Here is a 72,089-nt window from a genome sequence, read left to right on the forward strand (position 1 = left end):
AAATAAATCACCCGTTAAAGGCTCCAAGTATCTAATGATAGATGGTGAATCATATCCCACGTAAATTCCAAGTCTACGTTGTGAACCCATTTTTGTCCGTTGTGTAGGTGGGATATGGACTTGTACCGCACAACCAAATACTCGAAAATGAGAAACTTCAAGTTCTTGACCATATGCAAGTTGCAAAGGTGAGTATTGGTGGTAATTAGTTGGTCTCACACGAATTAATGATGCAGCGTGTATTATAGCATGACTCCAAGCTGCAGATGGTAGTTTTGTTTTCATGAGTAGCGGTCTAGCAATCAATTGCAATCGTTTAATAAATGATTCTGCAAGACCATTCTGTGTATGAACATGGACAACTGAATGCTCAACTGAAATCCCGATCGACAAACAAAATTCATCAAATGCTTGTGATTTGAATTCAGCAGCATTATCAAGACGAATTGTCTTGATTGAGTGATCAGGGAACTGAGCTCGTAATTTAATTATTTGCCCAAGTAATCTAGCAAAAGCTATATTTCGAGATGCTAACAAACTAACATGTGACCAATTAGTCGAGACATCAATCAATACCATGAAGTATCGAAATGGTCCACATGGTGGGTGTATAGGCCCACAAATATCCCCATGAATTCTTTTCAAGAAGGTTGGAATTTCAATATCAACCTTTGTTGGGGAAGGTCTTATAATTAATTTTTTTTGTGAACAAGCCACACATGAAAAATCATCATGTAAGAGAATCTTCTGGTTCTTTAAGGGATGTCCATGAGAATTATTTATTATTCTTCGCATCATTGAACTCCCAGGGTGACCAAGTCGGTCGTGCCATAATACAAAACCTTTCTTGTCAACAAACTTCTTGTTTGTGACTGTATTTGCTTCAATTGATTTTATTATTGTGTAATACATTCCAGAGGGAATTGCACGTAATCTTTCTTTTATCTGCTTCTGGCCAAATATAATGGATGTAATGTAAATATATTCAACATTTTTTGCATTCATTGTTTCAATATGATATCCATTTCGGCGGATATCTTTAAAGCTAAGCAAATTTCTACTTGATTTGCTTGCGTAGAGTGCATTTTCAATATATAGGCTTGTCTCATTTGGTAAAATGATTTTTGCCTTCCCACGACCTTCAATAATTTTTTATGCACTCAAGATTGTTATAACATTATTTTCAGCAATTGTTAATTCCAAAAAAACCTTTTGCTTTGAAGGATGGTGTGTGTTGTACCACTATCAGCTAGACATTCATCCTGATATTTTTTCATTAATCTAAAAATAAATTTATAATTTAGATAAGGTATAGCTCAAAGAAATTACATCTAAGACATATATAATTAACACAACAAAATAATATAATTTATATCATTATTTTCATGAAGGATATGAACATCTGAAAGATTAAATGATGAGCTACCAAAATAAATAAATTAGATTTATCTAAGGTATAGATCACGATTTGTGCAAAGAAAATATAAATAAACATGGTATCTTGTAGACTATGAAAATGTATATAAACTTGTAATGTTTCCATAGTTACTAATCAATCAAATATTTGTGTTTAACTAAAAAAAATATATTAGCAACTAGTTAAATAAACAAAACTAAGAATAATAAACAAACATGTCAAGATTATGCAGGAATATTGATATATATTAGATCTCGAATCAATATTATTTGTTAATATTGATATATATTAGATCTTATATCATTATCGTTGACAAATCTAATATCAAAATTCTTCTAGAATTTTGGAAAATCTCGGAATATTTGATTCTTCATAAATATTGACAAACTCTATATATTGGATTAATATTCCATCAAAAAATATTGATAGATCTACAAAAAATATGGATAGATCTTAAATCTTGAATCAATATTCTTCAAGAATATAAACAATTTTTGATTTAAACATTAAATCATAAGTTTGCCTAGTTTGTTAAAATCAAATCAATATTCTTTTGGAATATTGATGAATATTAATATATCATGTCATCAAGTCAATATTCTTCAGGAATATTGTCAGATCTTAAATCATATATCAATATTGACAATTTTTTTTTATTTTTTTCGAATCAATATTCTTCGGAAATATTGATAAATTAAATGATGATATTGTATCCGTAGATCTATCAAATGTCAATATAAAAACATGGTGTGTTATATCAAGAACATCAACATAAAATTAAATGTTGTGCTTCTTCAGGAGCATCAATGATTAACTAGAAGTATGAACATAAAAATATAATCTATGCGATTTCGAGAGCATCAATATAAGATCGAAATATTGTGCTTCTTCGAGAGCATTCATGCAAAGATGATAATAATTTTTTTTTCTATCTTGAAGAGCACTCGTGCTGATAACGTGTTATAAATTTAGTGTAGAAAGATGAGAGAATAAAAGACAAGAGAGAATATAATAGAAAAAGATGAGTATATAACATATGGACTAAACACCTCTATTTATAGGGTAGAAGAATTAGTGTAGAAAAGGAAAATTATAATCAAATCAATCAACTATATTACATCTATATATAACAAGAATCAAATTAAGATTATTCATGATAATAAAAATACTTAACCATAAGAACCAAATTAATAATAGTAATGACCAAAGTATGGATTTTGAATGGTTACACGGTTTGAAAGACTTAGTGTGTTTGGATTGATAAGAAATAGAAATGACCAAAGTATGGATTTTGAATGGTTACACGGTTTGAAAGACTTAGGCCCCGTTTGGTTTCAAAAGTTAGGCCAAAAAAGCACTTTTTTAAGTGCTTTTCATTTAATAAAGTGTTTGGTTGACCAAAAAAGTACTTAAATAAGCAATTTTTAAAGTCAAAATTAGAGCTTTTTCAAAAGAAAAAAATTATAGCTAAAAAAAGGGCTTTTTTTTAAAAAATGTCTACCAAATCCAAACGGGGCCTTAGTGTGTTTGGATTGATAAGAAATGATATTTGGAATTAGAATTGGATTTGGATTTGGATTTCAAATCCATGGAATTGAAATTTTATTTTAGTGTTTGATAATAATTTAAAATATAACAGTATGAATTAATAATATGTTGTAAAATAAAGGAGAAACTAACCAAAGAATAATGCAAACAAGTAAATTTATCAAAAGTATTACATGGCCATGGGTGACCTGTTGTGAAAATTACTCGCAAGCGTACGAGTGTCAAGTTTTAATATAGTGATAAAATCAAGAATCGATCCCACAGAGAGTAAATTGAAAATATTTAATACTTGTAATTAAAATACTCCAAACTTTATCTAGAAAATCAATATTTGAGAGATTTGCATAAAAATAAAAATAAGCAAATGATTTTATAGCACACACACAACTTTCAGATAAAAATCAATCAGAGAAAAATGGTCTAGAGGTATAGATGAAACATCCTAGAACTTCTAGTAAATTTTTTTTTTTTTTAAAACTCTCTGATAATAAAATAATGAATATAAATATAAATATATATATATATATATATATATATATATATATATATATATGCCCATACATATATATATCATACTTAAAAATAATTTTACTTAATTTAATATAAATTTACACATTAAACATAAATAATAACGAAAGTACATGCATGCAAATAAATATCTAACATTAATTACTAAATAATAATCCATAAGATTGTCATAATAAAATTCCTAAATAATATTTCCTTGACAAAAATCCATGCAAACTTATAAAATAAATACTAAAAATCTAATAATAAAACATATGCGGAAATAAATGTTCTAGTCTCAACATAAAATTCATCTTAGAGCAATGGTCACGGGTTCTAGCCGCCTGGATACTCATACGCCCTCGCCGCCAGTCGGGAACACATTAACTTCATTATTATTCTGCTCACCTGCACCATTTAAATCTAGAGAGCCTAGAGGCTCAGCACGTTCTATCCTTATATAACAAAATGAAACCACACACAAGCACACATCATATAAAATACGTGGATGATAATTATACGTGCATGATCTTAAAATTATATGCATATAGACATGAATAAATAATTATAATGCTAAATCATCATGCTATAACATAATTCATCATACTTTATAAATCTCATAAATAACTTATCATAATTTCTTAGTTCTCAACAGGTCGTATCCATGTCGGTGGCATCATAATGAGCGATTGATCAATCTTAAACCAACGTACGCGGCGGTGGGGTTTCCACCTATGTGCTGCCACTTCACCAGCCCTCTCAGCTGGATCCATAAGCTCATCATACTTATACATCATTAGAAAGGTCACCGGGCCCAGGTATCCCGGCCTCCAACCACATCACTTTCCACCTTCACTTCAACTTCCATAAAAATATTTTTTTCTTAACATGCAATTAAACTTATCATAAAAATTGTTACATGATGCATGAACATAAAAATTCTCATTTATTTCTTTATTTTCATGAAAATTTGTCCGTAAATATATATTTAATTTATTTTCTTAAAAATCACACTTATATATCTAATAAAAATGCATGCATGAATTAAATATATATTTACGGACATTTATTTTTCCAAGGACTTGTTCGAGCTGCTGACCACTAGACTTAAACTCAAAAATTCCTAGACTGGCTCAAAAACCCAAAAGCCTAACCTGACCTGGCCCATTAAGCTTCATGGGCCCCCAGGCCCATGAGAAACTAATGGGCTCACTAACAACATAATTTAGGCCCATTAACTAATTAACTTAAAATTAAATTAATAAAATTATTAACTAACCATTAACTTATAAATTAAACGATAAAATTATTAAACCCGACACAACCTGGCCCAATAATTCTCATGGATCACACGGCCCATGACAAATTAGTGGACTCACTTCATTAATTATTTAATCCCATTAACCTAGTCCAATTAATTAATTAATCAAGTCCAAACCCATTAATTGTTAATTAATCTCTTATTTAATTAAAATAAAAACACCCGAGCCTAAATAATAAAAATCTAGACCCGGACTAAAATTATTTGACCCATCATTTTAGACCCGAACCGGACTCGAAAAGCGGAGCCCGGCCTGCCAAAACACAAGACACAACCCTAGCTTACCTCTCCCTAAGCCCAACTCGAGGCAGCCCTGAGCGGCTTCAGAAAATCTGATCGTGCTGCCTGCTCAGGCCACCTTTGGCCGTGAAACCACCTCTCATACTTAGCCAACACCCAGACGGTTCTAACCCAACAAATTTTACCTCAAACCGTGGTCTGTGGAAGAAGAACGAACCAAAACACTCTAGACCTAGTTTCTGCTCGCGCGCAGAACGCGAGCAGCCACTTCCGGCCGTTCGGCCGCCAATCTCCGGCAAGAACCGGCCGGAGAACCACCTGAAAAATCTTCCCCAAGGTCTTGGGGTTCTAACCTAACTGGAATCACCCTAAAATACGCTCTGTGGACCGAGAATGAGCAAATCTCCCAACCTCGCTCAACCTGCGCGACCTGCTGCGTATCAAAAGATATGGCAGGTTCCAGCCCTTTACAGCCATGAACCAGCCCTCCAAACCGACCCTAAGGACCCTAGATCAGACCCCTAACAAAGGTGCAGCAGTCCCGATCAAGCCGTGGTCAGAAAACTCGTCAACATGAGCCTTATGCATAAAAAACGTGATTACATGCATGAATCATGAATAATATCCTTAAATTCTGAAAACACATGCATTAACAAATCATTCATAGTAAAAATCAGTGTATATGATTTAAATGGTGGCCAAGAATGGATTCGAGACGTGCCTTATTGAAGATTTGAACAAAACGTTGATATCGACGCGTATCGGGCTCGCCGGGACGAACAGACCTTCAAACTAATTTAAAAACCTTGAAGAAATCGGCTAAGAGCTAGCGTTTTCTGTCAAAAGTCGTGAGAATGGTGGTGAGGAAGAAAGGGTGTCGGCTGAGTGGGGAGAGACGTAGGGTAGGGAGAAATTTGGGGTTTAATATTGGGTAGATTAGGTAGAAAATAGGATAATAACTAATATAAATTGATTAGGTAGATAATATAACATAAATATAAGATTTTTAACTTTTAAAAATATCTACTAATCTGATATATAATAGTAAATCACGAAATATAGAATTAAAGGATTTTTAAAGATCAATAAAAGTCATTAAAATGACTTATTTTGGCTAAAAATAAATCCTTAAATAAATATATTATTAAATACTAAAATTTTCTTGACAAAATACCTTAAAATAATATTTTAAAACTCCTAAAAATTCATAAAAGAATTTGGGTGAAAATAACATCTCGTCCGTCCACGGCCCCGCCTACGCGATCATAAAGTAAACTTTCTCAAATAAATTCATAAATCACATCATACCGATTTAAATGCCGAACCAATATTTAAAACATGCCAATAAATCACATAATTCATATAATAACATATAAAATTAATTTAACACATTTTCACTTTATTTTAAAATTATTAAATCCCCTAGTTATGCATGCGGATTTACGTGCCGAATTTCTGGGCGTTACAATATATTTCACCTGGTTTCAACAACAATCAATCCTAATTAATTTAGTTTCATGAATTCCAGTCAATTAATAGCCAAGAATACTTAAGTGTATTATTCCCTCTCCCGAGTGCCGAATAAAATATATCAACAACAATTCAATTCCAATATCCCTATTAAGAATCTAATTGCAATGATCAATTCAAAATAATGTTCTTTTTAAAAGCTCTGTTAAAATTATACACTCTCCCGAGCGATATAAATAATTAACAGTGTATTTTCTAATGGTCCTATTCAAAATCTCCTCTCCCGAGTGCCAGATTTCAAATAAATATAACAAATAAATTATGGATCAGATAATTAAAAAGACAATCAATTCTAGAAAAAACAATTAATCTAGAAGAAACTCAATTCAATAAAATCAAAAATTCATGAAAGCGTCTACACCAGGTTCCATCCGACCTCTAGACTCTAAAAAATTAGTTCATAATAAACTTCTGAATAAAACAAAACATGTTCAAAAATCCAGACATGAATTCAGAATTAAATAAATAAAAGATAAGAATCAAATCCGTCGTCGACGCCGTGTTCGGTCGACCGATCTCCGTCTTCGTTCTTCAATTAAAAGCTCAGAAATTCTTCACGTTCCAATCTTTGATTCTCTGATATTGTATATGTGTGTGGCGGCTTCCGACTCCCTATTGTCTGATGAAAAATCCCTTTTATACCGTCATGGAAAAACCCAAGAATAAAGCCCACAGATTTATTAAAAGTTTCCTTTCCGATAAAAATCTCCAACTTCAGATTTCCGTCGCGCGGGCGCTCCAAAGCTCTAGGCGAGCGCGCATACACCTCTGGAATTTACTTTCTCGCCTTCACTTGACAAGCACGATAGCTCTTCCCTTCTATCTCTTTAGCGCTAAACAAGCAATTAAGGCCCAACAATGAAAGCCCAAATTCTTTCCTTCTTTTCTGCCCTGTACGTTTCTTTTCTTCTTTTCTCCTCCTTTTTATTTTCTTTAATTCTTTTCTTTTATTTTTTCTCCATCTTTTTCTTCTTCTTCCACAATAATTTTTTTTTTCCCCATTATTTCCATAATTCTCTGCAAGCACAAAAACAACAAAACCCACACATAAATCTGCTCGAAACCAACAATTAACAATTAAAATCATATATAAATTAAGTGTATAAAATACACTTATCATGACCTATTTATAGGTACAAGAAATTCTTGGATATGGTAACTATGATATTACAAGGAATTGATATTATCTTGATTCTTTACCATCTCCCGAAGATTGATTATGATTTTCTCCGATCACACACTCTACGGCTATTTTCCAGAAGTTCATCCAGACGACCATTTCACCTGGATGAAACTCAATATAGAGTGAGAACAGATCCAAAATCTGAAGCTCCTTCATGAGCATCAGAAGGCGGATACCCCTTGTACTGAAGACGTTATCACTGCTTGAAGTCTCCATTCGTTGCTTGTATTTCTTCTACCGTATCTTCTCCTCCAGTAAAAGAAGTGCAACATTAAGAGATTGTAATGCAGATATCTTAGCTCGGAGAGATTCCGTCTTCTGAGACACGAAAGCTTCATACTCTCTCTTCCTTGCTTCGATTTCGACAGACATTGTGTTTAATTCTTTCCAACTTCTAGCAAGTGCATTCATTTTATAGACACATTCATGGATATTAAGATTCACACATAAATGCTCAATTTTTTTTTTTCAAAAACATGACATTTAAAGACAGGAATATGAAGAGACTCTCGTACGTTGGAAATCTCTGAATACGTCTCCTCTGACAAGAAAGATCCATCGGAATCTATATAGTAGACTAGGGAAAGTCTAATCAGCAGTAGCAAAAAAACAAAGGATATTAGCAGAAGCCTATTCGCATAAAATCACAGAAGAGCACAGTTTGAGGGGGGTAACAGTGGGAAAGACAAAACAAGCAGAAGAATAGATCAGCAAATCCTTACAAGCAGAAGAACATATCAGTAGATCCTGACCAAGTGATATCAGTAGAAGCTCACCAGTAGCACAATCAACAGCAGACAAGAACTCCATCATATTGGAAAGATCAAACGAAACATCACGAGACATCAGAGCAGCATTGGACATCATAAGATTAATCAAGCTCTGAAGTTTTAAAATTCCTTCAGCAGAATATATACAAGAGTTGATGTGTTTCTCAAAATGGGAAAATGAAAAATTGGATCGATTTCTTAAGTTTGTCAAAACATTAAAAAGGAGAAAATTGTTAGGAATTTAATATATGAATTTTGGTGTTTAACAAACAACTTAGCACATTAAAATTTAAGAAGTAGTAAAGCAGCAGAAGCAGAAGTACAGTAGATGAAGAAAAGAATATAAAGCAGAACAAAAAAACTCAAGCAGAAGAAAATCAATAGCCGCTCACGAGAAACCAACAGAACCAGTTTTAACCTTTATATAAAGAAATCTACATACTACTACACTGTGGGGACCTCGGGTTGCTAATCAAATTTTGGGGCAATTAATCACTAAACATGATTAATTAATAAATGATCAAATCATTTAAGGATTAATTAACATTAATCAAACAATAAAAGAATATTTGAACCAAGAGCTTAAAAAAAATTTAAAAAAAATTTATGCACCTCGCTCGATCGGGTAAACTCACCCGATCGAGCGAGCTTAAATCATCAGCTCTCGCGTCTGGAAAATATTTGTTCGTGCTCGATCCCACGAACTCACCCGATCGAGCGGGCCTCAAAATAAAATTATCTATTTGATAAATCACATGTTGCACTCGATCCTAAAAGTTCATGTGATCGAGCGAGCGTGCCCTGTTCGAAAATCCGCAGATTTCTTTTGCTGTTAAACTTTGAACCTTCAATCCAAATCATTCAAAAACCAACTTACATAACCATAAACAAATCTGATTTTCTCCAACTTCCAACTTTACAAACATGCTGGAAAGAAGATAAAACTTACATAAAATCGAAGCTCTTCGTGCGAGAATCACAACGCAACTCTCGAAATTGAAAACGGATAATCGGATCACAAGATATCAAGTTTTGAAGGGTGGAAAATGTCTTAACCTCTTTATTTCTCCTCTCTCTCGTTTCTTTCTGATAAGGGCTGAGAATTCTGATCAATTCTCATACACAGCACACGTATAAAAGGCCACTTGCAAGAAAATTACACTTTGATCCCTGAACTTTGGCCTATTTGCAAACTAGTCCCCGGACAAGCGATTTAATTCAATTTCAATCCTAAATAATTTAAGAATATTAGAATTTAAATCTAAACTCCATATATTCTCAAATTAAGTAATCTCGGATCAAAATTAAATAATTTCGGACTTATCACATTTTAGTCCTTGAACTTCTCTATATTTGCAAATTGGTTCTTTCTCGGATTTCACCATCTCATTACATTCTATTTCATTCTCGGAACTCGGAATTTAATTCTTAAATTCCATAAATATTCAATTCAAATATTTCCATATTTTAATTTAAGAATCCCAGAATTTAAATCTCAAAATCCGTAAATTCTAAAATTAAATATTTCCAGCTCGAAAATTAAATCTGTAATATTCATAAATTATCCAATTGATATTTTCCCAAAATGCGGAATTTAAATATCAATGACGTAATTAAGAATTTAATCTTTCAGGGCCTTACAATTCCTCCCCTCTAAGGAATGATTTCGTTCTCGAAATCACATTCAATCGGAATAGAAAATCTGATAAACTGAATGATTATCTGAAGTGAGTCGCACTTCAATCATTTATTTCAAACTTTTTCTATCACTCCATATTCTCTTGATAGTTTATCTCTTCATTCTGTGTCTATTTTCTGTTGTACTTTTGCTCAGTCAAGGATTTATCACGTACTCGATGTAGCTCAAAATCATATCAGATTCTAGCTTGACTGATTAAAATACATAGGAAGAACATCACGGATACTTCCTTATCTTATATCTGATCGTTTTGAGTTGGAGTACAATCAATTATGTTAATGGAACCCCCAACTCTATCTAACATCGTAGATATTGTAATTCATCTTTAATGATGACATATTTCTTCTGCTATATTATTCTGCAAAGAACATATATCAAGTCTATATTGTCATCCCACTCACAGCTTCAAGATCAGTATCTATTCCTCTTTTCAATGCTATGAGTTGTAAATATCTTTTCTGATATCTTTTCTTCCTCATTTTTCTGATCACTTCTGTAATCATATTTATTTCATTCTTCAGTAGTCACTAAATGATTTCACATTTGACCTATTCCTTTTCTGAATCACAATAAGTATCAATTATTCAGATTAGCTCAAAGACTGATCGACCTCATCTGAATATAGTTCACAGATACAAATTTAGCTGATGTTCTTCAGCTTATACTCAAGGATCACGTCACATCTATCAAATAATGCATACTAGATAAAGTATACATCAATGAGTTAAATTATCATCTCCGGATTAATACTCACGAGAATCCATTATCAGATCATTTCTGGCATCTCTGTCAAAAGCAAACGATGCTTCAGAACAAACATGTTTCGCTGAACATTCTGTTTCAGCTTTAAAATCATTCAATTCTCAACTTTATCTAATCTATTTTGTTCGTAATCTATACAATTCAGTCTTCACATTCTGTATTTTTCTCAAATCATATCTGGTCTGATAGTTGACACTTCAAAAATTCTATCTCAATACAAAGAATTTTTGATTTTCTTCTCATCTCATAATTAAAATCATTATCTCAAATAGTTGTCACAGGAATTATCATCATTAAGTGGCAAAATCAATCAAATAGTATCGAATCAGATATTATAGTTCTGAGCATTCCTTGAAGCTCTGGATAGTCATCTCAGACAATCCATCGATCAAGGATGGTATAATGCAATCACATTCAACCAAACACTCAAAATTCAGAAAAATCAGTGCCATAATCTATCAAATAAACCTACATTCTCGATCTCGATCATAGATTACAATCAATGCCTGAAATCTCATAACATCAGTATCTCCTTCACAACTAGCTACTCATATCTGTATCATATCTAATACAACACATTCTTGAATTGGTTGAAATATACTCGACTTCAAATCTCAAACTCATGATGATTCGAGTAATTGGAAACGAAAAATCTTTCGAATAGTTGCTCATATTTCGACTCAACAGTTGCTAATCTGTTTTATAGATCATATAATATCTTATTTTCTATTTCATGTATTGGAAATTGAAGTATTGCAAAGTCAATTCTGTCATATCTGCTTTCAATTTCTTTCATCAGTACTGATTTCCCAATCATTCATACACTTTGGAGACACTTGAATGGATATTAATTCTGCGGTAATGTGTGTTTTTCAAAATCCGATATTCCATATCAAGAATATCGAGCATAATCAACAGATTATTCACTTCAATTCCATTCATTCTGATCCGTTGTCTTATCTCACATCGTGATTAGCATTCTCTATCAGTTACGAGCCAATAATATCACGATATATGGAATCAATATATCCAATTCGATGAAAGATAACACGACAATGGCCAATGAAAATCGATTCGAAATCAAGAATCAGATAGCATCAAAGGACATTGATCAAAGTCGGATCGTAAAATCAATTAAATTCTGGACAACAATCTTTGCTAAGTGAAAACAACTCACTTGCATTTCAAAACTCGGGGTGAACAATCAAATCAAGACTCGATAAATCAAAGAATACGAGCCAAGGAAAAATAATCACATCAAAGGACATTGATCAAAGTTGGATCGTAAAATCAATTAAATTCTGGACAACAATCTTTGCTAAGTGAAAACAACTCACTTGCATTTCAAAACTCGGGGTGAACAATCAAATCAAGACTCGATAAATCAAAGAATACGAGCCAAGAAAAAATAATCACATCGGTGTTCCAAGTCCATATTAGTACTTGTTCTTCACCTCAATCGTTACCACTTAAGCAAGGGACATCAAAATTCATTTTCTTCTTCTCAAGAAGTAGAGGAGAAACATATCAGATTCATTCTCCCATTTCATTCACTCTCTCTGTGAGTCATTTCAGTTCATACATGTCCATGTAAAATTCACTCTTAGCTTCCGTCATGTAAAAGCAATATCACATCATTCAGTTTCAACTGGATTTCACCTGGTTTGCATTCTAACATCACTTCTCAAAATTCAATCAACTTAGCATAATCAACTCATCTCAAAGCTAACTAGCTAAAAAATATTCATATCTCCATCATCATACTGCTAGAAGCATCTAGTCTAATCCCAAGTACATCGTAAATTCAATACCTTACCTGGTATATCTCAATGGTGAGCAAGAGGGATAAATCGATTCACATATTCAGGATAAAATGTTTCAAATCGCTAACTTTGGCCTCCGAGTGTCTTACACCTTATTCCAAAGCCTACAACTGATACCTGAATTAATCAATTCAGAATGAACCAATTTAGAAGAATAGAAATTCCCTTCAAAGCTGGCGGAGTCTTACCATATCTTGAAGTGCTGTAAATTTCTGACATTCTCCATATCGAGGAATTATCATTATTTTGCTAGAGATTCGAGGTTTTCTGACAAAATCAAGTCAAGTATTGCTAATCAGCAACATACTAAATCTTACCTCAATCCCAGCTTAATAAATTCTTGAAGATGATAGAGCAGCTCCCTCGATATAGGATGGTCTCCTTGTCATCTCAATCTCATGACATCAATAGCCAAAAAGCTCTTCCGCTTATACTTCACATTTATGGAGATGCGTCATCATTTTCATGAGCTGAACCTGCAGTCAATCTTAGAAAAATATTCACAATCTGTATGCCATAATCAAGGTATACATCACCTAATCAGGTTTTAAAATTCATAATAATTCATTGTATTGCCCGACATCGTCGCATATCTGTTCTCAAGAGTGTTCAGCTAACGGAGCAAATCAATAGGAGTTAAGTTCCATTTTTCAATTCCACTAGCTCCGACACTGCAAATCAATGCAGTGATCTCCGTAGTTCAAATTCACATTTGCTTTCTTCACATATAGAAAATTTATCAAATGTATCAACTCGATCTTGTGATCAACCTCATAGCCCTTTCTTCATCATCTTACCTCTGATCAAGACTCAGTTCTGATGTCTGAAGACAAATACACATGCTTCTACTCGATTCAGAGATTCAGGTAAGCATGTAAGGTCAAAGAATTCAAGTACACCTGCTACCAATCACTTCAGATATTCAGGTAGCATGTGATGGTTCAATATTACAACATGCTTTTCAACTAAAACATAGTATCATGTGATAAGTCCATAATAGGAAAGCATGTATCATACTAGCAAGTAAAGCATGTAATTCAACATGTAATTAAATCATCTCATGCTAGTATACAAATAAGCAAGGAAGAAAACTCAATCTACCCCATTCCCTAATCATCTATCTTGGTCCAGAATTTTCTCGCTCTGATACCACCTGTTGTGGGGACTTCGGGTTGCTAATCAAATCTTGGGGCAATTAATCACTTAACATGATTAATTAATAAAGGATCAAATCATTTAAGTATTAATTAACATTATTCAAACAATAAAAGAATGTTTGAACCAAGAGCTTAAAAAAAAAATTAAAAAAATTTCAGCACCTCGCTCGATTGGGTAAACTCACCCGATCGAGCGAGCTTAAATCATCAGCTCTCGGGTTTGGAAAATATTTGGCCGCGCTCGATCCCACGAACTCACCCGATCGAGCGGGCCTCAAAATCAAATTCTATGTTTGATAAAATCATATGCCGCGCTCGATCCTACGAGTTCATGCGATCGAGCGAGTGTGCCCTGTACGAAAATTCGCAGATTTCTTTTGATGTCAAACTTTGAACCTTCAATCCAAATCATTCAAAAACCAACTCAAATCATGGTTTATAAAATTTGAAACATGCATATGTACATATATGAAGTCTCAAGCATATAAACATGCATTTATTACATCAAACGAATCATTTAAAAAGCGTTACCATACACAACTACATCGAGTTGCATAAGTGCACTTCAAATCAATATAGTTCTAACATGTTTGATGTTTCTAGACTACACAACTAAAACCCAAGTCCTCACTTGCTAAACTCTCTCCCAAGCTGTCAATGTCATCTTTGACTAGCTCATGTCCCACCTGTTGTCATGCACACATACAAAATAAGACAACAGCCGGATAAACTCCGGTGAGAATATAATTCCCAGTATAAAAGACATATACATGCGTTAAAATATAAACATGTCAATTCTAGCCATTTCAATTCAAGGATAGAATACTATAACACATATATCAATTCGAAACATATCAATCAAGACTTCAAATCATACTTCAAATCAAAAGATTTATATAGCGCGCTATCAAGAATTGATTCACATCAAATCACTGCTATCAAGATTCGTATCCGATCTTGACATGAATATTCATCTATCGTCGTCATATCTGACTCGAAAATAAGGTTCATCAAACCTTGGCATTAGAATCAATTCATATATCATATCATATCAAAATCAAAATCAAAGATCCACTACCTGTGATGGATCGACAATAACATAAGTTTTAACTCAAGAACAAGTAATTAAACAAGCATGTGATTTGTTCGGGATAACTCAAGAATCATCATTCTCGAGTATCGAATCCCTGACTCCCGATGTCATCTTATACCTTTCGTTTTGTTGAATCGTAATTGCTTCAAATCTGAACATCTCACAAACTCTGCTCAAGTTCATCATCTCAACTTCAAGGTAGAAATTCACAACCTTTGTTCAAACTTCTATCAATTTGAACTAAACTTCTCGAGCTCAATGGCCTTCATTCCTAATCTGAAATGAAGTGTTTACAAGCCATTTATATCAGCAAGAACTCAATTCAAACTCAGCTCAATCACAGATAATTCAATACTAGCCAATTCTTGACTAGACGGCATGACGGTTAAACTTCGGCAATAGTAATTCATTGCTATCAACTCTATCATTCAAATATACTTCACCTACACCTCATATGAGCCATAATACATCATATATCAGCTACAACAGTAGGTATAGAATCGAAGATAACTTCTGCAAATCATAGCAATGGCAACCGACGACATAACGGAATAAAATCGGATAACCGAAACAATTATCGAACTCGAATATCAATTTCCTATCAGCATCTATCATATAAAACCAGCAAGAATACATCCAAAATCTCAGTCTATAAGATGTACAAGGGTTCGAACTAATGCTGGAAATCATAACAAATGAATATGTTGTCCGTTTCCGATTCGGTGCCGATAGAATGATCAATAGAAGCTCACGAATACATAACCATAATCAAATCTGATTTTCTCCAACTTCCAACTTTAAAAACATGCTGGAAATAAGATAAAACTTACATAGAATCGAAGCTCTTCGTGCGAGAATCACAACGTAACTCTCGGAATGGAAAACGGATAATCGGATCACAAGATATCAAGTTTTGAAGGGTGGAAAATGTCTTAACCTCTTTATTTCTCCTCTCTCTCGTTTCTTTCTGATAAGGGCTGAGAATTCTGATCAATTCTCATACACAGCACACGTATAAAAGGCCACTTGCAAGGAAATTACACTTTGGTCCCTGAACTTTGGCCTATTTGCAAACTAGTCCCCGGACAAGCGATTTAATTCAATTTCAATCCTAAATAATTTACCATATATTCTCAAATTAAGTAATCTCGGATCAAAATTAAATAATTTCGGACTTATTGCATTTTAGTCCTTGAACTTTTCTATATTTGCAAATTGGTCCTTTCTCGGATTTCACCATCTCATTACATTCTCTTTCATTCTCGGAACTCGGAATTTAATTCTTAAATTCCATAAATATTTAATTCAAATATTTTCATATTTTAATTTAAGAATCCCAGAATTTAAATCTCAAAATCCGTAAATTCTCAAATTAAATATTTCCAGCTCGAAAATTAAATCTGTAATTTTCATAAATTATCCAATTGATATTTTTCCAAAATTCGAAATTAAATATCAATGACATAATTAAGAATTTAATCTTTCAGGGCCTTACAATTCCTCCCCTCTAAGAAATAATTTCGTCCTCGAAATCACATTCAATCGAAATAGCAAATCTGATAAACTGAATGATTATCTGAAGTGAGTCGCACTTCAATCATTTATTTCAAACTTTTTCTATCACTTCATATTCTCTTGATAGTTTATCTCTTCATTCTGTGTTTATTTTCTGTTGTACTTTTGCTCAGTCAAGGATTTATCACGTACTCGATGTAGCTCAGAATCATATCAGATTCTGGCTTGACTGATTAAAATACATAGGAAGAACATCACGGATACTTCCTTATCTTATATCTGATCGTTTTGAGTTGGAGTACAATAAATTCTGTTAATGGAACCCCCAACTCTATCTAACATCGTAGATATTGTAATTCATCTTTAATGATGACATATTTCTTTTGCTATATTATTCTGCAAAGAACATATATCAAGTCTATATTGTCATCTCACTCACAGCTTCAAGATCAGTATATATTTCTCTTTTCAATGCTATGAGTTGTAAATATTTTTTCTGATATATTTTCTTCCTCATTTTTTTGATCATTTCTGTAATCATATTTATTTCAGCTTTAGCTACTGCCTCTATAGATTCAGCTTCAGGATAAGTAGCTCACTACTCGTTTTCCCAGTAGCAGTAGCAATCCGATCCTGACAGTGAAGCTTCAGAAAAATAATTTGGATATCCAACAAGGTATTTTGCTATATGTTATGACAATGTCACTATATGAAAAATATTTAGTCTGTTTGGTGAAGATAATGCTAATATTCAATGCACAATTGATGCACATCACGATTTTTCATTGATTATAGCAAGTTCTACAAATCAGTCTATCTCTCTTTAAATTTTATCCACTTACATAATTATTTTAATTAAATATATATATATATATATATATTTAGTCAAAATATATATTAATTATTCATTGAGATAAATTGCTTCCACTAGGATATTTGCATATGGGAATATGTATTTTATTATAAATGAATGAGATTTGGTCATTATTCATGACAGTAGTCTGTTCGAACAAACTATATTATACTCTCATTTTAATAAAATAAAATTTAATCAATTTATAATGAATCTTTAAATTTCAAATAAAATATAATACTTTTAAAAAACTATGGACAAAAAATATTTTATAATTAAAGTAATATAAAAATATTTTATAATTTTGATTTTTCAACGGTTGATTTTGTTCTCAATGCATGAAAAGATAAAAGAAAAAAAATTGTCTTTTTCTTATGAAAAGATAACAATAAAAGATAACAATGAATGAAATAGTTTGCTAATTAGGAAGATTTTGTTAGACAAGCATCATGATCTAATTAATGTAGCATATAATAATGCATGGAGTGGAGCAAAATATCCGAAGTTAGGTTGATTTGTCCCACGAATATAAATATGTGGGATTGTCTCATAGAAGACCTACACTATATGTTAGTGTATAATTTTCTTACCTCGATCGAATAAAATTTTTGAGAGTTTCATGTATGAACTTGGACAATATCCCCACTTAAGCTAGCTTTTGGGTTTGTGGTACACCCATTTTCATCATCTTTAACATGATATCAAAGTCAGGTTTCGTCGCTATATGTTGGACCGCCCATATTGGGCCACACATTAATATCTTCACGCTCCAAATGTTCATTCCCGTGTTAGTGCTCCAGATTTGTAGGACCGAGCACTTGTCTCTTTACCAAAACCTATAGCTGGTGGTAATCGGGCAACTCAAATCTTTTAAACTGAGCAGTAGCCCAAGTGACATAGTTCGATCTCTCTACCCAGTAAGAACAATTATAGCACTCAAACAATATTCTTCTCAATAATTTCACTCCTCGCAATCAATGTGAATCGTACTCATGACCTTGACTCTGATACCAATTTTAAGACCAAGCGCTTGCCGCTTTACCAAAAACTATAGCTAGTGGTAATGGTGAAACTCAAATATTTTAAACTGCAGAGCAGCCCAAACGTCATGGTTCGATTGCACTACCCAGCAGAACTATTACACTCCGACAAGATTTTCATGGGGGTGTGTGTTAGTGCTCTTTTCATGGGGGTGTGTGTTAGTGCTTCAGATGCTCATTCCTGGATGTGAGACGCGTGTGTTAGTGCTCTAGATGTTCATTCCTATGATCTCCAAATGTTCATAGGGGTGTGTGTTTGTAATGTCCCAAATTTTATTGGAGCGTTACTCAAACATACATACTTAAAAATTTTGGGGAAATTAAAAACTTTGCGAAAGCATCATCTTTTTTATTAAATATAATTATTAAAAAGTGCACGAAATAATGAAATAAACTTTCAACAAACTTTGCCAAACATGGCCATCAAATGAAAATTTAAAACTTGTTTCCCCTTCATATTAGAATAAAATATTTGTTTGATCAACTCTCATACGTAAAGCCTCGCACTCATGCATCGCCCGCTGGACCGACCCCCGGCTCCTCTTCATGTCCACCAACATAGTCATCGATGAAGGTATCGATATCCTCGTTACTTGCACCATTCAAGTATAGTGAGTCTAAAGACTCAACAAGAATAATGCATAACAAGGATTTTTACTAAAACTTTAAATGAGAGAAACATTAACATAAACTTTCATGCAAAACTTAACATTAACATATCTCGAAGAAATCATAACAATAAACATTTGGGGGTGATGAAGTATGTGTACTGTGGTAACAGTCATAATGAGTCATTCATAGTTTCCTTTTGTACAACAAGCATATCACATTACGCTCGTAAACTTTCATTCTTTGGATAGCCGCTCCGGAGCTCATCCCAAAGTGCATACCCCGTATAATCACCACAAAACTCATAAATAATCAAATTATTTTTTCATGTATCGTATCATTAATTGCATCATATCATATCATATTGTGTCATCATCATACCATCGTAATTTCATGAAATCATGCTCTTAAACTTTTCGTGATATCATCATGCATAAAATACCTCAAAACATTTCATGATAAAATAGCTTTCATGGGGAAAAATCACATAAACATGCAATACTTAGCATAATCGATCCACGTGAGTCGTTCCGTCCGTCTCGGACATTCGAATTTGGAACTTTTTCCTATGGAACATCTTAAAAGCACTTAAAGGAGCTTAAAAAGTCAAAAACTTGAATTTTGTACTGAACACATGAAAACTAAAATTTTGAGACAGAACCCTGCTCGCTCGAGCCAAGGAACTTGCCGCTTGAGCGAGCTATGCGTTAACGCTCTCACTTGAGCGGCAAAAAGATCCGCTCGAGCGAGAGGCTCGCTGCCGAGATTCCTAGGCAGCGGCGCACAGACGCCCTTACACCCTTCCTTTTGATTTTTCTGCTCTAAACGACTCTCTTTCACCATCAAATATTTTACACTTGAAAAGAAATCATTCCTGAACAAGAAAAGTTCAAAACTTGAAAGAGATTTGTCCAAAAAACTACCAAACATCAAAATTCTGCAACTATGCTTCAAAATCCATTAAAAAAAACCTCAATACATTTATACCAAAGACATCAGGAACACCTCATGCTTCACGTTTAAACATCATACTCATGAAATTTTACAAGAAACATGCATCGATCATCATAAAACCACCTAGGGTTAAACCTTTAAAATAGATATAGTCTTGAATGAGTTTCAAAACAGTAAAAACTTTCCTGATATGTTTGATTGGAATTAACCTGGGCAGAAGGATGATCTAGCCTGGAGAAACGAAGAACCCTAGCCTGAGTTTGCAGTGATCGAGCGAGAGAGATTTTGGGTGAACGAAAATTTAAGCGTTCTAAAATGAGAGAAAGAAAGGAAATTGAACGCTTAAATTATTTTTGTGACTAATGGGCTCCCAACACTGCTCATTAGTTACAATTAAAAATATTTAAAATTTTAACTCTCTCAAATTAAAAATACACTGCATCAACTTAAACATTATTTAAATAAAATATTTTTCTTAACTCGTTCAAAAGCTAGACTCATTCCTACGACCCAGAATTAAATACCAACCTGAAAATTTTAAAATCATAACACATCACATAAAATTTCAGGCATTAAAATAACTCACATAAATTCACATAACAATTAAACTTTCTGAAATAACATGCATTAAATCATATAATTAAATTAATTTATCATGATTAAACTAGTGGAATTTTTGGACCTTACAACTATACCCTCCTTAAAAGAATTTCATCCTCGAAATTTGACTTACCAAACAGTTCAGGATAGCGTGCTCGCATATCCTGCTCAGTTTTCCATGTAGCTTCCTCAACCAATTGGTTGCGCCATAGGACTTTCAACATTGGGATCTCTCTGTTCCTTAATCTACGAACTTGTCCGTCCAAGATTTGAACAGGCATCTCTTCGTAGGACAAGTCTGGTGTCCATTCCACTGACTCATGGTGAATAACATGCGAAGGATTCGCCACATACTTAGCATGGAGATATGGAAAACATTATGTACACCCTCCAAGTTTGGAGTTAGAGCTACTCGGTAAGCTCGAGCCCCAACTTTCTTTAGGATCTCAAAAGGTCCTATATATATTGGACTCAGTTTAACTATCTTTCCAAATCTCAAGACACCCTTCCATGGTGACACATTCAAGAACACATGTTCACCCATTTCAAACTCCAAATCCATACGCCGTTGATCGGCATAACTCTTCTGTCGACTTGGAGCTGTCAACATTCTGTCTCTGATCTTGGCTATCAAATCCACTGTTTGAGTCACAATCTCCGGCCCCAAAATAGCTCGCTCTCCAACTTCATCCCAATGCAAGGGAGTCCTACATCTCCTCCCATATAATTCCTCATACGGAGCCATGCCAATAATTGCTTGATAACTATTGGTATAAGTGAACTCCACTAAGGGCAATTTCGACTCCCAATTCCATCCAAAGTCGATCATAAAAGCTTTCAACATGTCTTCGAGTATCTGGATCACTCGATCTAAATGACCATCTGTCTGAGGGTGGAAAGCTGTGCTGAAAGCTAACTTTGTTCCCAAACCTCTTTGTAAACTTCTCCAAAAGTTCGAGGTGAACTTAGGATCTCTGTCAGACACTATTCTCGCTGGAACTCCATGCAATCTGACAATTTCCCGAATGTACAGCTCTGCATATTGATTCATCAAAAAATTATTCCTAACATAAAGAAAATGTGCTGACTTCCTTAACCTGTCAACTATTACCCAAATCGAGTTCATTCTTCGTGGTGTAACTGGAATCCTACCACAAAATCCATTGTGACATATTCCCACTTCCATGTGGGTATAGGCAACAGTTTCAGAAGTCATGCAGGTCTCTAATAACAATCTTCACCTGCTGACATGTCAAACATTCACTCGCAAATCTTACAATATCCTTCTTCATACCTGGCCACCAATATAAGGATTGCAGGTCCTTATATATCTTCGTACTCCCTGGATGAAAAGAATACGAAACAGTATGGGCTTCAGTCATCACCTCTACTCTCAGTGAGTCTACTGTTGGCACCCACATTCTACCTTTGTGATGAACAATTCCATCCTTGACGGTATACAATGTACCACCCTTAGCCTCATCTTTATTCCTCCACGCCATCAACTGTTTATCAGAAGCTTGGCCTGCTCAAATTCTATCAAGAAAACTTGGCACTACTGTTAAGGCTGATAGAGTTCATATCTTCATTGGTTCAAATACTTCAAATTTCATCTGCTCGAAATATGCAATTAACTCCTATTGAACTGTCAACTGGTTTAATGTCGCAGACTTGCAACTCAATGCATCTGCTACTACATTAATCTTACCTGGATGGTAGCTAACATCGCAGTCATAGTCCTTCACCAATTCCAGTCATCTCCTCTGCCTTATATCATCTCCTTCTGAGTGAAGAAGTACTTTAGGCTCTTGTGTTCGGTGAAAATCTGGCACTTCTCGCCATACAAATAATGTCTCCATAGCTTCAAAGCAAATACAACTGCAGCCAACTCAAGATCATGAGTCGGGTAGTTTTTCTCATGAATCTTCAGCTGTCAAGATGCATAAGATATTACCTTATCATCCTGCATCAGAACAACCCCTAATCCACTATTAGAAGTGTCGATAAAAACCACAAAATGACCTGTGCCTTCTGGAATAGCTAGCACTGGTGCTGACATCAATCTTTCCTTCAACTCTGCAAAACGTTTCTCACACTGCTCTGACCACACGAACTTCACGCCTTTTCGGGTTAGATAAGTCAATGGTAGAGCAATCTTGGAGAAATCTTGAATAAACCTCCTGTAGTAGCCCGCTAAACCCAAGAAACTACGTATCTCTGTAGCATTATTCAGAGTAACCCAATTCCGAACTGCTTCTAACTTAGATGGATCCACCTCAATTCCCTTAGCTGAAACTATATGACCCAAACATGCAATTTGCTCAAGCCAAAATTCACACTTACTGAACTTTGCATACAACTGATTCTCCTTTAGAATCTGCAACACTGTAGACAAGTGCTGACGATGCTCCTCTAGACTGCAAGAGTAGATCAGCATGTCATCTATGAAAACTATGACAAAAAATGATCCAAGAAAGGTTGAAACACCATGTTCATCAAATCCATGAACACTGCCGGTGCATTAGTCAATCCAAACGGCATTACCAAGAACTCATAGTGGTCATACCGAGTCTTGAACGCTGTCTTTTGCACGTCTTCATCCTTCACCTTCAACTGGTGGTAGCCTTATCGCAGATCAATCGTAGAGAACACCACCGCTCCCTGCAATTGGTCGAACAAATCATCTATCCTTGGCAAGAGAAAATTCAATGTAATTTTCGATATTTCAGACCCTTTAAACTGATTTCATTCAGATATAGGAGTCTATATATAGACATTCAAAGGTTGGAAGGTCCTTTCCACAAATTGGTGTATCTTGGATGAGATTCAATCTGATCCGTCAACTTTGATCTTTTCTGGTTGATCTCAACTACCGCATGACATCCTCTTGTAGAATTAAATCTCGTGCGTACAATTCCAGATCAACTATCCATATCGCACCCCTTATTGATGATCACATCCCTTAGATGCATCATTTTATCCACCAAATCTCAACCACCCAATCTATTGGTCCAGATTCATCCGAATTTCATCCAACGGTTTTGGTCTACGAATTATCACAACCCTTCATCTAGGTCTCATGAACCAACACATCTAATCACCTCTCAACCGCCTCCATCTCACGCGTCACACTACCTGACGAGCTCTTTCGGTGCATTTCACCTCCCTCATATTGTATTTGACTTGAATTTATTTCATTAATCAATATACACAACAATATATGCATAGGAATATAAAATATTAAACTTTCCTTGTGTGACAAGTCACATTTCACCTACAACACATTAATTGGGCCTTGAACATCAATATTAAATAATTAATTTATCATTCACCCAAAATTGGTTTTGAGCAAATTAATATTCCAAAATTATTTACTCGAAACGTAGATTTCAATTTTCAAGTCAATTTTTAATTTTATCGGATGAGTGATAATTGATTAATTTTTGAAACGTAATGGGCCTCAAAACTCATTTTCAACATGTGTTAGTTTTACAGATATTCATTCTTGGACGTGAGGGGTGTGTTAGACTGTTAGTGCGTAATTGTCCCACATTGATAGGATAAAATTCTCGGGAGTTTCATAAATATATTTGGATATCTTCTCTCCTTGATCTAACTTTTGGAGTTGAGTTAGGTTCAAGTTCATAATCTTTTAACACTATAAATATAACTATATCGAGAAATACACATAAACAATTCAAAATTTTTCATAAAAAGTTAAGGGCATCCCCAAATCCAATGGCACTAATGTGACCAAAATGAAAGAGCTCCTCTCTCTTCGTTATCAGAGCAAAGGCCCTTTGCCTTCTTTTTTTAATTTATTATTTTTTTATTTTATATATCTATTACTATTAATAAGCAAGAGCATGTTATAGTAACTAAATTTTGGTATTTCTAAGTAAATTTCCAAAAATAACCCTATCCAATAAATAAATATATTATTTAAAAATTTTAATTTATTTTCATACAATTTTCCCACCATTTTATACTTCACGTCTGACATATTTAATTTCAAAATTCAAAAACTAACTCTCACATATATTACCTACAAGACATAATTAATTTCTAAATTTTTTTTAAAAAATAAAAATTTTATCATAAATTATTTTTTAATATGATAATTTGATAAACACACGCATTGCGTGTGCAAAACGCTAGTATATATATATATATATATTTATAGATACCGTTATATAGAAAAATGATATGGTGAGCACCACCGTAAGCACCCATTTGAGCACATGCTGATGTGTCACTCACCTATTGGATGTGCATAATCACACGTCAGCAGGTGCTCACATGAGTGCTCATGATAGTTGCTCACCATATCATTTCTCCCGTTTATATATATACACCATTCTTTTTTTGTTTGTTTGACCATTTCCCTTTTTTTCATTTTTATTATAACCGTTACTTTCATTTGATTTTATTTTTTTAAAACCGCATGTATAGCCGTTGTAATTTTGTAAATTTGTTTTTTAAAATTTTTTAAATTAAACTAACCGTTTAGTTTTTTCTCCTATAAATATACATCAAATCTTTATTTCTCATTCATCGTACCATTCTTTTTTGTATCTTCATTTATTTAGAATGTTTCAAAATCTCAATTTCTATAGGAGATCCATTTTGCACAATTTTCTGTAAAAATGAATTGGAAGAAAATACGAAAGATGAACTAGATCAAATGACTTTGATGCTACTTGAGCATGAAAAAATAATGCTTCGGATACATGAAAGTTCTACCAATAAAACACAAAGGAGAAAGTATTTCAACCGAGAACGTGAACTCAGACACGATCATCTCTTTCATGATTACTTGATGAGCCAAAATATCCTGATGATGAATTTCGACGGCAATTCCGAATGCAAAGAGAATTATTCCTTCGCATAGTCAACGCTTTGCAAAATCATTTAGAATTTTTTTAATTGAGGAGAGATGCAACGAAAAGAAAAGGCTTGTCATCATTTCAAAAATGCTCGACGGATTATTCGTCGTCAAGAAAGGCTTGTAGTTGTTTGAAACATGTAATCTATTTTTATTAAGTAGAATTAATAAATATTAAAATAGATCCATGATAAAATACATCCAGTAACAAAAATTAAAAAATATATAATTTTTAATTAATAAAAAATATATTTTTTAATGAAAATTAAGTGATCATATAAAAAATACATCATTATATAAATTACATATATGTAAATATATAAAAATTATAAATTGATAGCTGAGATATTTGAACTGATTGTGGGATCTATAAAAAAATTGTTTGAATTTTTGTTATAGTGGAGAATTGATGAGATTTTTTGTTTTTGACGTGACAATGAACGAAAAAATTTATGTTTGAGTTTTATGTTCGGCCAATATTGTTTTTTAAAATATTCTTGTAGGATCCGAGGACCCATATAAATTTTAAATATAATTAAATTAAAAAAAATCCCCAAAACTAAATGCCGCGTGTGTAATACTTGTTCAGCCTACCTGTGAACGATGACATCGTATGTTAGGATCGTTAAGTACGACAAAATCAACTCAACTCTATGCCACGAAATTACGTACGTCAACGGAGGATTTTTTTTTTGTTTTTTTGTTTTGAAATTTCAACGGAGGATATTTCAGATCAAGCAATTACGTTGAATCTTCCTTGATTTTTACCATTGACTTTGGCATTGCCTGTTCAATTTCTTGATCGTGTACTGTTTCAGTTTCTACACAAGTGGCGCTATTTCATTTGGATCTTGTGTTTTTACCCGCATAGTTGCCAGCAGTTAACTTTTTCAGATTGCGGACATTTTTCTAATTTCTTTCCAGCTTTTAGATTGCGAATAATTTGTTAAACCCATCAGACTTGTATACCAATTTTTGCTGAGAACTGATTGTATAGTAGACGAAACATAAAGAATGGATGTGGAGCAGGAATTGGAGTGGAAAGCGGCGCAGAGCACTGCAATAAGCGTACAACTTGTCCCTGCGGCTAAAAGACACCTCAAATTTCTTGCCACCGTTGATAGGAACCGTTGGCTCTATCAAAGTCCAGGGCTGGAGAGGGCAATTTACAGGCAAGACCCCGGTTTGAAACTTGTTAATTTTTTATGTGGATTGATCCCTTCGATATGTTTGATGGAGTTTGTTATTGTTGGTATGTTAATTGTGTCCCACCCTCGAACTTTAATATATATGCTTGGCAATCCTCCCCTTAAGCTAGTTTTTGAGTTGGGTGAGATAGGTTCATGATAGTAACAAGCACAATTTCGAGTATGTGCAAACTCCAACCACAATCTTGTAGTATCTAATTTCTTCTTCCCTTGATTACTGATGGTTTACAATATTTATACTCCTCTTCTAACTTGATGCACACGATAGAAAAGAACAAACTCTTCAACTAACTCCAGCGTGTTGTGCGTGCTTCCTCCTTCAAGTGACATGATCTTTCATCCACGTGGGTTTGGAGCATCTTCTAGAATGAGGCGGACGGTTGCTTCTTCTGCTTTGTTGGCCCACTAACTTTGGATCCATGTTAATGCCAAGAGTCGTATCACTCCCCTCCCCTTCAAATATCACCTTGTCCTCAAGGTGTAGTTGTGAGTAAATAGAGCAGAACTCCAGGAAGTTCTCCCAAGTGGCCTCTTCTGGATATTTCCCTGACCTGTGAACCAGCACTTTTTTAATAGCCCTTCTCTTGATATTGATGGTGTGTATGGCTAGAATTCCCTTCGGGACAGAAAGAGGTCGATCATTAATGTTGAGATTGTGCAGTGTCTCCATCCCGGGGAATGGCTCGTCTTGAAACTTGAATGGTCCAAAAAACATTTTGCAGAGTTTTGGATGCAACTGTTTTGCTACTGTTGTCAGTCGATATGGTGTGAGTTTCACTAGTACTAAGTCACCTTCTAGGAAGTCCTTATCCTTATGGTGGCCATCAACTAGTAGCTGCATGTGGTGTTGGATTGGAATTTTTGGAGGAGGACCTGAAAATAGATGTATATGATGATCTACTGTACAATGAGGAGGCAGTAACTGAAGCTCGTCAAACACTGCTTGAAATTGGGTTAGTAACGCGAGTTCCTGAGTCGGTAGCGGCAGTTCACCTGTGATGGGAAGAGTACGAGACTGCTCCTCTTCAAAACTCACTTCCAACGATTTCTTAGTCAGTGAAAAAGAAACTAGGATAGAGTCTCGACTAATCAAAGAACACAGCTGACTATACGAACTTGAAGTTGTTGTGGTCATCGTGTTTCCTTTTAGGCAAATGCGCTGGTTTTTCCAAGAGAATTCCATGGTCAATGCTTCTTGATCATGCAAACAAGGACCCAAAGTTCTTAGCCATTGCATTCCCAATACAACATCGAACCCGCAGATCGGCAGTACATATAGAGCAATGAAAAACTCATGGCCTTGAAGAACCACTGAAACCCGAGGACATAATTTGTCACACCACAAATACTGTCCATTACCCATATAGACTCGAAAACGTTTTGCTGGTACGCTTTGAATTTTCAATTTTTCAAGCAAACCTTCTTGAATGAAGTTGTTGTGGCTGCCGGAATCAATTAATATCTCCATCGGCGAAGTAAAGTGAGTGGCAGTAATTCGAAAGATACTAGGATTGGAAGCAGTAGTGAGAGAATTCAGACTCACCTCAAACTCGCCTTCTGGACTATCATTAAAGCAATCTTCTGGCATGGGCTCTCCTTCCCACGCCATTAAGACCATGACCCGATTTTTGCACTTATGGTTAGCAGTAAATTTTTCATCACAACTGAAGCATAAACCCTTGTCCCTTTTCTCTTGAATTTCCGCTGGAGTCAAACGTTTGACGGGCACCTTGGAATTGGAGGTAGTGGATTTCTGGTATCCTCCAGAATCGGGAGTAACCCCTCCAGTATGTAAGAATGGCCCACCTCCTGGCTTGAATGGCGCTGGACTGGAACGATCGGTGTCATTGAGGGTGATCCCACGGAGGTCCATGTTGCGATCATCAAATAACTGAGCCTTCAACATAGCTTCTGTTAATCCAGTTGGAGGAGTAATGAGTAGCTCACGCCGGATCTCCGATTTTAGACCCCAAATGAAGAAATTGGTGAACATAGACTTAGAAACTCCAGTAATACGAGTCATGAGTTCTTCAAATTCAGAGCGAAAACGGGCTACCGTTCCGGTTTGGGTCAGCTTAGAAATCCGACCCAAAGGATCATCATAAAGAGAAGGACCAAATCGCTCTTGTATAGCAGACAAGAATTGCGTCCAGTTGGTGAGAGCACCATTGCGATCCATCCACTGAAACCACACAGCCGCCTCCCCCTCAAGTTGGAAAGCAATCAATTGCAAACGGGTATCCGACGGAATAGAGTGAATATCGAAATATTTTTCCACCTTATAAACCCAAAGGTGAACATCAGTACCATTGAATTTGGGTAGATCTAACTTGAGATTCTTCATGTAAAACCCCAGCTCCTTACCACCATCACGCTGTGGTTTATGAAACTCGCCGCTAGGCGGAGACTCGCTCTTTTTCCCTGAGGACTCCTGAAACTTCTGACTCATTTGGTGGAACCTAACGTCCATGGATGTCATGTAATTTTCCAGAATTTTTGTGTAATTGGCCAGTTGGGCGTCCGAATGGAGTTTGAAATTGGACTCCAGTTGGCGCATGGCTTCAGCAACATCTTCATTCCGCATGACAAACGAGAGCACCAATGATAGTAACAAGCACAATTTCGAGTATGTGCAAACTCCAACCACAATCTTGTAGTATCTAATTTCTTCTTCCCTTGATTACTGATGATTTACAATATTTATACTCCTCTTCTAACTTGATGCACACGATAGAAAAGAACAAACTCTTCAACTAACTCCAGCGTGTTGTGCGTGCTTCCTCCTTCAAGTGACATGATCTTTCATCCACGTGGGTTTGGAGCATCTTCTAGAATGAGGCGGACGGTTGCTTCTTCTGCTTCTTCTATTTGGGTCTTTGTTCTTTGTATGGGCTTTTTCTGTTCATCGCCATGGTTGTCAATTATTATCCCTTTCTTGGCCCATTCATTAAGTTGTTGGTCCACTAACTTTGGATCCATGTTAATGCCAAGAGTCGTATCAGTTCAAGTCACTTTCTTAACATGATATCAGAGTTCAGGGCCGTCGTATGGGTTGGACTAATCATAATTGGGCCACCCATCCCATAAGTGGGCCATGCCTTCCTGGACGTGATATGGGTGTCTTGGCATGTTAATTGTGTCTCACATCGGTTGGTTAAATAATATCTTGGACAACCCTCCCCCTTGATGTTGGAAATGTTGGAAATAAAATTCCAACATTTTTTTAATGTATTCGTGATGCTTAACTGAGGATCTCATATATGTAGTCTAGGCAGTGGCTGGAAATGATCTGTTTTGATATGGATGTATGATCTTGTTAGCAGGGTTGTTTTTCTTGTTATTTTTGAATTACAAAAGACTAAACATATAATCTTGATTCTTGTGCTCGTGGATGATCATTCATCATAGAGATGTTAGTTCTGCAATTTTTTATTTTTCCAAATTTGTAATATGTAATAAAAGTTCTTAAGACAGTTCGATATCATAAATTTTTCCTCGGCATAATTGCCATAGCAATACCATGCCTTTTGGCGCAGGTTTTAGTATCACATCTTGGCTCAGGATGAGTTTATTTGGGCACTTGTATGAATTCATTGAGTTTTGAACTCCAATTTTCAGGTACAATGCTTGTTGGCTTCCCTTACTCGCAAAACATTTGGAATCCCCATTTTTCGAAGGGCCGTTGGTGGTCCCTTTTGATTGTGAATGGATTTGGCATTGTCACAGACTCAATCCAGTATGATCCTCACTGTGTGCTTGCATAAAGTTCATTAGTCTCTGATAGTTGTGCAGCATTGAAATGTTGATTACAATTGTATCTTTCCAGGTTAGGTATAAATCTGACTGTGAGGAGTTCTATGGGAGAATTCTCGACAATGAAAACATTGTTTCTTCTTTAGAAGTAACATCAGGCAGCGAAACTGAGAAGGTTTGGAAAATGCTGTACTCAGCTGAGCCCTTTCAAATGGATTCAAGCAGTGCTCTTCAAGATAATGCCTATGCTAAAAAAGGAGATGAAAAATGCACAAAGTACGACTTGATCTGTGCTGTTCAGAGACAAAGTCCATTCTGTTACCAGGTAAGTATATTGATATTTATTGCTATCCACTTTTTCTAATCTGATTACTTTATAGTATGTTCAAAACTTTTATTGTTGTTTGACAAGACGCAGATCCCATATTTCCATTTGCATTGCAGTGGCAGCCCTTTTTATTTTCTGACTGGGGGATCATACATGTCTCTCCTTATATGCATTGTAGGTTTCCAGGGCCCATATGAATGACAATAGATATCTTGAGGGAGCTGTGGCCAGATACAAAGGATTTCTGCATCTAATTAAGAGAAACGCAGAGAAATCTGTGAAGAGCTTCTCTGTTCCAACTTATGACATTGACCTCATCTGGCACACGCACCAGCTACATCCAGCATCTTATTGCAAAGATCTTTTAGAAATAATGGGCAAGGTTTTAAACCATGATGACACTGATTCAGACAGAACCAAGGGTGAGAAACTGGATGTCGGGTTTTCCGCGACCACCAAAACGTTTGAGGAGATGTATGGTTCTAGGTATTCGAGAGCAGGAGCAATGTACCGGGGTAGCACCCCTTCACCTGTGAGAACTATGCCTTACCCCATCAGCACGACCAAGAAGGTGGCTGCTGCCAGCGAGAATCAGAAAATAGACATTCCAAAGATCAAAGACCTGGAGGTAGTAGCTTATTCTGACCTAAGTCCCAAGCTTTTCATAAATTTCTCTGTGTTTTGTGTGTTTATTCAGGGGTGTCAATTTATATTGAGGTAAGTTGAATCTCAGTTATTATTTGATATGTTCGGCAGACATTGATAAGATGACTCTAGAATGATGAACAATATAGTTAATATTGAGTTCCACCTTTGCGTTTCACAGATGATTTTTGCAATTGCGTCTTTATCCTGGGTCTATGTAACAATGATTTGTGGATCGATACCCACTAACTTCCTCAGTGAGCATCTTCCCTGTTTACAAACCCAATATAGAATTTATCCAACATGAGTCTCATCGCATTTCGGAACTTTGACCTTTTGAAACGTAGTGCACTTTAAGGAAATTAGATAAATTCATAGTTTTTTTTGAAGAATATGTATCTTTCTAAGAAGCAAAACATCGCAGTCATTTAGAAGAAAATGGCGTATGTTCGAGGTATCTACGTCTCAGAAATAAGAGCTGTCGTTAGTGATGTTTGATTCCTCGTCTATCCTGCTTGACATCCTAGTACCGAAGTTCAAAATTGATTTGCTGTGTAAATAATGTAATATTTCAGGTCATGTTGGAGTTTGTGAATGTGAGAAATCTGCCAGAAGAGCAAAAGGGAAGTCTCTTGGTGTCCTTCAGTAAAACACAACCTGATGCAATCTTTAATGCAAAGAGAAGCCTTACAATTTTTTCTGAATCTGGGGTAAAACAGGTGGCTACCTTCCATTGTGAACCTACTGGACACCTGATATTTGAACTTATGTCCTGTTTTCCTCCCAGTTTACCGTTACCTAAATCATCCAAATCTCTGGGTGTTGCTTCAGTATCTCTGGAAGATTTTTTGTCCCCAGATTCCAGTCTCATATTTGAGAAATGGCTGGAGTTAGTGCCAAATACAAACACCATGGAATCCAAACCAATCGGCTTACGAGTGGCAATCTCGGTTACAGTACCTAACCCACTGCCATATGTACTTCATATTGTTAATTCTCAGCCCTTCTCAAAAGCTTCCTGTTCGTTCCCTGTACTTACTATTATATTCGCTAAAAGTAGGACACATGTATTCGATGCTGCTGGAGATTTGGTCATGAGCCTACAAATGAGGTATTTCATAACTGTGGAAGTAAAAATGTGTAAGAGATTTTGATCATGTTAGACTTTGGTTTGCAATTTTTGCGTATCATGATTCCTTTATTCAGTATGATCAATTATGATTCGATGGCATACTCAATTACACTTGCCATCTTTTGTCGATCCTAAAAAATTGTACGCTAGTTGCTTAGATATTTTCTTGATTGAACTTAGAGGTTGTTCTGTGTTCAATAATCCATGCTTTGTGTGCTATGGATTCATTGAGGTATGAGGTTGTCCATGTGTAAGGGTTCTTCAAAATCTTTACAAAAACGTCTGCCAGGTCAAGTGATAGAGGTGTAAACTAACTTTTACTTTTTGGCTTCACTAATATCTGTCTAAAATTGAACAATAATAGGAGTTACATCTGTTCATTTGCATAATCGTTCCACAACTATGATCGAGTAAAAATGGCAGAATAATTTTTTCTGTTCAGTGAGTATGCTGGATTTTCCACAAGCTTATGTTATTTGATCTTATTGTAGAAGTTCGAAAAAGTTGATGGGAAACAAAAAATTCAAGAGAAAACAGGTGATTGGAACCACGGCTGCAGGAGAAACACGTACACTGGCTAAGTTTGTGGATTCAGAGTGGTCTATGGTGAATTCTCCGTGGTTCCTTCAGCTTCCAAGTTCTAATGATGATGATGGTCACATCTTGCAGCTGTCTGGCCCTCATATAGTAAGTCTTTGTCCATTTTTATATTTTAAATCACATGACAACAAACCCAAACACTGAAAACGAAAATAAATCATTTGGGTTTTGAGCTTTTAAGTTTTTTTTTTATTGGAAAAAGTATGCAATCAGCAATATTCATATTTGTGGCATCTTTTTTTTTCTTTGATAATCTTTCTTTTATTGGTAGAATCTCTCTATACAGGGTGGACACATACTCATATTTGAGGAAGATGACTTTTAATGTATTGTTGGGGTAAAACCATGTTAGAAAAAAATATGCATGAAAATAATTGTGGTGGGCTCGGTTGACAATACAGTTTGAAACATAACAGTAGCGTTTTCTTTGCTTCGCTTATATCGATATGGTGAATGACCAATGACTTCATTTAGGTACGGCTTTTCCCCGGCAGTAGGCTGGATTACGAATCAAAATGTTGCGAGAAACATAAATGTGGGCGTGAAATCGAACGTCACCTAGTTACGGCAGTTGAATTCTCTGCAGACGACCCCTATGGCAGGGCAGTGGCATTACTGGACTTGAAATCTGGCATTGTCAAGGTGACTTTTTCTTGAAAAATGTACTTGTTCAGCCAAAGCATTTCACTCCTTGTTCATATAATACTCGTTTCATGTATTTCAGGTCAAAGAAGAATGGTTCCTTTTGCCGTGCCTTATTCTCGCCTTGATACTTGGGAAGGAAGGTTATCACAGTCCGGCATCGGGTGGGAAAACCGCGAAGGAGAAAGGACTCCCAAACGAAGAAGTTGCTAGGAAATGAGGTTCTTGTTGATATTCCACCAGTTTTCTGCATATAGTAGATTGTTCAACCCCCCTCAACATGGATACAATCAATTAGGGGATAATTATATTAGTATTGTTTTATAAAAATAAAAATGAAAGTTTTTCGATGCGTTGCAGAATATTTTCTGATGTCTTAAATTCACAACCGACATGTTCACTTACCTGTGAATCGATATCACAAAATGTATGCAACAAAACTTGGAAATGGCCAACACAACATGTCAACATGTGAACAAACTATAATTTATGAGCTAGCAGGCCAGAATCATGTTTCAAGCTTGGATGAATATGATAATTGTAATTGATAGACTCGGCACTGCTTTTATATGAATTACAAATGTTTTGAAAAGAAAAGAAAAAGTCCAAAAGATATCATTAATTGATTTAGGTACTGAAATCCACGATTTTTCTTTCTAATTTCACATCATCCATGAGTTATATATGTATATAGAAAATTAACTACCCTTTCATAAAACTAAGAAAAGACACTAGCGACACACGTGAGAACACACTTCTATTGTCGATATATTATATATGCGTGCAAAAGATCATTGTTAAAAATTTATGTGTTCAAAATCTAAATAAATTTATAATTGTTGAAAAACATAATAATGATCAATCTTATAATTTTGTACAAGTTTCACACATTCTTCATGACATTAACCTTGATAAAACACAATTTAATTATTTGACTTTGTTATTTTAATTTGTCATTTTAAAATAATTAATCCTAAATTATGTCAAATAAATATATTATCATCAAGTCCTTAAACAAATTAAGTTTTTTGGGGAAAAAATCCTTTCACTTTATTAACAAAAACAAGTAAAGCAAAAGAATTTCGGTATTTAAATCTTCTGTAAATTAAGTTTTTCGTAGAAATTTCATTTCATTTTTATTTTTGTGGAAAATTTTTGTTCAATTCATCTACAAGTAAATAAAAATCAAAGAATTTAAAATTTTTAATTTTCTCAGAAATTGGACTCATACTTAGTATGCACGTAGTTTTGAGTCTTTTGAACTCACTATAATAAGTAATTTTACAAAAACATCCTCACCAAGTATCTCAAATATGTATAAACAAAAGATAAAGTTGACAATGCACAATGTAAAACTTTGACCTCGATTTATACTTTTATAATATGTATAGAAGATAAATTAACAGATAGAAATAGATAGATAACTGTGACTTATAGATTTATAAGAACTCTTATATTGAGTTTTATTGAAACATTTCTTTCAAAAGTACTTGACCCTATTAGAATCCTTTACACATATCTATACTATTAATAAAGAGAAAAAATCTAATAATAACTACTTTTGTTGAGACTTTTTTTAATATTCCAAATATACCCTTAATTTGTTGTGGCTTTTGTTTTTTTATTCAAATTTGATAAATTTTTTTAATTTATTTATTTAAAATTTATTTTCTTTTTCTTTAGTGAAAGAATATTTGAATTTGTTCCAATATACCAAAATTATAAGTAATTCAACATTATATAATCATCTTTCTTTATTTAAAAAAATCGTTCATCTTTTATATTGTGTGTATACGCATCGTGTATGCCACAATTGTTAGTCTATATGAAGTCGACATATGCCCTACACACATGTCAATACAAATCTAATTAATTTTTTAATAGATTTCATTTGAGACGGTCTAACGGATATTTTGGATGAATTAAACCAATTCATATCTAGAATAATTTTGGTATTTTAATCTTTTAGACAACTGAAAAATATGATTTATAATATATTACATTTAATTAAGATTTTTATGAAAAAATATGTTCACTTCATACAAACAAATAAATAAAAACCAAAGTATTTTGATATTTCAATCTTCTAGAAAACTAGATAAATATTTAATTAATATTTTTGTGAAAACATCTGTTCATTTTATATACAAACAAACAAGAACGAATTATTTTGATGTTTCAATTTTCTAAGAAACTAGATCCTTATCTAGTATATACATAGTTTGTTAATTTTGACATTATCATAATAATTTATTCTACAAAAACGTCCTCACTAACTTTCTCAAGTGTGTACAAACGAAAAAAAAATTGACAATATACAATAGAAAACTTTGAACTTGGTTCATATTTTTATAATTGATATAGATTGATTATTCTATATATAAACATTAAATCAAATTGATCACATTCTATTATTTTGTTTTGCAATCCAATTTAGTCTCTATAATTTAAATATTTAGTAATATATATATATATATATATATATATATATATATATATATATATGAGTAACACTCCTGTGAGACGGTCTCATCCGTGAGACGGGTTAACCTTACCCATATTTATAATAATAAGTAATACTTTTGGCATAAATTGTAATACTTTTTAATGGATAACCCATACAAGAGATCCGTCTCATAAAAATAACCCTTGAGACCGTCTCATAGGAGTTTTTGCCTATATATATATATATATATATATATATATATATATATATATATATATATAGTTTTGATATCATGGATGACCACCATAGGCATCTACTTGGACAACAACAGACGTGACACCTTGTACGTTCAATCAGTGATTCTCAAGTCAGCTGTTGCCTAAGGTGGACGTTGTTCATGATATATATATATCAGACACACTGTAGAGTTATTTGCACCAAACACCCCTGTGAAATATTAAAAATGCATACTTCTCTCTTGTAAAATTTTAATAAGCATCTTCAACCCTAACCTTTTAAAAAATTAGCGCACTCGCCCCTTCAAATGAGTGATTGTTGCGCACGCGCCCCTCATGTGACTGAACAATATTTTGATATTTTTTTTGCACCAAATACCCCTGTGAAATATTAAAAATGCATATTTGACCTCTGTGAAAATACTTTTAAATCTATTCAAACCATAATACACAATTTTTAATAAAATCCAATTATAAATATTTAGCAAATATTTTTTGTTTTATTATTTTTTATTTTTTATTTTAAATTTATTATCATTAATTAATTATTTTCTAAAAAATATTATTTTTTTTACATGTTATCATTATTTTATTAAACTCACTTCGTATTTCCAACTTTTTCAGTAAACATGCATTCATAAACAAGTATTTAAATAATTTAAAGTACCAAAATATTGAACTAAACTGATAAATTCAAACATATTGATTTTTTTTTTTTATTTAGGACTATATATTATTGAACCAAAATTTAAATTTTTTGAGAATATACATTGCACAATTTGTAATAAATAATAAAAAAATAACATGCTTATATAATTCTAAATCGAAAAAGTAACATTCATAAACTTATCATTTGGTTCAATATTTTGGTATTTTTAGATATTTAAATTCTTATTTATGAATAAGGTTTAATGGAGAAGTTGAAAACACGAAGTGATTTGATAAAATAATGATAACGAGATAAAATAATAATTTTTTTAGAAATAAATTAATTATAATTTATTTTAGAAAAATATTTTATAATTAGATCTTAATAAATATTGTTTATTATTATTTAATGTAAATTCTGCAATGCATTTTAAAAAATTTAGATTTTAGTTCAAAAATCTATAATCCTAAATTGAAAAAGTAATATGCATGAACTTATCATTTTGATTTAATATTTTGGTACTTTTAGGTATTTAAATCTCGTTTATAAATGCATTTCTAATGAAGAAGTTAAAAACAAAAAGAAAGTTTGATAAAATAATGATAACAAAATAAAATAATAATATTTTTTAGAAAACAATTATATAATCATAATAAATTAAAAATTAAAAATAAAATTAATAAAACAAAAAATGTTTGCTAAATATTTATAATTGGATTTTATTAAAAATTATGTATTATGAGTTGAATATATATAAAAATTATTTTCACAGGGGTTAAATATGCATTTTTAATATTTCACAGGGGTATTTGGTGCAAAAAAAATATTAAAATCTTTGCCCAGTCGCATGAGGGGCGCGTGCACAATAATCACTCATTTGAAGGGACGAGTGTGCTAATTTTTTAAAAGGTTAAGGTTGAAGATACCTATTAAAATTTCACAAGAAAAAAGTATGCATTTTTAATATTTCACAAGGGTGTTAGGTGCAAATAACTCCACACTGCACAAGGTAATAACAAAATTGTCGGGTATCTGACGTCCAACTTGTTTTTTTTAAAAAAAAAAAAATTAGATATTCAAATGTATATTTGAAATTTATTTTTTTTAAAAAAATGCAAGGCTAGCTGGCGCACACGGCACATGTTACTGTGGAGGGTGACCAAATTATCTATATAAACAGTGAAATTAGGTCAGGGGAGCAAGTGGTGAACAAAGTCTGCATCATCCCATGCATTTTCTCATTATATATATATGTATAAGGTGTTGAATATTCGAAACCAATGTTTTCAGGATGTGGCTTTTTATGTATTGATTTGAAATCAAATTCACACAGCTCCACGTATTCCTTTCTTAATGTTATTTTATGATATTCATGATCACTTTAATTATTTATTATGAAGTCAATAATTTAGTGAACTTATTAAATTGAATATCAGTATCGCCGATGATTACAACCTTGGAAAAATTTCTTAAAAGTTCATGTTGGATTAGGTGTCATACAAGTTGATTCATTTGGGCCAAAGGATTTTATTTGAGTATAGGCCAAAGTTGAAGTTGTCTCGGTGGCCAAGGGAATATCCAATTCTAAAGCCCAACATGTTCAAGTAATTCAAGAAAGCCCATCTGGATGAGAGAGGTGTTGGAGCTGTGACCCGTTTCATTTAAAAAGGCTTCTGAGAAGTTAGAATTGGATAACAGAAACTATGAGATCGATCAAGAGAAAGAGGTGGAATCCAAGATCAGAGAAGGGTGGCTACTGAGAATCAAAAGGATCAAGAGGAACCAAAACTCTGTAATCTTCGTTATTGCTTTGTAGTTGTTTGATCTTGGAATTATTGCTGTAACTTGTGATCGGAGATTTCCATTAATAAAGAATTTGATCCCTTCCTGTGGATGTAGGCAATTCAATGCCGAACCAAGTAAATCGCTTGTTGATTAATTACTTCCATTTCATTACTCTTCTTGTTCAATTGCATGAGGTTTATTTGCTGCTTAGTTGCTTCTTGTGCAATCGAGTGTGAATCTGGACTCTTATGTTGGAAAATGAAGTTGTGGTTCTTTGTGATTAGATTAGGCTTCTTGGTTGAATTAGATTGAATTCATAACAGTGGCGCCATCTGTGGGAAAAATAGACACGATGAGTTCAATGAAATTTGACATAGAAAAGTTTACCGGCAAGAACGACTTTGTTTTATGGAGAATTAAGATGAGGGCCATCCTGGTACAATAGAAATGGGCTGATGCATTCAAGACAAAGGAAAAAATGCCGAGTTCCTTGGTTGATAACCAGAAGGATGAGATCTTGGACAAAGTTCAGTGTGCTATAATCCTATGTCTAGGAGACAAGCCCTTGTGGGAAGTGTGTCGAGAGAAGTCAGCTTCTGCAATATGGATAAAACTGGAGAGTATCTACATGACTAAGTCATTGGCCAATCGTTTGCACTTAAAGCAAAAACTGTATTCCTTCAAAATACAAGATGAAAAGAACATTCAGGATCAGATTGACGACTTCATTACGATTCTGGATGATTTGAAAAATGTGGAGGTTAAACTTGAGGAGTACAAAACTCTCATATTACTTAATGTCTTACCAAAGTCATATGAGAACTTTAAAGATGCTATGCTCTATGGAAGAGACCAAACCATATCTTTGGACGAAGTTCAGTATGCAATTCAATCTAAAGAATTGCAGAGGAAACTTCAATCAAATGTGGAGATCCTTGGTGAAGGGTTTACTGCTAGTGATGCGATCATGGATGGCTCGCGTGCTGATCAAGTGGCTAAGGATCAGTTGGAGATACCACGAGGACCAGTTATGAGAGGCCGAACTCATAAGTTCAAGGAAGCACTTCAATCCTTGATGTTGACGTCACAAGAGGGCGTTAGATTTCTTGATATTTAGTTTGGGAGATGTTATAATATTATTGAGGTCAAGGACGTCAACAACGTGAAGAATTTGAAGATAAGATTTGTAGCTTTAGTGCGCCCGCGCCGATGAATGATAAATTGACGGAGAATATGCGTGACTTTAACGCACCCGCGCCTTCATACTGAGCACCCGCGCTACCAATGCGTAGTTTTAGCGTGCCCGCGCTACGTACTTTTACATGCATCGAAGGTGTTTGTGTGTGTGTTCGAGAATCTTAGTATTTTGGTATTATTTTGCCTATTTTGAGTTTTTTATTCCTATTAGGAAACTTTTAGGAGATATTATTATATCTTTAGATATATTTTGCGATATCTTTTATTATTTTGTAGTTGTATTATAAATACAACAAACATTCATTATTGAATAACAATTAAGATTTCAGATTTTTATACATAAAATTCTCTCTAGAATTTTTATTGAAGTTTTGTGCTTTGTTCAAAAATCAAACTTATCAAAGTTCATACTTTGTGGCGTTTTTCGATTGATTATCCTCGTGGGTTGTCAGAAACAGATTTTCTGAAGGTCCCGCTGTGATCAATTGTTTTCTTCGTGATTATCTGTTGCTAGTTTCGTTGTAAGCTAGAGGTGGATAATCCAAAATTTTTACTTGTTTTCAAGATTGGGCAAATTTCTTGATTTTTTTTGTTATTGGATTGAGGGTACGATTTTAATATAGTCGTGTTTGCCTTCCATACATTAAGAATTCATATCATTTGGTATCAAAGCCATGGTTTTGAATCAAGTAAGTATCTATCTTCATCTATATATGTTCTTCGTGTTCTTGTTCTTCATCTTTCGTTCTTCATCTGAGTCTATTTTTTTCCAAATTTCTAATTCGTTTCTGTGTCAATATTGTCGCCCAAGTTTTCGTGTCTTGTACTACAAGTTATCTCGAAAAAAAAAATTCAGTCAAAAAAAAAAATAGAAAGACCGAAAGCTTCAAAAAAAGTAAATAGAAGAAGCAAGATAACTTGTGGTCAATTAATTATTTTACTCTTGTTCATCCTTGGGTGCAAGCCAGAAATTCCAGTCCATAAATTTCTTCGTCTTGTTTTTGTCAATCTTCGAGAGTCAATCTTCAAGTGTCTACAAGTTGTGAACTTGAGAGTTTGATTCACTTCTACATAAAGCAAAAGCCTGCATAAATTGAGTGAAAAAAAGAGTGGTTGAGTGAATTCTTTGGAGTGATTTTGTGAGAATTTGTGTGAGGTAATTTTTATTACTAACCGTTTCTTGCAGGTACAATGAGTTTAAATAAAGAAGGAGAGGATAGTTCTAGCCAAGGGTTTTCCAAGACCCAAATAGATGATTTGTCTAAGATGATGAGGGAAGCAATGAGGGCTGAATTGGAGACGGTGCATGAGAGGATAAGTAAACTTGAAGTTGGTGGTAGTGAGGATGATGAGAGTTTTGGTGAGAATTTTGGTAAAAATAGGCGAGATCAAGAGGGTGGAAGAAATATAAGGGAAGCAAGGCGTGAAAGATACATTGATGGGGGAAGAGAAGATGGGAATATTAGTGGGATTAAGATGAAAATTCCTTCACTTCATGGGAAGTCTGATCCAGAGGCTTATTTGGAGTGGGAGATGAGAGTGGAGTACATATTTGACTGCCACAACTACAGTGATGCGAAAAAAATAAAATTGGCGGTTGTTGAGGTTGTGGATTATGCTCTTATTTGGTAGGATCAATTTGTTATTTCTAGGAGGAGGAATCGAGAGAGTCCTATTGAGACATGAGAGGAGATGAAGCAAATTTTACGGAAGAGATTTTTGCCGAATTACTACTATCGTGACATGTTTAGGCGGCTACAAAATTTGAAGCAAGGTCCAAAGAGTGTTGAAGATTATTTCAAAGAGTTGGAAGTTACTATGATCCGGGCTAATATTGAAGAGGATCGTGAAGCAAATATGGCTCGTTTCTTATGTGGTTTGAATAGGAAGGTTCAAGACCAAGTGGAGCTTAGACATTGCATGGATCTTGAGGAGATGGTGCAAATTGCCATGAAAGTGGAACAACAACTCAAAAGAAGGGGCATGGATCGAAATTCTACTGTTGGAGGTTCTTCTACTCCTTGGCGTCCAAACGTTTGCAAACGAGAGGATGTCAAGCCGGTGTCCAAGCCAAAAATTGACACCAAGCAAGAAACACCAAAGCAAGGAGTGCAAGGTAAATCTGAAACTCCTATTAATCGTTCTAGAGATATCAAATGCTTTAGATGTCAAGGTGTTGGACATATTTCTAGTCAGTGTCCAAATAAAAAAATTATAATTATGAATTCTTGTGGTGAGTTTGAGTCGGAGAGTGAGGAGGAGAATTATGATGGTATGCCTGCGTTGGAGGATCCCGATGATGAGGGATATGATGCGGTGGTTGGAGAGTTGTTAGTGACTAAGAGAGTTTTGAATGTGCAACAAAAAGAGGAGGAAGAAAATCAAAGAGAAAATTTATTTCATACTAGGTGTTTTGTGAAAAATAAAGTGTGCAGTGTCATTATTGATGGGTGGGAGTTGTACTAATGTGGCGAGTAGTGAGCTAGTTGAAAAATTGGGTTTGCCTACTTTAAAGCATTCTCAACCATATAGATTGCAGTGGTTTAATGATAGTTCGGAGGTGAGAGTGACTAGGCAAGTTGTGGTACCTTTTTCCATTGGTAAGTATGAGGATGAAGTGTTGTGTGATGTTGTTCCTATGCAAGCTTGTCATATCTTGTTGGGAAGGCCGTGACAATTTGATAGGAAGGTGACACATGATGGTTTTAAAAATCGTTATTCTTTTACTATGAAAAAAGAGTCTGTTGTATTGTTGTTTATGACTCCAAAGCAAGTATTGGAGGATCATTTGAAAAAGAAAAGAGAGAAGAGGCCGAAAAAAAGAGTGAACAAAAAAGTGAGGTGACCTTAGAAAAAAAGAATGAAAACAAAAAAAATGAAAACAAATTGAGAGAAAAGAGGCCGATAAAAAAATATATATGGCCCAAAAGAGTGAGTTGCGAGAGATTTTACATGTGCATACTCCACTTGTTTTGATTTTCTATAAGGAGGTTCTCCTTAACACAAGTAATATAGCCGGAAATCTTCCGAGCAGTGTTGTTTCTCTCTTGCAGGAATTTGAAGAATTATTTTCGAAGGATCTACCTCAAGGATTAGCACCTTTGAGAGAAATTGAGCATCAAATTGATCTTGTGCCCGGAAGTGCATTGCCGAATCGTCCAGCTTATAGGAGTAACCTGGAGGAAACAAAAGAGCTACAAAGGCAGTTAAGTGAACTTCTCGATAAGGGATTTGTGCGTGAGTCTATGTCTCCTTGTGCTGTACCTGTTTTGTTGGTTCCTAATAAAGACGGTTCATGGAGAATGTGTGTTGATTGTAGAGCCATTAACAATATTACCATCAAGTATAGACATCCTATTCCTAGACTAGATGATATGCTGGATGAATTGTATGGTTCTAGCATCTTTAGTAAAATTGATCTTGAAAGTGGTTACCATCAAATTCAGATGAGAGAAGGTGATGAATGGAAAACTGCTTTTAAAACTAAGTATGAGTTGCATGAGTGATTGGTTATGCCATTTGGGTTAACTAATGCACCTACTACTTTTATGAGGTTGATGAATCATGTTTTGCATGCTTATATTGGAAAATTTGTTGTGGTATATTTTGATGATATCTTGGTGTACAGCAAAAATTTGAATGATCATGTTGAACACTTGAGAGTTGTGCTAATCACACTAAAAGCTGAACACTTGTATGCTAACTTGAAAAAGTGTGTGTTTTGTACAAACGAGCTTGTGTTTCTTGGTTTGGTTGTGAGTGCTCAAAGTGTCAAAGTTGATGAGGACAAGGTAAGTGCAATTTGAGATTGGCCAATGCCTACTTCTATTGGTCAAGTTCGAAGTTTTCATGGTCTTGCAAGTTTCTATAGGATATTTGTGAAGGATTTTAGCACTTTGGCGGCTCCTATGACTGCGGTGATCAAAAAGAACGTTCCATTTCATTGGGGCGAGGAGAAAGAGAAGTCTTTTGATATTATTAAGCAAAAATTAATTAATGCTACTTTACTTGTATTACCTGATTTTTCTAATACATTTGAAATTGAATGTGATGCGTCAGGTGTAGGGATTGGAGGTGTTTTGATGCAAGGAGGACGACTAATTGCATATTTCAGTGAGAAGCTAAGTGGAGCAGCGTTAAATTATCCTACCTACAACAAGGAATTCTATGTCTTGGTTCGTGTGCTTGAAACGTGGCAGCATTATTTGAGGCCAAAAGAATTTGTGATTCATACGGATCATGAGTCTTTGAAGCATCTCAAAGGACAACAAAAGCTGAACAAGAGACATGCCAAGTGGGTGGCGTTTGTAGAGACTTTTCTCTACATTATCAAGTACAACAAGGGAAGGAAAACGTGGTAGCGGATTCTCTATAACAAAGGTATGTGCTTCTATCTACTCTAGATTCTAAGTTTTTGGGATTTGAGTATGTGAAGGAGTTGTATGCTAGTGATCTTGATTTTGGTGAGATTTATGCATCATGTTTGCATGGTCCAAAAGATAAATTTTTCATGCATGATGGATATTTATTTAAGGAAGATAAATTATGTGTGCCTAAATCGTCCATTCGTGAGTTACTTGTTAAAGAATCACATGGGGGTGGTTTAATGAGACATTTTGGTGTGGCTAAAACGTATGATACTTTGCATGAACATTTTATTGGCCACATATGAAGCATGATGTTGAGAATATTTGTGAGAGGTGTGTGACTTGTAGGAAAGCTAAGTCTAAGACACAACCATATGGATTGTATACTCCACTTCCCGTTCCTAGTGAACCATGGGTAGACATTTCTATGTATTTTGTTTTAGGATTACCAAGGTCTAAGAAGGGGAGGGATTCTGTGTTTGTGGTGGTTGATATATTTTAAAAAATGGCTTATTTTATTGCTTGTCATAAATCTGATGATGCATCTCATGTTGCGGACTTGTTCTTTAATGAAATTTTTAGATTGCATGTCATGCCTAGGAGTATTGTGTCTGATAGAGATACTCGTTTCTTGAGCTACTTTTGGAAAACATTATGGTGTAAACTTGGTCCTAAACTACTGTTTTCGACTACATGTCATCCTCAAACGGATGATCAAACTGAGGTTGGTAATATGACGTTAGGAACTTTGTTGCGTGCTATAATTAAAAATAATTTGAAGAGTTGGGAAGAATGTTTGTCATTTGTTGAGTTTGCATATAATCGTAGTGTGCATTCTACTACAAATTTTTCACCATTTAAAATTGTGTATGGTTTTAATCCTTTAACCCCGTTGGATTTAATGTCTTTGCCTATGAGTGAAAGGGTTAATATGGATGGAAAGAAAAAGGCTGAATTTGTGCGAAATTTGCATGAGAAAGTGAAAGCGAACATTGAGAAAAAGAACTTTCAGTACACAAAGCAAGCAAACAAATGTAAAAAGAAGGTCGTGTTTGAACCCGGTGATTGGGTTTGGTTGTACTTGAGGAAGGAGCGTTTTCCGGAGAAGCGGCGTTCCAAATTGTTACCAAGAGGAGATGGACCATTTCAAGTCTTGGAGAGGATCAATGATAATGCTTACAAATTAGATTTGCCAGGTGAGTATAATGTTAGTGCTACTTTCAATGTTTCTGATTTGTCTCCGTTTGATGTAGGTGATGATAAAGATTTGAGGAAAAATCCTTTTCAAGAAGGGGAGGATGATGCGATCATGGATGGCTCACATGCTGATCAAGTGGCTAAGGATCCGTTGGAGATACCACGAGGACCAGTTACGAGAGGCTGAGCTCAAAATTTCAAGGAAGCACTTCAATCCTTGATGTTGAAGTCACAAGAGGGCGATAGATTTCTTGATATTCAGTTTGGGGGATGTTATAATCTTATTGAGGTCAAAGAAGGTCAACAACGTGAAGAATTTGAAGATCAGATTCATAGCTTTAGTGCGCCCGCGCCTCAACCCTCGCGCGCCCGCGCGTCAAGCCGCGCGCCTGCGCCGATGAATGATAAATTGGCGGAGAATATGCGTGACTTTAGCGCGCCCGCGCCTTCATCCTGAGCGCTCGCGCTAACAATGCGTAGCTTTAGCGTGCTCGCGCTACGTACTTTTACATGCACCGAAGGTGTTTGTGTGTGTGTTCGGGAATCTTAGTATTTTGGTATTATTTTGCCTATTTTGAGTCTTTTATTCCTACTAGGAAACTTTTAGGAGATATTATTATATCTTTAGATATATTTTGCGATATCTTTTATTATTTTGTAGTTGTATTATAAATACAACAAACATTCATTATTGAATAACAATTAAAATTTCAGATTTTTATACATAAAATTCTCTCTAGAATTTTTATTGAAGCTTTGTGCTTTGTTCAAAAATCAAAATTATCAAAGTTCATACTTTGTGGCGTTTGTCGATTGATTATCCTCGTGGGTTGTCAGAAACAGGTTTTCTGAAGATCCCGTTGTGATCAATTGTTTTCTTCGTGATTATCTGTTGCTAGTTTCGTTGTAAGCTAGATTTGGATAATCCAAAATTCTTGTTTTCAAGATTGGGCAAATTTCTTGATTTTTTTTGTTATTGGATTGAGGGTACGATTTTAATATAGTCGTGTTTGTCTTCCATACATTAAGAATTCATATCAGCTAGGGGCAGAACTGAAAGGAGGAGCCAAAATACTAGCAAAAATAGGTCAAGATCCAAGAGAAAAACAAAGTTTAAATGTTTTATATGCCATAAAGAAGGGCATTTTAAAACAGAGTGTCCGGAATTTAAGGAAAAAAAACCACATGAGAGGAACAAAGAACAACCAGGAGAGGTTGCAATAGTATCTGAAGGGTATGAGTTTGCTGAGGCATTGGTGATGGCAGAGAATAACATGAAAAGTTAATGGATCTTGGACTCGGGCTGCACCTTTCAAATGTGCCCAATAAAATCCTGGTTTCAAGAACTAAGTGAATCTGATCAGGGTGTGGTGCTACTGGGAAATGAAATTCATGCAAGGTGAAATGAATCGGAAACATAAGACTACAGATGCATGATGGAGTAGAAAGGGTTCTTAAAGATGTTAGGTTTGTTCCTGAATTAAAAAGAAACCTAATATCTTTAGGTACTCTTGAATCAAGTGGATGTACCTTTAAATGTGAGAATGCAATGATGAAAGTGTCCAGGGTTCATTGGTGGTGATGAAGGGGAATAGAATGAATTCAATCTATGTACTTCAAGCCAAAACAGTGATAGGTGGTTCTGCTATGGCTCAAGATAAACAAGAAAAATCAAAACTGTGGCGTATGAGGTTGGGACATGTTGGTCAAAATAGAATGATTGAATTATCTAACCGAGGCTTGTTGTGTGGAGAAAAGATTCAAGGGTTAGAGTTATGTGACTACTGTATCTTAGGAAAGGCTAAGAGAGTGGGATTTAGTCCAGGAACTCATACATCAACAAAACCCCTTGAATACATACATCCAGATCTTTGGGGTCCTTCTAAAACTCAAACACATGGTAGCAGCAGATATTTCATGTCGTTAAAAAATGATCATACAAGAAAACTATGGACATATCTCTTGAAAACAAAGGATGAGACCACTGGAAAATTCAAGGAATGGCTGAATCTAACTGATAATGAATTAGGTTTGAAGGTGAAGTGTTTGAGAACTGATAATGGACTAAAATTCCTCTCAAAAGAATTTAAGTAAATTTGCAATCAGAAGGGAATAACAAGACACTTCACTATACCAAGGACTCCACAACAAGATGGGGTGGCAGAGAGGATGAATCGAACCCTGTTGGAAATAGTGAGATGCTTGATATTAAATGCAGGTCTTTAAAAATCTTTCTGGGGTGAAGCTTTAGCTACTGCTACTTATTTGATAAATAGGTGTCCCTCCAGTGCAGCAAACTCAAAGACTCCTATGGAATTGTGGTCTAGGAAACATGCAGATTATTTGAAGCTCAGAGTGTTTGGATGCTTGGCTTATGCCCATGTAAAACAAGACAGGCTTGAACCAGGAGCGTAATGTATTTTAATAGGGTATCCAGAGGGGATGAGAGGATACAAAGTCTGGAATCTATAATTTACAGGACCAAGATGCTTCAACACTAGGTATATTACATTTGATGAATCGAGAATGCTCTATAATCCAAAGAAGGCCGATACACCAAGTGATAATGGAGATAATCTGGATATGCAAGTTGAGGTGGAGCCATCTTAAATAAGTACAACTCATAAATCATATCTAAGAAGTGAGGAAACTAAGGAACAATCTCATGACAGACCGATTACTCAAACTGATGACAATCTCAGCACTTGTAAGTTGGCAAGGGATAGACAAGAAGGGAGATAAAACATCCTCAGAGATTTGCTGAGGCTGACTTGATCTCATATTGTAGTGACCCGTATCCATGATTAACGATTAAGTGGTAATTAATTAAGTAAAACATGATTACGGTACTTTCAAATGGGTCTAAGGAGTTCTAAATCGGATCCAGAACGTTCGAAAATGACCCAACAAGTTTAAGCACTCGGACCGGATCGGACGCTCTGATGCACAGAACGGACGCTCCGATCGTGATAGGGCTGACGTCATCAATTGGTCAGCAAAGTGACGTCATTGATTACATCATTGAGTGGACATCGGACGGTCCGATGTTGAGATCGGATGCTCCGAACAGGAGCCCAGACAGGTGTGTGATCTGCATGCGATTGAATTGACATGTGGCGGGATAGGTGGCGATCAGACGCTCCAAACCGGGATCGAACGGTCCGATCTGTGTCTATAAATATGGGTTCGAGGATCTCATTTCCTTGATCATTTCCAATTCCTTTTTCTCCCATTTTAGCTCATTTTAAGGGCTTGGGGGCTCTTATGTAAGAGTAGGAATTGGCGGATAGTTTTCGGAGCAGTAGTGGAGCTATTGCGGAGTTGTGCTCAAGTTTTGGAGCTATCGCCATAAGCGGGATGACGACGGACGCAGGTATGGTCCGAGTTCCCTAAAAATATTAGGGAGTATCTATTAGCTTAATTAAGGCTTTTAGAGCATGTTTAGTGATGCATGGTTATTTTTCATTGTAGACTTATAGTTGAGGATGGTAGGCTTGGAACCTTGGAGGATGCTTCTAGGATTGCTTTAGTAAGGTACGTAAGTACTGACTGAGATTACCAGCGGGTATGCATGATTATATGTTGCATTTATGTGCCATGATTGCATTTTATTGCATGGATTTATTATGCGGCATTTGCATATCATATTGTTCCTGTACATCTTTTGAGATGAGTCAGTAGGGTTGCTCAGCCCTATTTTGGACGGTTGATGTTGAGGGCCCCACAGACCGACGGGTCTAGCCGACACTGACATCGAGGGATCCCAGGTCCATGTTCGGTTTGGAATGAGTGGTCGCGCACAGTGTTTTGATTTCCCGATGTGACGAGCTCATGTCCTAGGCGCCAGTCTGAGCAGTTTGGATACAGTTTATTTCAGATTCGGATACCCAAACATTTCATCATGAATGCATCATGTTTGTATGTTTACCCATACTAGAGTATTGAGCTTTAACACTCACGTCCAGTATTTTTTGTGTTGTTTGGACACCCCATTCGACGAGGCAGTTTCAGGTGCAGGTAGTGCACCCAGAAACTCGGAGTAGTCGGTAACCAGGGATAGACAGCAGGATTAGCTGTAGGCCCTAATGTTATTAGAATTAATTTTGATTCGGTTGTATATTGGATTTTTTTAACCGGTTGCTTTCTGCCAGTAATTATTTATTTAAGTTTTCGCAGCATTTCTCTGATTAGTGTTAATTTCATGCTTAATTAAGCTTTAACCTCTGATTAGTAGTGGATCCAAATTGGGTCCCTACACATATGCCCTGAATATAGCAGAAAAGGTGGAGTTTTCTGAACCTACATCATATGAGGATTTGTCCAGAAAGGATAAAATTCAATGGAAAAAGGCTATGAAGGAGGAATTGGATTCACTCTTAAAGAACAATACTTGGAAACTTATAGAAAGGAAGAAATATTACATAATATTGGGATGTAAATGGTTATATAAGCTCAAGGAATACTCCACAACAGAAGAGAAGGTTAAGTATAAAGCTTGACTTGTAGCTAAGGGCTACTCACAAATTGAAGGGATATACTTTAATGAAATCTTCTCTCCATTGGTCAAACACTCTTCAATAAGGCTGATCTTGGCTATAGTAAATCAATTGGACCTGAAATTAGAGCAGCTAGATGTCAAAATAGCTTTCTCGCATGGTGACCTTGAGGAAACTATACTTATGGAACTTCCAAAGGTTCATCACTATAAAGATGCTGGAAATAAAGTGTTCTTGCTGAAAAGATCTCTATATGGACTCAAAACAAAGCCTCGTAAGTGGTGCAAGAATTTGGATGAGTTCATGGAAAGAATAAACTTCAAGAGAAGTTGCTATGACAGCTCTGTTTACTATGAGACAGAAAATAATCACCCTAAGACATACCTCTTATTATATGTGGATGACATGCTTATAGCAAGCAAAGACAAAGAGGCAGTGAAGGGGTTGAAGAATAAACTAAGCTCAGAGTTTGAAATGAAGGAATTAGGAGAGGCTAAGAAGATATTGGGAATGGAGATTGACAGGAACAGAGTAAAAATGACACTCTTTATGAATCAAGAGAAATATCTTATCAAAGTATTGAAAAGGTTCAACATGGATGAATCAAAGGCCACTTCTACTCCTTTGGGGCAACACCTAAGGTTGTCTTCACATCAGTATCCAAGCAGTGAACATGAAAAACAAGACATTATGAGTGTTCCATATTCTAATGGAGTAGGAAGCATCATGTATGGGATGGTCTGTAGTAGGTCGGATCTAGCTCATGCTATCAGTGTGGTATCTCGATTCATGGTAATTGGTAAATCCTGGAAAAGATCATTGGGAAGCACTGAAGTGGATTTTAAGATGCTTAAAAGGCTCAGCAATTCTCGGACTCATGTTCCGGAAGCAAGAAACTTCAGTAAGGCCAGTAAAGGGATTTGTGGACTCGGATTATGCAGTAAATGTAGACACAAGAAAGTCTCTTACTGGTTTCATCTTTACTATTTTTGGAACATCAGTGAGTTGGAAGTCTATGTTACAATCTGTGGTAGCACTCTCTACCATAGAGGCCGAATACATAGTGGTGACTGAGGCAATCAAGAAAGCACTTTGGCTCAAGGGACTTGTGTCTGAACTTGGTCTAAAGCAAGAGAGAGTAACTATCCATTATGATAGCCAAAGTGCAATACATCTATCTAAACATCAAGCCTTCCACGAAAGTAGGGATGACAATGGGTCGGGTCCCACATTGAACCCGACCCGGCAAAGCGGGTCCAGGGTTTGGCCGGACCCGCCCCGCCAAAAAATATATATATTAAATATAAATATAAATTATATATGTATATATATTAACAATATATAATTATATTATTTATATTACATAATCAATACTTTATCCCTAATTTGAGTTTATAATATTTTAGGATTTAAATAATTTTAATATATTATGATATTTTTAATATGAAAATATAGTATTATGATTTTTCCTTAGTTATTAATTATTATTTAAATTAAAATGATATATTTTAACTTGTAAAAACATTTTTTTATCTTAAATATTATTAATATAAATTTGAAAAATTAATTTAATAATAATTTGTTAATTTTTTAACTTATTTAAAATTTTATTTAATATAATTTAAATTATATTTTATTTGGCGGGTCCAACGGATCTAACCCGGATTGGACTCGCCGGGTCCGCGGGGCGGGGCGGGTCCATGGGGAGGCGGGGTAGGTCTCGGGTTTGCCCAAACCCACCTCGAACCCGCCCCGTTTCCATCCCTACATGAGATCTAAACACATAGATGTCAAGATCTATTTTGTAAGGGATATAATTGCAAAAGAGGAGGTGGAGCTACAAAAGATCAAGACTGAAGATAATCCAGCTGATGCCTTAACCAAAGCACTACCTCAATCCAAGTTCAAATACTTCCTTGACTTGGTTGGGGTGGTGGGAAGGACTTAGACATAGCTTGATGAATAGGAGGGAATCAACTTATTGACAAGGTGGAGATTTTTAATCGGATACAAGTTGATTCATTTGGGACAAAGGATTTTATTTGAGTATGAGCCAAAGTTGAAGGTTGTCTCGGTGGCCAAGGGACTATCCAATTCTAAAACCCAACATGTTCAAGTAATTCAAGAAAGCCCATCTAGATGAAAGAGCCGTTGGAGCTGTGACCGGCTAAATCGGTGTGATATAAATCTAGTGGCAAGCGTACCAGGTCAAGTAATAGTAAAGTGGACAGAGAGTCTAAGTATCGATCCCACAAGAACTGCAGCCAAATCTCAAAAATTAATTATTTAGCTTAATCTAGACAAAATCATAAAAAACAATTTGATTTAAATAAAATAAGAATATAAAATAAAAACTGCTTAAGAAATAAGAATAAAAATAACTGAAGATAAAAATAATTAAAACAAAGACAACCAAGACACGCGTAGGTACCGAACAAGTCATGTAACATGTAGTCGATTCAGGACTCAGATTTAATCTTAGATCACGGGAATTCTCCTACTTGTTCAAATGTCTATTTCTAGAACAATCAAACCTATTCAAATATTGATGAACTAATCTTTCGTAATTCTAATAAAATTTGAATTCATTAAATATTTGTAAAAATTCAGTTTACATCCAAACCGCACACTGAAACCGAATTCTATTTCTAGTCGGTTTTACAATATGTTAATTATCAGAGTGATCAAAATCAATACCTCATTTGTCGACTTGAAATCAATTAACATGCAAGCAAACAGTTGATCAGACTATTCACAAGACAAATATAAATCTGACAATCAATAAAATAAAATCAACTCTGAAAAATCTCAAACAAACATCCAAGTTTTCTACATGAATTTGTTCGGCCGAATCACGCCGTCTTGGTTGAAAATAAACTACTCAATAATTGAAAACAATATTCAAAAATAAAATAAGAAGAATAAAAGAAAAGAGAAATCTTCTCTCCCAAGCCTTGTAGCCACCTCCCTTGCGTTGTCTGTGTTCTGGAACCTCCGGACCCTCAAACATATGTTATATCTTCTATATATATGGTCCGGAACGCCTACCAATTAATTTCCTTTCAAAACAAGGAATTTTCGGAAAAAATCTGACGCCAGAACATGCGCGCGCACGGAATAGGTCTCATTCGCGTGCGCGCGAGCTTGATTCTCGCGCGCGCGCAGTACATTAATTCTGCTGCGAGCAATGATTTTGAAAAATTCATATCTCAAGTTCTAGCCGTCGGATCGAGCTGAAATTTGAACAAAAGCTTCAAAATATCTTGAAAATTATTCTGAACAGTGGAGATCGGATTTGGATATTTCTAAAATGAAATTTGATTTTTTGAACAAAGCTGCTCCGTAATTCACTCTTCAACAATTCATTTTCCTACAAAATTAACCCGAGGAGTGAAATACACACACATGCACTAAAACACATAAAAATACATAAAACCAATATGAATGCATACAAAATAGATAAAAACCTATCACAAAATAATGCACACAAAATGCACTTATCAATACCCCCATACTTAACTCTTGCTCGCCCTCGAGCAAGACATGCAAAAATAACATGCAAACAAAAACATAAGTGAGGACGAATCATGAATGTGCACAACCTCCAAGAAGTTCAATCACAAAACAAAATCACACACGCTCTCAACTTTTCATAATACACCTTCGGTTTAACGTGAACATGTGTGTGTGAACTGTCATTCTAGTTTCATACAACTTCGACCGAATTCGTTTCAAAACTGCTTAGCGACCTATGACAAATTAGTGCAAGTTTCACTCTTCAAGTGCCCATTCCTTCCAACGACTTCTAGACTAAACCCACCTCCCTTGAGATAATGAATTACACACCTTCGGATTTTGCACCCGGTATTGCTTTAGCCCCAATAATTACCCGCTGACTTAGCTATAACTGGCTAGGATACAAAAAATATTTTTCTTTTTTTTTTAATCCCCTCGTCTATAGCCCGAATGGAGCATCAACCCCATTTTATCCACAAACTTAGCTACGGAACAATGATTAGGATTTCAATCATTGTCCAAGCCCGGATGGAGTTGTAAATTTTTTTTTTCTAGGTGCGCTCAAGATCATAAGTGTAAACTAGATCCTCATCAAAATTCATAGAACACAATCAAGATCCACAAACCACCTATTGCCATGCAATGGTCAAACAGACAGAAACTTCATCAAATCTATCGTTACACTCCACTGGTTTAACACAAGTGCTTATAAATATTCACAGTTCAACCTACAGTTTCTCATGTCAAGTCAAGAGAAATTTTTTTCAAAAATCCAAATTTTTTCAAATAAACTTCATCATTATTGGCTATTATGGCTCATCCTACTCATGAAAGACAAAACAAACAACAAAAAAATAGACTAGATGCAAACAAACACAAAACATGACAGATGCAACACAAACATAACAAACAATGCAATAAACTAGTCTACCCCCATACTTATCCAAAGAATTGCCCTCAATGCTTCAGTACAATGAACATAATGAATAACAAACACACAAATGTAGAGACGAACAAAAAACACAATGAGAACAAAAATAACACTCCCCTGGTTTTCGATTCATCCTCTTCCTTCTTGACAGTATCAGCTGGGACAGCAGCAGCAAACTGTGTATATCGGCAGGCTCGGCAAACTAGAATGGGAAAAAAGTAAAAATTAAATAAAAAAAACAAAAACCAAAAATAAAATAAAAAACAAGGGAAAGAACACTGGGTTGCCTCCCAGTCAGCGCTAAATTTAAAGTCTAATGCCCGACTATGCAGAAGCAACCATCAAAAAGCGGCTGTCGCCCATAGTAAGAATCATACGACTCTACGTATGGGTCTTGATTTCCTTCGCCCTCAAGCTTGGTGTGATATATACTTTGTAAGCTCGTCGGTCCAACAAAACTTGGTCTGAAATTTTTCTTTTGGAAGGAGACTCCGAATCTAGGCTGAAGCACATAGAGGATGGAATATGCTGGAGGTGGCGTCAATGACAAGAAAGAATCTTCTAATGGTGTAAATGGAACGACCATTGACGAGGTAAAATATGTAGCCTTGTATGTTTCTTCCTCCTCCATTGTCACTTTTGATTCATCCTCACAAGAAGATTCCTCAAAAATTATTTCCTCATGCTCTGGCTCAATTACTTCACGCTCTTGGCAGATCTCAGAAACTGGTTCTCTATGAAGCGCAATCTGTTCATCCAAAAGACTCAAAAATTTGATGCGAATTTCGAAGAATTGGTTTGTCTCTTCCTTCATTTTCACAAAATTCTCCAACTGAGCTACATGATCTTCAAAATACCCTACACACTCTTCTTGATGCTCCGGTGGTTGGTTCGCAAAATTTGTGGAGTTGAATTCTGGAGGATATTTGTGACTCCAACCTTGCAATGAATGATCACAATGCCAATGGTAGTCGAAATCCACCATATCATTTAACAAGTGCATAGCACTGTCTTCATCTCTTCTGAACAGGTGACTGCTAGTGGACAAAGCTCCATAATCCACCCATCTTCTTGTAGTCTCATCCAAACCACCATAAAAAATTTGAGTGAGCGTGTAGTTCGAAAATTGATGACATGGAAATATGTTCGCCAATTCATTGAATCTCCCCCAAACAGCATAGAAAGGCTATGAGTATTGTTGGCCAAATCTTGTGAACACCTGTCGATGATTGATAAGTGCATTTTGTATGCATTATTTCATGTTATTTTTATGTCTCTTTTGTGTGCATTCATATTATTTTTATGTGTTTTTATGTGTTTTAGTGCATGTGTGTGTATTTCACTCCTTGGGTTAATTTTGTAGGAAAATATATTGTTGAAGAGTGAATTGCGGACCAGATTTGTTCAAAAAATCAAATTTAATTTTAGAGAGCTCCAAATCCGATCTCCACCGGTCAGATTAAAGTTCACGATGTTTTGAAGCTTCTGTCCAAATTTCAGCTCAATCCGACGGCTATATCTCGAGATATGAATTTTTGAAAATTGTCGCTCGGCGCAGATTTCTTGTACTGCGCGCGCGCGAGAATCAAGCTCGCGCGCGCGCGAGTTTCGTGATCAGATCTCTGTTTTTAACTTCTGCGCGCGCGCGAGGCCTATGCCACGCGCGCGCGCATGTTCGGGGGTCATATGTGTTCCGAAAAATCCTTATTTTGAGAGGAAATTAACTGGTAGGCGTCCCGGACCATATATATAGAGGATATAACATATTTTTGAGGGTTTCCGAAGCTCCAGAGCGCAGACAACGCAAGAGGAGGCGGCTACAAGGCTTGGGAGAGAAGATTTCTTCTTTCTTTTCTTCTTTTTATTTTTATTTTTGAATTATTGTTTTTAATTATTGAGTAGTTTATTTTCAACCAAGACGACATGATTGGGCCAAACAAATTCATGTAGAAAACTTGGATGTTTGTTTGGGATTTTTTAGAGTTGATTTTATTTTATTGATTGTCAGATTTATATTTGTCTTGTGAATAGTTTGATCAACTGTTTGCTTGCATGTTAATCAATTCCAAATCGACAGAGGAGGTTTTGATTTTGATCACTCTGATAATTAACATATTGTAAAACCGACTAGAAATAGAATTCGGTTTCAGTGTGCGGTTTAGGTGTAAACTGAATTTTCACAAATATTTAATGCATTCAAATTTGATTAGAATTATGAAAGATTAGTTCATCAATATTTGAATAGGTTTGATTGTTCTAGAAATAGACATTTGAACAAATTAGGAGAATTCCCGTGAATTAAGATTAAATCTGAATCCTGAATCGACTACATGTTACGTGATTTGTTCGGTACCTACGTGTGTCTTGGTTGTCTTTGTCTTAATTATTTTTATCTTCAGTTATTTTTATTCTTATTTCTTAATCAGTTTTTATTTTATATTCTTATTTTATTTAATTCAAAATCCTTCTATTATTTTGTCTAGATTAAGTAAAATAATTAATTCTTGAGAATTGACTGCAGTCCCTGTGGGATCGATACTTGGACTCTCTGTCCACTTTACTATTACTTGACCTGGTACGCTTGCCAGTAGATTTATATCACACCGATTTAGCCGGTCAAGTTTTTGGCGCCGTTGCCGGGGACTGTTTAGTTGATATTAGGATAGATTATTTGCTTGAGGCTAGACAATTTTTTTTTTATTTCTATCTTTTCGTTCTTTTCGTTTTTTTTTATTTTATTTTTATTTTGATTTTTTTTCTTTTCTTTTGCTTGTGAGGTACTTGGAGATGGATCATCATCAGGTGTTCACAAGGTTTGGCCAGCAATACTTGGAGCCATTCTATGCTGTTTGGGGGAGATTCAATGATTTGGCGAACAGATTTCGATGCCATAAATTTTCGAGCTACACCCTCACTCAATTTTTTTATGGTGGTTTGGATGAGATTACAAGAAGTTGGGTGGATTATGGAGCGTTGGCCACTGGCAGTCAATTGTTTAGAAGAGATGAAGACAGTGCGATGCACTTGTTAAATGATATGGCAGATTTTGACTACCATTGGCATTGTGATCCTTCACTGCAGGGTTGGAGTCACCAATATCCTCCAGATATCAACTCTAAAAATTCTGCGAACCAGCCACCGGAGCATCAAGAAGAGTGCATAGGGCGTTCCGAAGATTATGTGGCTCAGTTGGAAAATCTTGTGCGACAGCAGACAGAGTCAAATCAATTTTTAGAAAGCCGCATAAGTCTTTTGGATGAACAGATTGCGCTTATTAGAGAACCAATTTTGGATATCTGCCAATTGAGTGAAGTAACTGAGCCAGAGCATGAAGAAATCATTTTTGAGGAATCTTCTTGTGAGGATGAGCCAAACATGATAGTGGAGGAGGAAGAACCATACAAGGAGAGAGATTTTACCTCGTCAGTGGTCGTTTTATGTACACCGTTAGAAGATACTTTTTTGCCATTGACGCCACCTCCACAGTATTACATCCTCTTTGAGCTTCAGCCTAGAATCAGAGTCTCTTTCCAAAGGAAAAATTTCATGCCGAGTACTGTTGGACCGACAAGCTTAAACTGCAAATATCACGCCAAGCTTGAGGGCGAAGAAATTCAAAACCCATACGTAGAATCGTATGATTCTTACTATGGGCGGCAACCGCTCTTTGATGGTGGCTTCTGCATAGTCGGGCTATAGAATATAATTTTAGCGCTGACTGGGAGGCAACCCAGTGTTTTTGCTTTTGTTTTTATTTTGTTTTTTTTTATATTTTGTTTTTATTTGATTTTGTTTTCTTTCCCATGCCAGTTGGTCATGCCTGCCGATATATCTAGACTGATGCTACTGTCCCAGCTGATGCCGTCAAGAAGGAAGAGGATGAAACGAAAACCAGGGGAGTGTTATTTCTGTTTTCATTGTGTTTTTGTTCGTTTTGAATTCTGTTCATTTGTCTGAAGCATTGAGGGCAATGCTTTGGATAAGTATGGGAGGGTAGACTAGTTTATTTCATTATGTTTTGTATTTGTGTTGCATAAAGTTCGTTTCATGTCTGTTTGCATATAGTGTGTTTTTGTTGTTGTTTGTGTTGTCCTGCATGGGTAGGATGAGTCATGATAGCCAATGATGATGAAGTTTATTTGAAAAAATTGATTTTTGAAATTTTTTATGCTCTTGACTGGACATGAGAAACTGTAGGTTGAACCGTGAATATTTTTAAGCACTAATGTTAGACCAGTGGACTGTAACAAAAGATTTGATGAAGTTTTTGTCTGTTTGACCATTGCACGACAATAGGTGGTTTGTGGATCTTGATTGTGTTCTATGAATTTTGATGAGGCTCTAGTTTATACTTATGATCTTGGGCGCACCTAGAAAAATTTATATACAATTCCATCCGGGCCTTGAAAGGATTAAAATCCTAAAAAAAAAAAAATCAAATTTAAGGCTAAGTATGCGGATTCAATGGGATTGATGCTCCATCCGGGCTATAGACGAGGGGATTAGAAAGAAAAAATAGAATGATTTTTCGTATCCTAGCCAGTTATAGCTAAGTCAGCGGGTAATTATTGGGGCTAATGCAATACCGGGTGAAAAATCCGGAGGTGTGTAATTCATTATCTCAAGGGAGGTGGGTATGTCTAGAGATCTTTGGAATGAATGGACACTTGAAAAGTGAAACTTGCACTTATTTGTCATAGGTCGCTAAGCAGATTTGAGACGAATTCGGTCTAAGTTGTATGAAACTGAAATGACATTTCACACACACACGTTTACGTAAAACCGAAGGTGTATTAAGAAAATTTGAGAGCATGTCTGTGTTTTATGTTTTGTGATTAAACTTCTCGGAGGCTGTGCACTCTCATGAATCATCCTTACTTATGTTTTTGTTTGCATTTTGTTTTTTCATGTCTTGCTCGAGGGCGAGCAAGGTTTAAGTATGGGGGTGTTGATAAGTGCATTTTGTATGCATTATTTCATGTTATTTTTATGTCTATTTTGTGTGCATTCATATTATTTTTATGTGTTTTTATGTGTTTTAGTGCATGTGTGTGTATTTCACTCCTTGGGTTAATTTTGTAGAAAATATATTGTTGAAGAGTGAATTGCGGACCAGATTTGTTCAAAAACTCAAATTTAATTTTAGGGAGCTCCAAATCCAATCTCCACCGGTCAGATTAAAGTTAACGATGTTTTGAAGCTGCTGTCCAAATTTCAGCTCAATCCGACGGCTAGATCTCGAGATATGAATTTTTGAAAATTGTCGCTTGGCGCAGATTTCTTGTACTGCGCGCGCGCGAGAATCAAGCTCGCGCGCGCGCGAGTTTCGTGATCAGATCTCTGTTTTTAACTTCTGCGCGCGCGCGAGGCCTATGCCACGCGCGCGCGCATGTTCGGGGGTCATATGTGTTCCGAAAAATCCTTATTTTGAGAGGAAATTAACTGGTAGGCGTCCCGGACCATATACATAGAGGATATAACATATTTTTGAGGGTTTCCGAAGCTCCAGAGCGCAGACAACGCAAGAGGAGGAGGCTACAAGGCTTGGGAGAGAAGATTTCTTCTTTCTTTTCTTCTTTTTATTTTTATTTTTGAATTATTGTTTTTAATTATTGAGTAGTTTATTTTCAACCAAGACGGCGTGATTGGGCCAAACAAATTCATGTAGAAAACTTGGATGTTTGTTTGGGATTTTTTAGAGTTGATTTTATTTTATTGATTGTCAGATTTATATTTGTCTTGTGAATAGTCTGATCAACTGTTTGCTTGCATGTTAATCAATTCCAAATCGACAGAGGAGGTTTTGATTTTGATCACTCTGATAATTAACATATTGTAAAACCGACTAGAAATAGAATTCGGTTTCAGTGTGCGGTTTAGGTGTAAACTGAATTTTCACAAATATTTAATGCATTCAAATTTGATTAGAATTATGAAAGATTAGTTCATCAATATTTGAATAGGTTTGATTGTTCTAGAAATAGACCTTTGAACAAATTAGGAGAATTCTCGTGAATTAAGATTAAATCTGAATCCTGAATCGACTACATGTTACGTGATTTGTTCGGTACCTACGTGTGTCTTGGTTGTCTTTGTCTTAATTATTTTTATCTTCAGTTATTTTTATTCTTATTTCTTAATCAGTTTTTATTTTATATTCTTATTTTATTTAATTCAAAATCCTTCTATTATTTTGTCTAGATTAAGTAAAATAATTAATTCTTGAGAATTGACTGCAGTCCCTGTGGGATCGATACTTGGACTCTTTGTCCACTTTACTATTACTTGACCTGGTACGCTTGCCAGTAGATTTATATCACACCGATTTAGCCGGTCAATGATCCATCTCCATGCAACTCACAAGAAAAAGAGAAAAAAAAAATTTAAAAATAATCAAAGGAATGAAAAAAAAATGTCTAGTCTCAAGAAAATAATCTATACTAATATTAACTAAAAAGTCCCCGGCAACGGCGCCAAAAACTTGACCGGCTAAATCGGTGTGATATAAATCTACTGGCAAGCGTACCAGGTCAAGTAATAGTAAAGTGGACAGAGAGTCCAAGTATCGATCTCACAGGGACATCAGTCAATTCTCAAGAATTAATTATTTAGCTTAATCTAGACACAATCATAAAAAACAATTTGATTTAAATAAAATAAGAATATAAAATAAAAACTGCTTAAGAAATAAGAATAAAAATAACTGAAGATAAAAATAATTAAAACAAAGACAACCAAGAAACACGTAGGTACCGAATAAATCATGTAACATGTCGATTCAGGACTCAGATTTAATCTTAGATCACGGGAATTCTCCTATCTTGTTCAAATGTCTATTTCTAGAACAATCAAAACTATTCAAATATTGATAAACTAATCTTTCGTAATTCTAATCAAATTTGAATGCATTAAATATTTGTAAAAATTCAGTTTACACCCAAACCGCACACTGAAACCGAATTCTATTTCTAGTCGGTTTTACAATATGTTAATTATCAGAGTGATCAAAATCAATACCTCCTCTGTCGACTTGGAATCGATTAACATGCAAGCAAACAGTTGATCAGACTATTCACAAGACAAATATAAATCTGACAATCAATAAAATAAAATCAACTCTGAAAAATCTCAAACAAACATCCAAGTTTTCTACATGAATTTGTTCGGCCCAATCACGCCGTCTTGGTTGAAAATAAACTACTCAATAATTGAAAACAATATTCAAAAATAAAAATAAAAAGAATAAAAGAAAATAGAAATCTTCTCTCCCAAGCCTTGTAGCCGCCTTCCTTGCGTTGTCTGCGTTCTGGATCCTCCGGACACTCAAAAATATGTTATATCTTCTATATATATGGTCCGGAACGCCTACCAATTAATTTCCCTTCAAAACAAGGAATTTTCGGAACAAATCTGACGCCAGAACGCACGCGCGCGCGCAACAATAAAAAACAGAGATCTGTAACTCCGATTCGCGCGCGCACGAGATCGATTCTCGCGCGCGCGCAGTACAATAATTCTGCTGCGAGCGATGATTTTGAAAAATTCATATCTCGAGTTCTAGCCGTCGGATCAAGCTGAAATTTGGACAGCAGCTTCAAAACATCTTGAATGTATTCTGAACATTGGAGATCAGATTTGGATCTTTCTAAAATTAAATTTGATTTTTTGAACAAAGCTACTCCGTAATTCACTCTTCAACAATTCATTTTCCTACAAAATTAACCCGAGGAGTGAAATAAACACACATGCACTAAAACACATAAAAATACATAAAAACAATATGAATGCACACAAAATAGATAAAAACCTATCACAAAATAATGCACACAAAATGCACTTATCAAGCTGTGACCTGTTTCAGTTAAAAAGGCTTCTGAGAAGAATTGGATAACAGAAACTAAGAGATCTATTAAGAGAGAAAGAGGTGGAATCCAAGATCAGAGAAGGGTGGATACTGAGAATCATAAGGATCGAGAGGAACCAAAACTCTGTAATCTTTGTTATTGCTTTGTAGTCGTTTGATCTTGGAATAACTGTTGTAACTTGTGATCGGATATTTCCATTAATAAAGAGTTTGATCCCTCCCCGTGGATGTAGGCAATTCAGTGTCGAACCATGTAAATCTCTTGTTGATTATTTACTTGCATTTCATTACTCTTCTTGTTCAATTGCGTGAGGTTTATTTGCTGCTTAGTTGCTTCTTGTGCAATCGAGTGTGAATCTGGACTCTTATATTGGAAAGTGAAGTTGTGGTTCTTTGTGATTAGAGTAGGCTTCTTGGTTGGATTAAGTTGAATTCATAACAGTTCATTACATGATAATTATTTTAGATTAATCTACTAATTGATCGAGATATAAATGAATAGTTAGTGAAATGATTTGACGTCTCATCATGAATTAATAATAAAAAATTTTCGAGCAAATGTTATATCTCAGTGTTGTCAACACTTCAACATAAAGCGGAATAAATTAAACTAAATAGTAAATAACACTTACTCGAAAATTTTTAATTATTAATTCATGATGAGACGTCAAATCCTTTCAAGTGGCATCAGAACCATCACTTGACGTTACCAGGGGCGGATCTATGTGTGGGCAAAGCTGGGCTTTTTTCCAGCAGCTATTTTGGCCAAAATTTGTAATAGTTCAGCACTTAATTTTTAAATGATCCAAATATAAATAATCTTAGCCTATTATCGAAAGAATTAATGAATCTATTTTATTTCTTAGCATAATATTGAAGGAATTAGTTAATCTGTTTAGTTTCTTAACAAAATCTAAATTTTTTTTTCCGTTTGTATTAAATATTTGAGAGATTATATTATTTGATAAAATTTGGGTGCGATGTTTTAATGTTATTGTTAATTTTATGTTGGAATTATTAATTAATTTTTACTCAATTTATTTTAATATTGTGTTGAATATTTTGTAAGAATATTTTGTCGTGTGTGTTGGAAAGTAGTTATAAAGATGAAATAATGAGTATTTGAGTTATTTAATTCAATGGTTCATTGGCTACTTTGTAGTCAGACTGGACAATTATTTTGTGTGAATTATTTATTATATCTGGAGAAAACTTTTAAAAATATATATTGGGAGAACCACAACAATCGAAAGTCGAAAGAAAATTTTGCCCACCATATTGAAATACCATATCCCGGAATGTGTCACCGACCATCGAACTTGGATGGATCCAACTATGCAATCTGGAAAGTAAAGGTGCGAGTTTACGTCAAATCAATTGATGAAAAAGCGTGACAACGTATTTTAAATGGCTGGAGTCCACCAAGGAAAACTGATGGTGTGAGGCCTCGGGTTTGCTAAACTCAACTTAGGGTAATTTAATACATAAACATGCTTGAATAAAAAATGATACAAAATATTCAAAGCATAATTTAATTTTTTTTTTTACAAAAATACACGGACTTCGTGCACAGGTTCGTACATTAACCTGTATTCGAATTTCTAAGGCTGAAAAGTACACAGACCCCGTGCCACATCCGTGTCCGGGTCCGTGCGAATCAATAACACTAAAACTCCAAGTTTCTACACGGACTCCTTGCCCTCTCTGTGCCTAGGTCCGTGCTTAACATTTCAAAATTTATGAAGTTACTGCCTCAACACGAAGTCACATGGACCCTGGAAAGGAGGTATGCACGGGTTCGTGCCTTGATTTTATTTCAACAATTACAAATGCGAGAGTACACAGACCCATGCAGGAGGCATGTACAAGGTCCGTGCCCTGCTAAAAAAATCAAAACTTCAAATGCTTCAAATCTGGAAAATGGCATGAACAAAGACATATATTCCTCAACAAGCCTTTACATATAATACATGCATTCAACCACCACTTTAGTTATCTGGAATACATGAAATCTCGAGCCTAAAAGAGTATTCAACGAGCAAACATATACATCTCTTGTTTCCTGACATGTTTGATAAAGGCTAAGAACATGCCATCTTGTTAACAAAACAAAACCCGAGTCCCACGTCTAAGAATCTAAATCGAGCTACCCACGTCAGTTCTGACCAGATCCTGCCCCACCTGTTGCCATTCACACATACAAAACAAAGCAATAGTCGGATAACTTCGGTGAGAATATAATTTTCACTATAAACAACATACATGCAAACTAAATAAAGATAAATGCAATGCATGTATGAATCATGGCTATCAATCTGCTATCAAAGAAATCTCGGTACTTGGGATCCCGGGGAATAAAATCTCAAGCAAACCACCGAATCTACCAATCGAGGTGGTGTCAAGTATCTCAATCCCCTAACTTTGGTGCAACCATAGTGACTCATCTAGCTCTGGAAGTAAATCTACATTCCGTGCCACTCATCTATAGCCCTCCAAACGTCTTTTACAATCTAGGTCATTCGGTCGTCTATGCTTTTCAGGTTATGGCTCAAGATGAATGCAACATAATCTTGATGCATTGGATATAACCATAAATACAAGACATGTTAATTCAAGCAACCAAATAAACATTTAAGCAACAACTAAGAATATAAAACAAGCAAGAGCACACAAGAATTCAAGTATGTGATTTGGGAATTCGAGAATCATATCTATCTCGAATGTTCTGTCTCATCTGAATTACTGTTGATTTATACCTTTTCTCTTTAATCTTTAAGGCTCCAAATCTGGACAATTCAACAACAAGAAACACATATAAAACTCTGCTCAACTCCCAAATCAATCTTCAAGGTAAAAGTGACTTCAAACCTTGATCAATCTTCTATTGGTTCAAATCTGAAATGTCGAGTCGTCAAGCTTCACTACCAATCTGAAATGAAGTGATCACAATCAAGAAACATCAGAAATGAACTCAAATCATGTTCAGCTCAATCAACAAGACTCAAACGAAATCAATTCTTGAACCGACGGCGTAACGTTTATAAATCGGTAACCGAAACTGAAATCTATCAATTCTATCAATAAAATACAACTCAAATAAATCTCATATCAGCTCAATATTATAAAAATATCATCATATCAGTAGGCCTAGGTTTCGAATAAAGCTGTAAAAATCATATCAATTCTAAACGACATCCGTTCTTCGATCCGACTTTGATATATGCATACTTCTAAGCTCAAGAACACATAACTATCATCAATTCTGAATTCTACCAACAATACCATTTCGAAATATGCCGGATGAAAGAGAAACTTACATCACTTTGTATCTCTCGAAGAGAGGATTCCAAAACTAGGCTCTGTTTTAAAATCGGACGACCTGATCTTACCAATCGGAGCTTGAAGATAAACTTTCCAAGGAATAAGATGAAGTTTTCGACCTTATCTGCTGAAAATCTGATGGAAATATACATGTTACACGCTTACAAGCATAAGAAGCCATGTGTCCCACTAAAATCTCAAAAATTGCACTTTGGTCCCTGAATTCTTGCATATTTGCAAATCAGTCCTCGGTAACTCTTTTTAATTAAATTTCAATCTTAAATAATTTAAGAATATTAGAATTTAAATCTAAACTCCAAAATTCTCAAATAAATATTCTCGGATTAAAATTAAATAATCTCGGGCCTTACAATTCTCCGCCTCTAAGATATGATTTCGTCCTCGAAATCGCATGCAATCTGTACGCATATAAGATAAGAGAATAACATAAAACTGAATAAGAACTCACATCAGTTAAATATCTCAGGAAAGCGCTGTCTCATATCTTCTTCAGCTTCCCAAGTAGCTTCTTCAACTCCATGTCGACTCCACTGGACTTTAACCAATGGAATAATCTTGTTTCTGAGTTTCTTTTATTTGCGATCAAGAATCTGTATTGGTTGTTTGAAATAACTCAGAGTCTCATCAAGTTCTGCTTCATCAGGTTGAAGAATAAGAGATGTATCAGGTTGATATTTTCGGAGCATAGAGACATGAAAAACATCATGAATTCCAGAAAGAGATGGAGGAAGAGCGAGTCTATAGGCAAGATCACTTATCTTCTCAAGAATCTGATAAAGTCCGATAAATCTCAGAGACAACTTTCCTCTCTTGCCAAATCTTAGTGTGCCTCTGAAAGGAGAAATCTTCAAGAATACTCCGTCTCCCTGATCAAAACACAGAGGTCTACGTCTAACATTCACATACGTGGCTTGTCTATCTTGAGATATCTTCACCCTCTTCTGAATAAGCTGCACTTTCTCTGTCACTTCTCGGATCATATCTGGCCCAAATTCTTGTACCTCTGAGACATCATCCCAATATATAGGAGATCGACACTTCTTTCCATACAATGCTTCAAATAGAGCCATCTCAATACTCGTCTGATAGCTGTTATTATAAGAGAACTCTACAAGTGGTAGGGAATCTTGTCAATTAGTGCTAAAATCTAGCACTACAACTCTAAGCATATCCTTAAGTGTTTGGATAGTCTGCTCTGACTGTCCGTCTGTCTGAGGATGATATGCTGTACTCAGGTGCAATTGAGTACCTAGAGCTTGTTGCAAACTGTGCCAAAAATGAGATGTAAATCTAGGGTCTCGATCTGAAACGATAGATTTAGGCACACCATGCAATCTTACCACTTCTTTGACGTAGATTTCTGTCATCTGATCATGTCTATTTGTCATCTTGTACGGAATAATGCATGTTGATTTCGTTAACCTGTCAATAAATACCCAAATGGCATCGCAACCTCTGGATGAACGTGGTAGCTGGGTAACGAAATCCATGGAAATATGATCCCACTTCCATTCTGGAATAGATAAGCTATGCAGTAGACCACCTGGTTTCTTCCTTTCTGCTTTGACCTGTTGTCAATTCAGACATCGAGACACAAATGTCATGACATCAGATTTCATTTGTTTCCACCAATACTGTTTCTTAAGGTCATTGTACATCTTTCTGCTACCAGGATGAATACTGAATCTACTGCTATGAGCCTCTTTCAATATCTGTTGTTTCAAATCTGAAACATCTGGCACAACAATTCTATTATTCACAAACAAAACATCATCAACACTAACCTGATATTCTGATTGATGTCCTGATCTGACCATCTCAATCGACTTCCGAATATTCTGATCATTCTTCTGTGCTTCTTTAATTCTTATTAACGGTTCTGGCTCAGCTTGAATAGCACAAAGTATGATAGACTGTATATCTGTCTCAAATACCAATCCAGAAACACAACAATCTTCTACCAATCGAGATACACATATCGTAGATAAGGGAAGAACATACCTTTCTACTTAAGGTATCTGCAACTGCATTTAACTTCCCTGAATAGTATTTAATCATGTAATCAAAATCATTCAACAAATCTAACCATCTTCGTTGCCTCATATTCAATTCAGACTGCGAAAAAAGATATTTCAAGCTTTTGTGATCAGAATAAATTTCAAACTTCTTACCGTATAGATAATGTCGTCATATCTTTAGAGCAAATACAATGGCTGCCAATTCAAGATCATGAATTGGATACCTGGTCTCATGTGGCTTCAGCTGTCTTGAGGCATAAGCAATGACATGGCCTCTCTGCATAAGCACACATCCTATTCCCATGTGAGAAGAATCACAATAAACAACAAAATCACCAGTACCTGAAGGAATCGTCAAGACTGGTGCACTCGTCAATATCTTATTCATCTCAAGGAAACTAGCTTCACAAGATTATGTCCAAACATACAGTGCAGTCTTTCTGAGTCAGTTGAGTGATAGGCTTGGCAATGCTGGAGAAATCCTGGATAAATATGCGATAATATCCTGCTAAGCCCATAAAACTACGTATCTCTAGTACAGATGTTGGTCTAGGCCAATTAATCACAGCTTCAACTTTACTTGGATCGACTGAAATTTCATCACCTGAAATGATATGTCCAAGAAATACGACTCGATCTTGCCAAAATTCACACTTAGACAATTTCGCATATAACTGTTCTGATCTCAACGTTTGCAAAATAATTCTCATATGCTCAGAATGATCAGTTCGATTCTTAGAGTAGATAATAATATCACGATAAAAATAATGACAAAGTCATCCAAATATTTCTGAAACACCCTATTCATCAATCCCATAAATACTGCTTGAGCCTTTGTTAATCCAAAAGGCATGACAATAAATTCATAATTTCCATACCTTGTTCGGAATGCAGTCTTAGGAATATCTTTATCTCTAGACCATTTTTCTCTGATTGATTATTTCTGAAAGTTGTGTGCATGCTATAAAATCATCTGTTTATTTTTATTTTTCTGCAAAATTCTCAAAGTTTGATTTTCTAGATAAAGTTTGGACTATTTTAATTACAAGCACTGAATATTTTCATTTTACTCCCTGTGGGATCGATATCTGATTTTATTACTATATTAAAACTTGACACTCGTACGCTTACGAGTAATTTTCACAAGTTTTTGGCGCCGTTGCCGGGGAGTAAATTTTGATTATTTTTTAGTCTTGTTACCAATTAGTCTAGATTTTAATTTAGAGTTTTTTTTATTTTATTTTAATTTACTAATTGATTTCTTCTTATTTTTTAATTGCAGTCTATGCGACGATCTCAAAGTGCAAATTCTTTACTGTTTGATCCGGAGATCGAGCGCACTGCACGTGCTTTAAGAAGAGCTAGAAGAGAAGAAATTAAGAGAATGGCTGAACAAGAAGCACAACAAGCTCCCCTGGTGCCAATTAGAGATCACTTCAGGCCGAAGATCCAGACTCACTATTCTGAAATAGCTCGTGGAACTATCAATGCAAATAATTTTGAGCTAAAGCCGGCGTTGATCAACATGGTTCAACAGAACCAATTTAATGGGAGCGCCACTGCTGATCCTCACCTACATCTACGCACTTTCTTGGAGATAACCGATACGGTAAAAATTAATGGTGTTCCTGAGGATATTATTCGTTTACGCTTGTTTTCTTTTTCTCTCAGGGATCAAGCAAGAAGTTGGTTGCAGTCACTGCCTTTAGGGAGCATTACTACTTGGGAGGGGATGGCAGAAAAATTTATTGCAAAATATTTTCCTCCTGCCAAATCCACCTAGTTGAAGATAGAGATCAGCACATTCAGGCAGATGGATTCTGAACAGCTATGCGAGGCGTGGGAAAGGTACAAAGAATTATTTAGACGTTGTCCTAACCATAATTTTGTAGATTGGGAGCAGATCGAGTGGTTTTACAACGAACTGAATGCACCTACGAGGATGAATGTGGATTCTGTGGCTGGAGGTACTATTTTTGCAAAGGACCATGTACAGGCCTACGAGATGCTGGATCAGATGACGATCAACAGTTTTCAATGGTCATCTGATCGTACGGGAGTCAAGAAGCCAGCTGGAGTGTATGCAGTGGATCCTCTCACATCTATCACTGCCCAATTATCTGCACTGACTACACAGGTAGCTTCTTTGAATAAGATTAATGTTGCAGATTCAACTGTAGTTGAAGGATCACATACCCCAGAGGAAGTTAATTATAGCCATCCTAATGGCTACCGAGGTTATGGATCTTACAGAGGTAACCCTGCCCCTAATACTTACCATCCTAGCTTGCGAAATCATGAAAAGTTTTCTTATGTTAACAACAACAATGTGTTGAATCCTCCGGGGTTCAATACAAACAAGGATGAGGGTAAGCCTTCTTTGGAAGATGTGGTTAGTACTTTTGTGCAGGAATCAGGTAAGAAGATGACGAGAACTGATTCTCGCCTTGACAGCTTAGAGACGCACATGGCCAACATGGGTGTTGTACTTCAATCCATGGAAACTAGCATAGGGCAGTTGGCGAACGCACTGAAGGATAATAACACAGGCCAGTTTCCGAGCAACACTGAGGTAAATCTCAAGGAGCAGTGCAATGCCATAGAGTTGAGGAGTGGAAAAGAAGCTGGAGTTCAAGAACCTGCTATTGAAGAGGAGAAATTTGAGAAGCAAGTCGAAGAGAAGGAGCTTAAAACTGAGACGAAACCGATGTACAAGCCTCCTCTTCCCTACCCGCAGAGGCTCAAGAAGAAGGCGTTGGATGAGCAGTTCTCCAAATTATTGGAGATGTTCAAGAAAATTCACATCAACATCCCCTTTGCTGAAGCTTTGGAGCAAATGCCGAACTATGCGAAGTTCATCAAGGAGGTGATGTCCAAGAAGAGGAGGCTGCTAGAGAACGAGGTGGTCAATTTGACTGAAAAGTGCAGTGCTTCAAAAGAAGATGCCACAAAAGCTTAAGGATCCAGGGAGTTTTACTATTCCTTGTTCTATTGGCTCTTCTTATTTTAATAATGCACTTTGTGATTTAGAAGCCAGTATTAATTTAATACCATTATCTATTTACAGGGCCTTGGAGTTGGGAGACATGAAATCGACTAAGATTTCATTGCAATTGGCGGATCGGAGCATTACATATCCCCTAGGAATTGTTAAAGATGTTCTAGTCAAGGTGAATAAATTTATCTTCCCAGCGGATTTTGTGATCTTGGATATTGAAGCAGATCATGCTGCTCCGCTGATTTTTGGACGCCTGTTTTTGGCTACTACTGATTCCAAAATAGATGTCAAGAAGGGTGAATTATCAATGGGTATGGAGTACGAACGAGTGGTCTTCAACTTATTCACGAAAGCACCCAATCCAACCATTGAAGAATTGTGCTTAATTGAACCGGTTGTGAAGTTGGAAAGTTGTCCAAGAGCTGATTTTGAGGTTGAATCAAAGAGTAAAATGCCAAATTTATCGACGAAGAAAACCAAGAAGAACAAGAAAGCAAAATTTAAAAGGCGGTTCGTAGAATTTATTTGGCGAGTTAAAGAGAAAGGGAAGACTTAACACCGGTGAAAGTCGGGCTGACGACTATAAACCAAGCGCTTTTTGGGAGGCAACCCAATTTTTTTTTTGTTTTATTTTATTTTATTTTATTTTTTTATTCAATTTTTGCTTTAATTTTCATTTTTGTTAATTAGTTAATTTTTATTTTTTGAATGCATTATTGGGAATTTTGGAGGTCTGACATTATAAAATTGTTGAATCTTCTTCAGGATTTTAGAGCTTTGGCAGAAGGTTGTGCGCGCCCGCTCATCACCTATCAAGCGCCCGCCCTACTCCTCTTGAGCGCCCGCGCACACGTTTCGCTTCAGTTATTGAAGAACAATGCACTACCTAGCGCTATCGCGCAGCTCAAAGGCGCTACATTAAGCGCTATCGCGCTCACCAACCGCGCACCACCTCCAAGCGTTGACAAGCTCCCATCCGCGCCAGCTTCAGCACTATTGCGCTCACCAGCCTGCGCTTTCCATAGCGCAATCAGGCTCTACACAGCGCTATCGCGCTCCAGCCTCCCCAACGGCGCATAACCTTGCACCAATGACTTCCCATATGCGCTTTTTATAGTGCTAACGCGCAACCACCCCCCCATCTGCACAAGTTCCTTGAGCAACCGCCTTAGCCATCCGAAACTGAGCAACCCAAGAATATATGAGCGATAACACTTCAATCTATTTCACATT

General features: G+C 35.5%; 1 protein-coding gene across 1 annotated transcript; it reads left to right on the plus strand.

The window, feature by feature from the left end:
• The first annotated feature begins 26,210 nt into the window (after positions 1–26,210).
• LOC140887629 (glycine-rich domain-containing protein 1-like) lies at positions 26,211–34,167 on the plus strand. Its single transcript, XM_073295014.1, has 8 exons — positions 26,211–26,678; positions 30,333–30,450; positions 30,541–30,792; positions 30,974–31,423; positions 32,016–32,551; positions 33,064–33,259; positions 33,647–33,814; positions 33,897–34,167. Exons 1-8 carry the CDS (start codon positions 26,521–26,523, stop codon positions 34,032–34,034), a joined length of 2,016 nt encoding a protein of 671 aa, XP_073151115.1. The 5' UTR covers positions 26,211–26,520; the 3' UTR covers positions 34,035–34,167.
• The last annotated feature ends 37,922 nt before the right edge of the window (positions 34,168–72,089 follow it).

The sequence above is a fragment of the Henckelia pumila genome, chromosome 3 (assembly GCF_033568475.1).
Source record: "Henckelia pumila isolate YLH828 chromosome 3, ASM3356847v2, whole genome shotgun sequence".
In the NCBI taxonomy this organism is placed as follows: domain Eukaryota; kingdom Viridiplantae; phylum Streptophyta; class Magnoliopsida; order Lamiales; family Gesneriaceae; genus Henckelia; species Henckelia pumila.

Excerpts from the sequence above, each read along its gene's own strand:
- LOC140887629 (XM_073295014.1), top strand. The coding sequence starts at position 26,521 with ATGGATGTGGAGCAGGAATTGGAGTGGAAAGCGGCGCAGAGCACTGCA. Across the intron at positions 26,679-30,332 it reads CTGGAGAGGGCAATTTACAG|GTACAATGCTTGTTGGCTTC; the intron begins GCAAGACCCCGG and ends TCCAATTTTCAG. Across the intron at positions 30,793-30,973 it reads AAAGTCCATTCTGTTACCAG|GTTTCCAGGGCCCATATGAA; the intron begins GTAAGTATATTG and ends TATGCATTGTAG.